Source organism: Leptodactylus fuscus, chromosome 6 (assembly GCF_031893055.1).
Source record: "Leptodactylus fuscus isolate aLepFus1 chromosome 6, aLepFus1.hap2, whole genome shotgun sequence".
Taxonomy (NCBI): domain Eukaryota; kingdom Metazoa; phylum Chordata; class Amphibia; order Anura; family Leptodactylidae; genus Leptodactylus; species Leptodactylus fuscus.
In genome coordinates, this window is record NC_134270.1 from 172,104,541 (window position 1) to 172,176,629 (window position 72,089).

The window sequence follows — 72,089 nt, forward strand, 5'->3', positions numbered from 1 at the left end:
TACACCGCAGGTCATGTGACGTGCCACAAGGGGGCCCGATGCAGCTGTGCACTTTTCCCTATGAATAAAGCAGGCCTGAGCGATCATGCGGCACTGACAGCGGTTTTTATTCGTTGTCTTTTCTGGTGTTTCATGTTTTTCTAAACTTTTTCTATGGATTGTGTACCATTGTCGTTTTAAATGGACTTAATTAAAAAATGAAGTTTTAAGATACTGGACAAGAGTTGCGGATCCATTCTTCTCTTCTTTGTGGAAATTTTGATTACCTTGGCCTTAGGTGTCCCAAAGGCAAGGGATCGTGCACCTTGATCACAGGAAAAAGGGTGAGCTACTGGTTTGACACTTACTTTTGGAATTTATACCTGAATTACAATACCTAAGGCTCAGTTCACACAGGGTATTTTGGTCAATATTTTGAGGAGGAATCCGCCCTGGAAGGTTGATGAGTATTGCAAACACCTGAGGCTCAAATTAAAGAAACCTCAAGTATACACTCTAGGCAACTACTCAACACCCAAACAAATAGCTCAGTGGCAAGAAAACCACCAGAGAACCACAGAACACTGGTTCAAACCCCAGCCATACACCACCAGAAAATACACAAATTTTAAAGTACTCAGGTTCTGACAAGAACATAGAAGTGACATTATCTGAATATACATTCTTGAAAGGGGGAGAACAATCATTCCAAATTTCAGATGTCTCCAATGCCTCCAGAGTGTTTCCATTCCGTCAGTTTACTCCAAGCAATTCGTGTTCTTCTGTCTCTCCAAATAAATCTAGTGACGATGCTCTGTAGAGAGGCAAAGAAGGTCGAAGGCAAGAAGATCGGGAGCATCGTAATTTTGTACAAGATCTTTGGTAGAAGATAGATCTTAATTAGATATTTCCTACCAAACCAGGAAAACGGAAGTGTCTTGTATGTTCCAAGAGCCTTAGAGATATCGTTTAGAAGGGGGAGAAAATTATGTGTATAAAGATCAGAAATGTGAGGCATGATAAGGATTCCCAGGTAGCTTTTATCCGACCAAAGAGTATAGCAGCCTTGAGCTTCTCTACTCGCGTGGAAGGAAGTGATATAGTTAACACTTCAGATTTGGTGAGATTGGCCTTGTAGCTGGAGAATTTCCCAAAGGTGGTAAGAGTTTCTACAGGAGCAGGTAAACCTTCTTCTGGATTGGTGATAACAAAAAGAACGTCGTCCACAAAAGCAGTGGCGTGAAGCCTTTGACCGCCCACGTCCATGCCTTCAACTCTAGGATCTTGTCGAACCACTTGGAGTAGGATAGGATAGTAGGAGAAACTATTGGAGAGCGTGCCATTAATCCTGATTTTCGCTGATGGGTTGGAGTAGAGGAAGAAGATAGCCTGGACAAAAGGGGAAGGGATACCAAATTTTTCCAGAGTAGCCTTCATATACGACCAGTCCACTCTCTCAAATGTCGTTTCGGCATCAACTCCCAAGAGGACAAGCAGCTGACCAGTTTAGTTAACCAGATGTATTAAGGGGAGAAGGTTGGCGGTATTATGGCGTCCCTCTCTTCCAAATACGAATCCTGATTGTTCTTTATTAATCAATGTGGGGACAAGAAGATGTAAAGGTTTGTACAGGATTTTAGCCCAAATCTTCACATCGACATTGAACAAAGAGATGGGACAGTAACTCCCGCATAAGGATGCATCCTTGCCCTCTTTGGGAATTATGGTGATGTGAGCTTCCTGTGCTTGATACGGGAGATCAGCACCCTTCAGGAGAGCATTGCACAATAAGGAAAGTTGCAGAGCCAATATATTCTGAAATTTTTTGTAGTAAAATAGTGGCAGTCCATCTGGATGAGGGCTTTTCCCTATTGGAAAACTTCCAAGAGTATCCTGAACCTCATCAAGGGAGATGGGATCCAGAAGAGAGGAAGCATCCTCCCCTGGGATTTTGAGAAGTTTCAGAGAGTTCAATAATTGCATCCTTAGTACTTGTTTTTCCTCTTATGGAAGCTGGTCTCTTTCTTCTTTAAGGTTGTATAGCTTGGAGTAAAAAGCTACACATTCAGAAGCTATAGCAGTAGTGCTAGAGACAAGTCGACCAGCAGAGGTCTTGATTTTGGAGATGTAGGATTTAGCTTTTTCCCTTTTTATCAGATTTGACATCAGCCGTCCACTCTTGTCCCTGTGAGCATTGAGGAGTTTCTGATAGTGGAGATGGTGTTTGGCCGCTTTCTCATTCAGAACATCTAGGAGTCGTCCACGGAGGTCCATAAGTTTGTCTTGTGCAGCAGTTGTTTAAGAACGTTTGTGGAGGCGCTCAATGTCAGCTATTCAATTCAGCAAATCGTCCACCTCTTTCTGCTTGGTTTTCTTTGTCTTCGATGCCAAGGAAAGCAGGACGCCTCCCCTTACACACCAAGACCCAACCCCCACCGACCTGCAGTCAACTGCAATCTGACTATCTGATCCTCAAGGAGTCTCAAGTGTGTAGGGAAATCAAAAGGATTAAAGCAGACAAGCCCGGAAGACCTGATGGAATAAGCACAAGAGTTCTTAAAATGTGCGGTGACCAGCTGTGTGGTATTATTACACACATGTACAATATGAGTCTATAGCTGGGAGTGGTACCTCAACTGTGGAAAACACCTTGTGTGGTAAAAGTACCAAAGAAACCCAACCCGATGGACTACAATTACTACCTACCTGTAGCACTGACATCCCACCTGATGAAGGTCCTAGAGATACTGGTCCTGACACACCTACGCCCCCTAGTGAGCTCCGCTCTGGACCCCCTCCAGTTTGCCTACCGGCTGGGCATTTGGGTAGATGACGCCATCATCCACCTTCTTCATAGAGCTCTTTCTCATCTGGAGAAACCCGGGAACACTGTGAGAATAATGTTCTTTGATTTCTGCAATGCGTTCAACACCAGCCAGGGCTACTGAGGGAGAAGCTGAACCTTGGTGGTGTGGACCATCAGCTGTCCAACTGGATCCTAGACTACCTGACAAACCGCCCTCAGTATGTGAGAGCCCAGGACTGTGTGTCTGACACTGTGATCTGTAGTACGGGGGCACCACAAGGTACAGTTCTTGCCACATTTCTCTTCACACTGTACACTGCTGACTTTAGGCACAACTCCTCCAACTGTTACTTACAGAAGTACTCCGATGACTCTGCAATAGTAGGCCTTATCACTGATGGCAACCATAGGGAATACAGAGACTTAAACCAGGATTTTGTTGAATGGTGCCAGCAGAACCACCTCAGGATTAATGCTGGGAAGACCAAGGAGATGGTGGTGGACTTTAGTAAACGGAGAAGTGCACCGACCCCGGTGGAGATCCAAGGGACATGTATTGAGATAGTCAAGACCTATAAGTATCTGGGTGTGCTCCTCAATAATAAACTAGACTGGGTTGATCACCTGGAGGCGTTGCATTGAAAGGGTTATAGTAGTACAGGGTCTTCGGAGTCCAGGGGCCACTTCTTAGGGCCTTTTTCAACTCTGTGGTTGTTTCAGCCATCTTTTTTGGTGTGGCCTGCTGGGGGAGCAGTATATAAACCAGGGACAGAAATAGACTTGACAGGCTGATCAGAAGGGCCAGCTCTGTCCTGGGGAGGCCCCTGGACCCAGTACAGGTGGTGGGTGACAGAAGGATACTGTCCATGGTGACCTCCATGCGGGAGAACAAATCCCACCCCATGTATGGGACCCTGATGGGACTTGGCAGCACTGTAAGTGACCGTCTGCTTCACCCCAAGTGTGAGAAGGAGCTATTGCAAGTCCTTCCTTCCAACTGCGATCAGGCTGTATAATCTACATCAGACCAAGCGAAGATCACTCTGTACAGAAAACTAATGATTATGATTATGAAGTCTTCTTCTTTCTTCTTCTGTTCCTTAGCTGCTATGGACTCCTAGTATATCTTCTCTTCTCAGCTTATGTGTGTCTACTTCCGTATTATATTACTGTGTATTATCCTGTATCTGTATTACTATGCTGCTGCAACATACTGAAATTTCCCCACTGTGGGACTATTAAAGGATTATCTTTTCTTATCTTAGGCCTTATGCACTTCCCATATGGATGCAGTCTTGAAGTTGGGTATGGCATTTAGTTGGAAGAAGTCCTCCAGAGGTTTGGAGAAGAATGTTACGTTCTCAGTGGAGTCCAATAGTGATTTGTTGAGTTGCCAGTTCCATTGGGGGTGGGGTAACTGCGAGTCGTATGGTGATGAGAGCAGGAGCATGGTCCAAGATTGTTATGGATCCAATACTTGAGGAGGTTACTGATTGAAGAAGGGCCTTGGAGATGAGCAAGTAGTCCAATCTATGGAGATACATGGGATGGAGAAGAAAGTGTAATTTTTAGAAGTGGGGTGTTGGGTACTCCAGACATCCACCAGCTGCAGGGCAAGAAGTGAAGATATAAGCTTCCCAAGTGACCTTTGGGTAAAGGTCTGAGTAGAAGAGGAGGAGTGCAACAAATGGCTCAGAGCAATGTTGAGATCACCGCCCAAGATAATTGGACCCTCAGCAAATATCTTTAGGGTTTGGAGAGCATCCAGAATCCATAATATCTGGCCTCTGTTTGGCGCATAAAAGTTCGCCAGGGTATATGAACAAGAGGCAATGGTGCCTTTAAGAAGTAGTATTTGTCCCTTACTCTCCGCATACTGGGGGTTGCAGACAAAGGGGACAGATTTGTTAATCAGTATCGAAACACCTTTGGAGGCTGATGTCAGGTGAGAATTGTGAAAGGATTGTGAGAAGTGCTTATTAGGAAGCCGTGGGATACGTTGACCTTTGAAATGTTTCTTTTGCAAGGCTATCCCAGTCTTAATTTTTTTGAAGCACGTAATAAGACATGGTGCCTTTCGTTAGGGGAGTTAAGGCCTTTTACATTGATGGTAGTAGAAATGAGGTTGGCCATACCCAGGTCTCCAGTAGGCAGAAGACTGAGATGGAAAGGTGAGAGAAGAGACCAGAGAGCAAAGTATTAAGTGATATTGGGGGGGGGGGGGGGGGGCAAAAAAAATAAGATTAAAAAGTTAGTAAGGGAAAGGGAGGCCACGGGAAGGAGGAGTGGGGGGTAACTTAGTCGTAACAACAATTACAATCGAGTGTTAGGTAGTAGTAATAAGTAACAGAATGATGAAAAAGTGAAATCGGGGACACAGATCTGCTTATCCACTGAAAGAGCAGAGAATGTACAGACAACACAAAACAAGCTCAGAACAATAACATTGTCAAGAGGCAGAAAGGAGGTCCTGATCAAATAGAATGCCCAAATCAAGACATCTCCACATACTACAAATAGCGCATAGCACTGAGGTAATGCGTGAGAAATAGAAAGAGGAATAAGAGCCTAGGAAGAGATATGATGGAGGGAGTAAAACCCTTGATAAAGGGAAGAGAGTAAGAGAGATAGAGAGAAAAAAGCAAGAGGGCACAGATCACATATACATTAGAGCATCATATCAGTGACTGCGTTCTCAAGGCGTTGTAAGCTCTCCGTAGTCCCTCAGTCCAGAACCACACCAACCAACATGGAAGGTCCCCATGTGCTAGTGAACCCAAGGTGCCAACATTAACATGTAAGCATCTGAGATAAGGACTGTGTAGTGTCCAATAAAAATAGGAGAAGCACACGATCCCAGCAGAAGGAGGTTACATTCCATGGTGCTGAACTGGAGGGCCCAACAGAGGAGCAGACTTAGTTAGATGTCTATTAACTCTAGTATCAGAAGCATCAAAGACAGTAAAAAAAAGCGAATCATCCACTTTGTAAATGAACCATTTACAATCAGTGACATGTATATATCGGGAGTAGAAGAGGAAGGGGGTGGGGGGGACAAGGAGTCTATAACAAAAGAGAATGTATTACCTTGCAAAGTAGAATCAATACCTCTAGCAATTTACGTAAGATGTAGTAGATAGATAAATCTGTAAGCAACACATCTAATCATGGTTTTTCAATCAACCGCTACAATGTGCATGTGTAATCCATGGTGCTGAAACCGGGACCTCAGTGCAGATGAGAGACGTGCAATCAAATGCAGGAGAGGAGTGCAGTCATCAGTGTTGCGGCGGAGCCAATGCGTCCAAGGTCCTATAGGAGTAGTTAGAGAGGTCTCCAGGGAATAAGGGAAGGGGGGGGGGGGTAGCGAATGGACCAGACAGTATAAAGCAGGGAACGATGGTAACATAGGAAGGAAGAGGAAGTGACACATGAGCTGGGAGGTGTGGTTCATTCCTAGTATCAGAGGGGCACCATCCTAATCTGATACCAACGGTTCTCACAGAGAAGAGCAGGAGCAGCAGATTTCTGGGAAGGAAGAAGGCGGGGTAAAGAGCAGAAGAGCGGGAAGATAAGAGAAGTGGGGAAGAAGAAGAGGAAGGGGAAGGGGGGAGAAAAGAGCAGGAAAAAAGGGCGATAGAGGCAAGGGAAGAGGTGGAGGGGAAAGAAGTAGTAGAAGACTAAGAGTGTGTAGAGCAAGAAGAAAAGAGTTGACAAAGAAAAAGTGATGGCATTATGCAAAAAGAAGAAGAGAAAGAACACACCATTACATAAGTGTAGGAATATAACCCGTCCTAGTTGAAATCTAAAATTTGTAAATGCACCATTAAATCTGGCAAGCTACTAGTACCAGGGAGGATGGTGTGTATGAAAGCAGGCACTACATGTAGAGGGGTTAAAGTCAATCTGATTCCAAAGGGCGTGAACATGAACATGCAGTTATCATGAGGATCTAGAACTGAGAGTCAGATACATGTGGAACAGCCAATGGAATATAATCCAACAAACATTATGTTACTAGGAACCCTTAAGTCAGTCGGGGTGTGAGTGAGCAGGAGTAACATTACCCAGCCGATGATTGATTCTCAAACTTCTGAGCCGCTCTTTTACCCCTGGGCGACTTGAACTTGCCAAGGGTGCGTGGGGAAGCCATCATTGCCGGAGGGAGCGATTCCTGTGTAGGGTCTTGCACTGGAAGCCATGATGGTATATTCAGCGTGGGTATATCAAGCGCCATATTGAGTCCCTCAAGATCCGCTGGAGAGTACACATTATACTTCTTCCCATTTTTATTGACCGAAAGTCCAAAGGGAAACAGCCACGTATACAGGAGATTCTTCGAATTCAGAACATCCAGTAGGGGACATAGGACTCTCCTTTTCTGTAGGGTAGCATGGGAGAGATCTTGATAAAGTTGGATCAAGGAATTGTCATATTCCAGTTTTCCAGGATTTTCAAAGAAAGGAACTTAAATTTTAGTTTCATTTTGTCTCCCTTCTAACAATTTTGCTGCTCACTCCCTGTCGCTAGGGAAGTTCCCTCCTTAGTTATCTTCAAATAAAACAGGTTCAGATTATGACCCCATTGGAGATTAGAACTGACAGGAGGGACGGCAAACTCTGTACTGCTGAATATATAGGTGTGGTGTAGTGGGTGTCATATACATAAGAAGCAAAATAAAACAATAGAAAATATAATGATGCTGGATATTTAATGTATTTCATACTAGTCATATTGATCAGCCAACAGTAATAATATAGTAATATACAGTATATATATATATATATATATATATATATATAGTAATATACACAGTAGTAATAATAATAATATGGTAATAATAGTGCAATAATATACAAGTAACACACAGGTATGACAAGGGGACATGGGGAAACAAAGGAGGGAGGCAGCAAAACAGCATTGTGCGTACAATATCATAGACAGGAACAAATTGTACTGGGGCATCAACAGAAAGAGAATAAAAGAGACAAAAAAAATTGGCTGAAAATCAAAGCAACATATTTTTATTTGAAAATCTAACCTTCCTAGTTTTGCTAGAAATTTCCCTCGAGAAGATGTCTCAGTTTTGAATTTCTATGATGGCCGGCACTATCACACACATACATAATCCCCGGGATAGTCACCGGATTGGTGTATATATATATATATATATATATATATATATATATATATATATATATATATATACACTCACCGGCCACTTTATTAGGTACACCTGTCCAACTGCTCGTTAACACTTAATTTCTAATCAGCCAATCACATGGCGGCAACTCAGTGCATTTCGGCATGTAGACATGGTCAAGACAATCTCCTGCAGTTCAAACCGAGCATCAGTATGGGGAAGAAAGGTGATTTGAGTGCCTTTGAACGTGGCATGGTTGTTGGTGCCAGAAGGGCTGGTCTGAGTATTTCAGAAACTGCTGATCTACTGGGATTTTCACGCACAACCATCTCTAGGGTTTACAGAGAATGGTCCGAAAAAGAAAAAACATCCAGTGAGCGGCAGTTCTGTGGGCGGAAATGCGTTGTTGATGCCAGAGGTCAGAGGAGAATGGCCAGACTGGTTCGAGCTGATAGAAAGGCAACAGTGACTCAAATAGCCACCCGTTACAACCAAGGTAGCCAGAAGAGCATCTCTGAACGCACAGTACATCGAACTTTGAGGCAGATGGGCTACAGCAGCAGAAGACCACACCGGGTGCCACTCCTTTCAGCTAAGAACGGGAAACTGAGGCTACAATTTGCACAAGCTCATCGAAATTGGACAATTGAAGATTGGAAAAACGTTGCCTGGTCTGATGAGTCTCGATTTCTGCTGCGACATTCGGATGGTAGGGTCAGAATTTGGCGTCAACAACATGAAAGCATGGATCCATCCTGCCTTGTATCAACGGTTCAGGCTGGTGGTGGTGGTGTCATGGTGTGGGGAATATTTTCTTGGCACTCTTTGGGCCCCTTGGTACCAATTGAGCATCGTTGCAACGCCAAAGCCTACCTGAGTATTGTTGCTGACCATGTCCATCCCTTTATGACCACAATGTACCCAACATCTGATGGCTACTTTCAGCAGGATAATGCAATGCCATGTCATAAAGCTGGAATCATCTCAGACTGGTTTCTTGAACATGACAATGAGTTCACTGTACTCCAATGGCCTCCACAGTCACCAGATCTCAATCCAATAGAGGAGCATCTTTGGGATGTGGTGGAACGGGAGATTCGCATCATGGATGTGCAGCCGACAAATCTGCGGCAACTGTGTGATGCCATCATGTCAATATGGACCAAAATCTCTGAGGAATGCTTCCAGCACCTTGTTGAATCTATGCCACGAAGAATTGAGGCAGTTCTGAAGACAAAAGGGGGTCCAACCCGTTACTAGCATGGTGTACCTAATAAAGTGGCCGGTGAGTGTATAGTATATATATATATATATATATATATATATATATATATATATATATATGGGAAGAATATGCAAATCTGACTTCCATGATGTAATTAAGATGCCAGCGCCTCAAGTATGCACACCAATAGAGGGCGCTCACTGAGAATGTGCAAGTCTGTCTTCCATGATGTAATTAGGAAGACAAAGTCTCAGTCAAGCAAACCAATAGAGGGCGCTCCCTTTAACATCATGCCGACCTTCTCAGAGGCCTTTGTTTGCAATGATACAGTCTTCTCAGCCAAGGACAGCTCTTTCGATGTACTTGCATCTCGTCAGCTTGGCGCAGAGAGGACTGATGTATAGTTATGGATCTACTGTAACCCAAGGTGAGTAGTTACAATTATAGTTCTCAGAATTTAATTTTTTTCTTAAATTTCAGAAAATGTTGTTTCACGGTGGATCTTGAGATATTTCAGAGCAGTGTCCTGCCAGGTATAGAAGGTTTGACATAGGAAATGAAGCCACGTGAAACTTTATGGATATTTTCCTGCCAAAACTCATCTTTAAAAAATTTTAAAAAATCTGACAATGAAAGGAACAAAAAAAACTAGAGATGAGCGAATCGACGCTGACGAAGTGATATTCGATTCAAATTGAATCCGGATTTCCTCACTCTTCATGGTAACAAATTGCACAGCTCTGATCGGGGGTTTTAAACCTTTGGAGGCCATGGTCAAATAGGCACACCCCCCCATCCCCCAATGATTAAAAATAAAAATGATACTCACCTGTCCTGGGCTCAGCAACCACTCTGGAGCTCTTCTGGTCAGTGTCTGACCGACATTCGTACTATTTGGGCGGATGTCGGAAGGGTTAACGCAATTTGCGGCAAATTCATTCGAATCAAATAGCATTGGAAAATTCAGTAAAGCGAATTTTTGAAAAATGTGCTCATCTCTAATAAATACTACTCTGTCCTGCAAACATCTGTCACTTGTTTTGGTTTCATTCATTCAAGGATTCAGTGGCAGCCGTATCCTATAGGCAAACTACGGTGCTGCTACGGGGCGCAGAAGGGGAGGGGCTGATTTTCTACAGCTTATTATCATTAATGCACTGCATTTCCCAGCATTGGCCACTAGGGGGAGCACAGGAGAAGGAGATTTTACAGCTGCCGCTGAGTGTACGGGTCGTTGTATTCACTCCTGTGCAATGTGATCGCCCCCTAATGGTGCCTGCAGGTAGCAAATTATATCAGAATGAACAGCAAATGACTAAAGCACCAGGGTGAGACGGAGTGTGACGTAAAAACATCCCTCAAAATAATAAAACCATCACTGCAGAGGGGGCATTGTACTATGGGGCCCCATGATATCTGTATACACCCCTGAAAGCATTCTTATCCACTGTTAGTACAACAAATCCAGCAGAAGAAGCCACACGATGACTGGAGTCAGGACGACTTTATGGATATTTGGGGTCCCTTGTGAGGAAGACGTAGTAGTAGTCGGGGTCTTTCTTGTTGTTGTTGGTTTTGTTGGTTTTATGCCATGAGCTGAGCAGTCTATACTACTTATAGAGAACGTTCCATTTATTGCATCACCTACAAAGTCGTTGCCATGCTTGCAGTACGATTGTGTTGCGCACCCTCGAATGACTGATGCAAATGAGACTACCCCTGCAGAGATACACAGAAAAATTTTTGTTAAAGGGATTTCCTGGCCCGAAACCATTTCTTTATACGGATGGGATAGTCACAGGATACGTCATCAGTATGTGGAATATGGGACACCGACCCCACACCCATCAGCTGTTCCAGCAGGCTGGTATAGTGGACGGGGAGCGTAACTGTGGCTCCGTCCACTGTATAGCGGTTGTTACAACTAACGTTAGCTCCGCTTCTGTTACAGACCGCATGTGCTCCCCGTCCGCTACAACAACTTATAGTCTATGGAGGCTGCTGGAACTGCTGATCTGCGCAGGGTTCGTGTGGTGGTCTTCACCCCTTGCTACTTCTGCTTGGTACCCCCACTCTGCAAAATGTGCATTGGGGTCTGAGGTGAGGATTAGGACACCCCCAGATGGGAGATGTAAAATAAAAAAGCATTTTAACACTTTATGTCCCTTGTCCTCCATTTTCTGCCACTGGTTCCCTTTCCGTTTTATGCCTGGGCCGCACTGCTGGAATCCCAATCAGTGGCCTCAGTGGTCGCTGGTAAAGAACCAGTGATGTCACCGGGCCCTCTCCAGCGAAGGCCAGTGAGCCTTCTGCTAAGATAGCCCCTGCACAAAATGGAAAAAGGCAATGACAGAGGACGTGAGCTGTGCACAGTAAGGCTAAGGCCGCACGTTGCGAAAACACTGCTTGTTGCGTAACATGCATTTTACCGCACAGAAAATTGAGTGAAATTTCATTAACATGCAAATCACTGAAGCCCTGCAGATAGATAGGTTACTGTCACCAGAACCCAGAATATCACTGAAGCCCTGCAGATAGATAGGTTAGGGTCACCAGAACCCAGAATATCACTGAAGCCCTGCAGATAGATAGGCTAGGGTCACCAGAACCCAGAATATCACTGAAGCCCTGCAGATAGATAGGTTAGGGCCACCAGAACCCAGAATATCACTGAAGCCCTGCAGATAGATAGGTTAGGGTCACCAGAACCCAGAATATCACTGAGGCCCTGCAGATAGATAGGTTAGGGTCACCAGAACCCAGAATATCACTGAAGCCCTGCAGATAGATAGGTTAGGGTCACCAGAACCCAGAATATCACTGAGGCCCTGCAGATAGATAGGTTAGGGTCACCAGAACCCAGAATATCACTGAGGCCCTGCAGATAGATAGGTTAGGGCCACCAGAAGCCAACATATGACCCCAGCCCTGGAGATATCTGCAGGCTTGGTTGATATGCTGGGTTCTAGTGACCCTAACCTATTTATGCTGGGTTCTGCTGACAGACTCCCTTTCAGTTTATGTCGTCTAATTCTTATTAAATGTAAGACACTATTTTTGGTACCTGTTACGTTTAATGACTGACGAAAACAATATTCCTCATCCCCTGTGCACTGTAAGGCATATGATGTTTCACAGACGGTAGAAGAATTGGACATGCAGGATGGGCAGAGAAGTCCATTGGGGATAGCGCTTGTTGGAGAGACTAGAAGGGAACAGAAGAAAAAGAAATAAGAAGACGACTTGTTACATAACTGGATCAAACACCATAATATTTATCATGTATGAACCTATGAAGGACTTTCATCATCCAGCCTTCTTCCTTGTTCCTTTGCCATAAGCTTCAAAATCTGTTGGTTTTCCCAGAGAACTTCTTGGACAGTGCAGCACATTGGCACTGGTGGTCCACAAGATCTTCTTATTGCTTACAGGCCTCAGATAAAGGAAGCCTTTTATCACCCCCACCAACTCCGATTCTCCACTGATTCTGGCGTGGTTGGAATTTTTAGAATTATGGTTGGGGTCCTGAAGAAACCCCAGAGTATAATAAATTAACACAAATCATGTTGTGACAGACATTTTAATTTGTCAAATTGTCAAATTCCAAATTGTTGGGTAATGTTAAAATATGAACAATTTGGAATATTTGGGTTGACTTCAGTTCGTGACATGTTAGCAAAACCACTGAAGACTCTAAATAACTGCTGGGTTTCCACATAGAGATACATGAAACAATATTGTTTTTAAAAGTATATGATCTGGAGACGTCCAGCCAAGAGGAAATGTGAAGACATATGGAAAGATTGATATGACTATAGGTGGAAATACATCACTTACATGTAGGAATCGCGGGAGTACAGTAGTCATCGCTACAACACGTGGTGGCTATCCTGATCTGTCCTTGCAGTGTGCTCGCAGTAGCGTTGATGTTACAGTCAGATGGATGTTCGCAAATCCTTTTCAATCTTACAGTTTTGTTCCCACCTAAAAATACACAAAGTTTTTTGATAAAATTTGTTAAAACTCTCTGCTCTGGATACCCCTCCTAAAATAGTTCCTTCACAATAAGGCCCGGTTCACATCTACATTGGGGTCCTGTTCGGAGAGTCTGCTCAGGGACCCCCGAATGGAAACCTATATGCATAGAAAAGTGTCTACCTGAGAAAACACGCGGACCGCATAGACTATAATGGGGGTCCATGTGGTTTCTACATTAAATATGCGGAGCGAAAAGTCCTGCTATCCCTATCCGATTATTCCAATATTGTATCACAGAAAGGAGAGGTGAATAAAAGCCTTCGGTGTCCCAAAAATAGGTTGTGTCAGGGTCTGGGGTTGCTAGGTGGGGTGGCATAGACACACAAGTCCAGTTTCTTTTAGTCCAAAACAAAAGTAGAGTTTTATTTTCACTCAAAAAAGGTAGTGCAGCAACAAAAGGAAATAATACAAAAATGAATCCCTGCCCGGCTAGGCTCTAACCAAACATAGAATAGGTTACCTCACCTAAAATAACAAAAATCCAAAAGCCAATAGAATCATACAGGACACAGCTCCAAAAATATGACCTCTCTGTTTGGCTCTCCAGCCAAGCTCTGCCAAAGTGTTGCTGCTGGAGCTGACTTCTTAAGCCTCCTTAACAAGGAGACTCTCTGCAGCTGAGTCGCTGCCGGAACATCTCCAAAGTGTGGACTGGAGGGGGGTGGAATGACAGGTCCCACTACCAACCTACCTGCCATTCCTAAAAATCCAGCCCAGTAACCAGAACTTTGAAATAACCCTCAGCAGACAGAATTATCTGCTGAGAATCAGTTTTCCTGGAGTTTTCTCATCTCACCCACCTTAGTAGTCTGGGTGAGATGTACACCCCCTCGATTACCTGGCCAGCCATTGGCTTACAGTTGTTACAATGTAACTTTTACTAGTTATTATAAAACAATTACGTGTAAACAAAATATGGATAAAACCTTCCAAACTGTGGAGAGATTATGTTGGGCCATCCAAAAATACATGTCAGGACATTAAATGTTCAGTCATCAGTACTTAATTTCAATGACTGACCAATTGAGTGCCGTTCCCAATGGGTGCTAATCTGGATTTTAATAGATACAGTGACTCAGGTCTAGGGATGGGGCTAAACCTCATACCTAAAACATCTTATATATGCATAATCCTGCTAGATATGATGGACCATTGCAGCCACTAGGAATAAGACCAACAACCACGAGATATGCAAAGGCAATAATAACTCTGTCCCTGTTACCATGTCTTAGGTTGGCATCCCCTTTTCTCACACCATCTGCTACTGATATCCACAGGTTGGTGTTCAGAATGCCGGCAGCAACTTCAAATAGATACGAGAGTAGCAGTCCATTTAATACTAAACGTGTTTCACGTGAATGACAGGTTTCCCAGGAGAGAGTAGCAAGATAAGGCTGGATTCACACCTGTGCCCATTGCCCATGTAGGGATTCCATCTCACATTTCGTTTGAAAAATGCAGAGAGAAAATTCCAGCATTTTTCCGGCGGAAACCAGACAGAAACACTGCAGACCCCATTATAGTCTACAGTCTGCTTTTTGAGCACATAGGGTCCCCGACTTTAGGGTCCTCATGTGGACCTAAATGAAGGAAAGCCGAACAATAGTGTGAACCCAGCGTAAGCCTAGCAGAACTAGCAAAAGTCTGGGTTTCTCTACCTCTCCTGCCGGCAGCCTTTTTCTTCCTCCTCCCCTCACCATAAACATCTATGTTATAGCTTTAATATAAGGAAATAAATTGATAGAGAAGCGGGGGCGTGTCCTAACAATGGCCGCGTGAAGACGCATATCACAGCAGCTCCCGCACCCCGAGTAGTTCCAGACGGCGTTTGGGGGCTCCTTCACTCTCCTGCTTTCCCCCTCCGCGATGGTACGCCGCCTGGGCAGAAAACTCACCTCCTCCTCCCCGGGTGATGCACGGATTGGCCGCTCCTCGCTGTCCGCGGCCTCCTCCTCTATCCCGCCGGCCAGATCCAAAATGGCGCCGGCGCGCGCCTCTGCTGTTGCTGCCGCCCCACCGGGCACCCCTCGGACCTCTCCGCCGGCTTCAGCCAAGGACCCTGGACTCTTCCTGCACCTGCTGCTACCGTCTCTCCCAGGACCGGCACTACAGCATGGCCAGGTACTATGCCCGTGAGTTTTGCCTCTGCAGGATGATGGCTGTGACACGGCTGCATGTCCCTTGCCTGTGTCTCTCCCGGCTACAGCTCCATTAACCCCTTCACTGCCGCTGCTGTCCTCTGCTCTGCCTGTGGACTTGGATAAGGGATCCCAGCTCACCCATCTGTCCAGCTCTGCTGCATCTACCTCCCCCTCTGCTCACCGGCTCCCTCCCTCTGCCTCCCTCGGCCCTGCATCTGGGTCTCATGGACTGTCTCCACTTGCCACTATGGGGGCATCCCTGACTTCCTCCTTAACAGTGAACTCTCATCTCTCTGTGCCTCCTCCTGCTGCTGGAGGGGCTGCCGACCTTGCTCCTTCATGTGGTGAGCTGACTGCCCTGGGTTCCTTGTCTTGTACTCAGGGCTCCATCTCTGCTGTTTCTCCTGGTATGGATGTAGTTCTCACGGCTCCTGCTGCGGTGTTGCGCCCCCAGCCTCTGTCTGATTCCTCTGATTCTTCTATGCGGGGTGAGTCCCCCAGATCCCACCGCCCTGCATGTCTTAAACTGGAAGATATATGGGCCCTTCTGACTAACCTTCCTACTAAGTCGGACCTGGAGGCTATCATCCGCAGGGTTGAGGAGAGGCAGGAGGCTGTTCTTGCGGAATTTAAATCGGACCTCCAGTCCCTGGCCGGTCAGGTCTCCTCTCAACAACAGTCAGCTTCCCTGGATCAGCGCCTCTCTGAGGTTGAACAGTTTGTCTCCACCCAACGTGCCTTTAATCAGCAGGTCCTCCTCCAGGTAGATGATCAAGAAAACAGGGGGCGCCGTAATAATGTGAAGCTGAGGGGGATTCCTGAGGTCGTCTCGCCAGCTGATCTCCAGTCCACAGTCACTGCAATCTTCAACACGGTCCTGTCGCGCCCCGTGGAGACGGACATTCTTATAGACAGGGTCCACCGTGTTCTGAGCGCCAAGCGCCCCTCCTCCTCTGACCCTCGAGATGTCTTGTGCAGGATCCATTTCTTCAGGGAGAAGGAGGATATTCTTCAGGCAGCCTGGCGGCGCGGTCCGGTCTCCTATCTTGATTCTTCTGTCCTTATCCTCTCGGATGTCTCCCGCCGCACCCTGGCCATGCGGAGAATGCTCAGGCCCCTTCTACAGCTGATACTGGACTCCTGTGCTACGTATAGGTGGGGCCACCCATTTCATCTCCTGATCCACCGGAATGGGGCCTCGTTCATCCTCCGCTCACCTGACCAGGCGCCCTCCCTAGCTCAGTTCCTTGAGCTCCCGGATTTGTCCTTACCGGACTGGCTGGCTTTTCCGTTACCTCCTCCTCCGTCCTCTGGCCGTCCTCGGCAGCACCGTTCGACGGAAAGCCCCTGATGGAACATTGTCTCTTTATTTCGGACTGTGGCCTCTGATATCTGTTGTGCCTAGGCCTGCTCGGGCCCTCGTCTGAGTGGCATTATGTTGTCTTATTGACTTTTCCCTGTGGATTCTAAGTTTTGTGCCTCGACGGGGGCCCCCGTGGACTTCGGTCTGTGGTGTCCTCCGACGATGTGTTCTTTTTTCTTGTTTTCGCTCTGGCCTGCCCAGGCCGTGCCATGGTTTTTGGGGTTTAGTCTTTTTTTTAATTGCCTTCCGCTTCTTTCATGGTTTCGTTGGCCCCTGTGACCTTCTTTTGTTGCTACTCGGGGTAAGGGTGGGGACGAATTACTGTTCCACCTCCCCCAATTAGTTAGGGTTTCGGCAGCTCTCGGGGTGTGTGCTGCGGCGTGCCCCCAAGTCTTGCTTTAGTGGGAGTCTCCCCACTGTTAAATGTTACCCGTTCTGGGACTAGCTAAGACCGGGGTTATGTGTCTTGTTAGTTTATTCTTAGTCTTGTTTGCCTTTCTCTCTTTTTCCTTCTTCTCTCCCGCTCTTTCCCCGCTTTCTCTCTTCTTCCCCCTCGGCTCCTACTGTTGCCCAGGGACTTCGTAGCCTTTGCTTTTCTCCACATCTACGGTCTTTATTCTCCAGGCTAGCGTCCCTCCTTGCCTCGCCACCTATGGGGTGTGTATATCCATATAGCTTTTACTCCAATACCATGTTCTAGGGGTGGTTTGGACCCAACTCTATTGTCCTCTAGTTCTCCTGATCCGTATCGTCGATGTCGTTCTGGCTCTGAGTTCAGAGGGGGGTCGGTGTACCGGTTGCTCCCTCCGGCTCCTGGTAGTTTACTGCGGCCTTCATTTCTCTCCACCCCAAGTTCCCTTAGTATTGACAGTTTATTGCGCGTGGGGCCCGTGTGGTGGTCTGGGCCCCTTTGGATTCTCTTTCAGGATACTCATCCTTGCAGAGACCTGGTTGGTTGCTGTGCCTGGCATGATTGCTGGTCCCCTGGCCAGTGTTCGGAGCTGCTCCCTAATCCCTCTTCCCCTTTTTTCCTTTTCCCCTTTTTCTGGTTTTGTACGTCTCCCTGTCTTTGTCCTTGTTGTCTGCCCTTTTGGGCCTTTTCTGTGTGATGTGTGTTGGTTCAGTATGCTTGGCTATTTTTATTTGTACAATCTGCTGTTGCGGGCTGTTCACATTGACCTTACTGTATCTCTGTTTTGTTTAGCCTGCTTCTTGTTTGTTTATAAATAAAGAATTTATAAAAAAAAAAAATTGATAGAGAAGCATTTTATGAAAAGTCGATTACTAATAGACGGTGTGTTTTAGGCCTCTACACAAGGTCCAGTATGGTCTGGAAATCTGACCCTTATATTGGACGCATTTCCTAGTCCATGTTCCATTGTGGTCTCTAGAAAGGGTTCAGGTCAAAAAATGTGCCTAATACATCAAGTGGATTTTCTGGACTCATTTTGACCTTAACCCCTTAACGCTAAATCACATACCTGTACGTCAGGGAATGTGGTTAGTTCCCGCATTCCCACTTGCATGTATGTGATGGAGATCGCACGGGCTCAGAAGCAGAGCCCGTGCGATCTCCATGGGAGGCCGGCTGTATCTGACAGCCAGGCTTCCCCTGTAGCAGCAGGGACGGTGATTGCACCGACCCCCGCTGTTTAACCCTTAAGGTGCCATGATCCATAGTGATCATGGCACCCTAGGGGTTTGGCCGGCCATAAAGCATGCTGCCGGCTGCATAAGGAGTCTGTGTTAGCTGTAATTTACAGCCACATGCTGCTCCTTAATCCCTCCCCCCATGGGAGCGAGCTCCCATGGGGGGAGGGTTAACTCCTTGGATGCCAGGACGAGAGGAAGCTAGTCTATGCATCTGCATATCTAGCTTCCTCTATAGACTGCAATACACGTGTATTGCAGTCTGTAGTTAGTATAGAACCAGAGATCCTCTCTGATCACTGGTTCTAGTGTGCTTGCAGCACAAATAAAAAAATGTAAAAAAAGGTTTTTTAATAAAAATAAAGTGTGTAAAACAAACAAAAAAACACAGTTACATTTCTTGTAAATCTGGAAAATCGCTGTTACACTTGTAAGCCTTGTAATGTCCAAAATAAATTAAAATACAATCAAAAGATGATGCCGATATAAAGCAGAGATATGGGAGATAATATTTATTACTATATTTGGGTGGTATAACTATCTGCCTGAAAAGCAGAGAATTTCACATTTTGAAAATTGCAATTTTTTCCAAATTTCCATCAGATTTCCTATTTTTTTAATAAGTAAATACAAAAATATTGATTAGTGTTTACCACTAACATGAAGTATAATGTGTTACGAGAAAATAATCTCAAAATCACTTGTGTAGGTTAAAGCGTCTCAAAGTTATTGCCATTTAAAGTGACACATGTCAATTTTGAAAAAATAGGCCTGGTCCTTAACATACTTTTGGGCTGTGTCCTTAAGGGGTTAAAGGAGCTGTGCCATTAAATGGATTGTCCAGGATATACAATTTTCTGCAAAAAAAAGGCCCAAAAAGTTGAAAAAAAAAACATAATCACCTGGTGCTCCTTGTGGACCAGTTCTGCTGCTCCAAGGATCTATTTCCAGCAGAAGTCCTTACCGAACACGACCACCGAGACCAATCAGCGACCTCAGTGGTCTAAGGAAAGGACACGGGACATGACAGGTGATGCATGTGAGTGACGCCACTGTTGCTTTCCTTAGGCAATGGTCACTTGAGGAGAGGACTTCCACTGGAAAAAGCACCAAAGCGCCATGGGACCGAACAACAGCTGGGAAGGGTGGAAGGGTGTGCATTCTTCTTCTTTTTTTTTTTTTCTTTTTTCACCCTTTCTGGCCTCTTACTAGAAATTCTATATCCTGTAAGCCTAATCCGATCTCTGGGGGTCTGACTGTTTCATCCTCTAGCAACGAGTTGAACAGGGGACTGAAAGTCCACCCAAAACTTCCTTGTAAATGAAGTGCCAGTGTGCTTGTGTTGCTGTTGCTCCATTGATTTCTTTAGGGATGCGGGCACTACTGGAGATTACAGTCATGGCAGCCCCATAGACATGAACGAAACACCAGTTATGGAAACGCACTGGTGTTCCATTTATAAGAAAGCTTTAAGGGGACTTCATAATAATTCATAAGAAAGAATGGCAGTGTCTTCACTATATTAGTGCCCGGGCCATACCCCGCATATCAGCTTACATAGAGCACATACAGTAGAGGCCCATGTGTAAGCAGAGAAGGGGTAAATGTTCAGGACTCCAATAAATTGCTCTATTATTTGGAGTTCCCAGCAAAAAGCTTTTGCTCTTTCTGTGTATAAACCCATGTTGAGAAATAGGGTTCCTGCTCTTCATCTATCGGGGAGACCCCAGTTTGGTTGGTGCTGTTTACCTTTTTGGAACTTACCATATAACTATCAGATAACTCACCAGTAATGGTTTCTTTATATAGTAAGCCACACAAAGAGGAATTTAAGGAACAAGTCACGTTGCTGTCCAAACATGTTGAGGATGTATCGTTGAGGGTACACTTCATACACGAGATGGAAAAACCTAAAAAGATACAAAGATGGATGAACATCAACTTTCTAGGTTTGGTCTCGTTTCCTGGGAGCAATAGCAGACACATCTCTAGTAGTGATGAGCGAGTAGTGTTCGATCGAATATCTCACCGACATAGGTATGCGTGTAATCGGCCGAACACCAAAGGGTTAAACGCTTTGAATATTCGATGCGTTTAACCCCTTGGTGTTCGGCCGATTACACACATACCTATGCTGGTGAGGTATTTGATCGAATACTACTCGCTCATCACTAATCTCTAGTAATGAGCCTCAGTTAAACCTCTTGGGTCATCTCCGTCTGGTTCCTGTGTGAAGGTGGTTGTGCCTTTATGTCCACGGTTAACCACAGGAAAATATACCAAAATATATATCAAAATAAAGGAAAAAAAATCCTTAAAATACACAGGAAGGACATATACAACAGGGTAAGCTCAGAAAATCAATAGCTTAACCCTTTCCTTTGGAAGATATTACAAAAAAAATATTATATCTGAAATGATGAAACAAAACAAATATCAAAAAAATAATTATCAACTAATCTTTTTATGTCATTTGTTACAAATTATTTTTTCATATTAATTGTTATTGTGTAATAACTAGAGATGAGCGAACACTAAAATGTTCGAGGTTCGAAATCCGATTTATTTTAGGTTTCGAACCCCATTATAGTCTATGGGGGAAATGCTCGTTTCAGGGGTATGCAACATTCGATCAAATTCTACTTACCAAGTCCATGAGTGAGGGTCGGGCTGGATTCTTCTCCCTGCGCAGCGTCCCCGCGTCCTCTTCCGGCCTTGAATTCACTCTGCTAGGCATCGGGCCTAGGCAGAGCTGACTGCGCATGTGCGGGCATGCGCAGTCGGCTCTGCCCAGACCTGTTGCCTAAGCAGAGTGAATTCAGAGCCGGAAGAGGACACGGGAATGCTGCGCAGGGAGAAGACTTCTAAAGGTAAGAGAAGAACCAGCGTTGATTGGCAATGTATAGCATTCTGCCCATCAATGCTGGTTCTGCATCGAATCCTAACTTCGAACAGCTAGTAGTGTTCGATCGAGTAAGAGTATTTTGAATACCGTAGTATTCGATTGAACACCTACTCGATCGAATACTACTCGCTCATCTCTAGTAATAACATTAGTTATTACTAGAGATGAGCGAACAGTGTTCTATCGAACACATGTTCGATCGGATATCAGGGTGTTCGCCATGTTCGAATCGAATCGAACACCGCGTGGTAAAGTGCGCCAAAATTCGATTCCCCTCCCACCTTCCCTGGCGCCTTTTTTGCACCAATAACAGCGCAGGGGAGGTGGGACAGGAACTACGACACCGGGGGCATTGAAAAAAATTGGAAAAAGTCATTGGCTGCCGAAATCAGGTGACCTCCATTTTAGACGAATAGTGGATTTCAAATCCGGGTCATATGAGAATGTGAACTTTGTGACTATGAGACAGGGATAGCTGTACAGGCAGGGATAGCTAGGGATAACCTTTATTTAGGGGGGAATGTTATTAAAAATAACTTTTTGGGGCTCTATCGGGTGTGTAATTGTGATTTTTGTGAGATAAACTTTTTCCCATAGGGATGCATTGGCCAGCGCTGATTGGCCAGAGTACGGAACTCGACCAATCAGCGCTGGCTCTGCTGGAGGAGGCGGAGTCTAAGATCGCTCCACACCAGTCTCCATTCAGGTCCGACCTTAGACTCCGCCTCCTCCAGCAGAACCAGCGCTGATTGGCCGAATTCCGTACTCTGGCCAATCAGCACTGGCTAATGCATTGTATTGGCGTGATGAAGCAGTGCTGAATGTGTGTGCTTAGCACACACATTCAGCTCTACTTCATCGGGCTAATAGAATGCATTGGCCAATCAGCGCTGGCCAATGCATTCTATTAGCTTGATGAAGCAGAGTCGAGGCTGCACAAGGGTTCAAGCGCACCCTCGGCTCTGATGTAGCAGAGCCGAGGCTGCACAAGGGTTCAAGCGCACCCTCGGCTCTGATGTAGCAGAGCCGAGGCTGCACAAGGGTTCAAGCGCACCCTCGGCTCTGATGTAGCAGAGCCGAGGCTGCACAAGGGTTCAAGCGCACCCTCGGCTCTGATGTAGCAGAGCCGAGGCTGCACAAGGGTTCAAGCGCACCCTCGGCTCTGATGTAGCAGAGCCGAGGGTGCACTTGAACCCTTGTGCACCCTCGGCTCTGCTACATCAGAGCCGAGGGTGCGCTTGAACCCTTGTGCAGCCTCGACTCTGCTTCATCAAGCTAATAGAATGCATTGGCCAGCGCTGATTGGCCAATGCATTCTATTAGCCCGATGAAGTAGAGCTGAATGTGTGTGCTAAGCACACACATTCAGCACTGCTTCATCACGCCAATACAATGCATTAGCCAGTGCTGATTGGCCAGAGTACGGAATTCGGCCAATCAGCGCTGGCTCTGCTGGAGGAGGCGGAGTCTAAGGTCGGACCTGAATGGAGACTGGTGTGGAGCGATCTTAGACTCCGCCTCCTCCAGCAGAGCCAGCGCTGATTGGTCGAGTTCCGTACTCTGGCCAATCAGCGCTGGCCAATGCATTCTATTAGCCCGATGAAGTAGAGCTGAATGTGTGTGCTTAGCACACACATTCAGCTCTACTTCATCGGGCTAATAGAATGCATTGGCCAATCAGCGCTGGCCAATGCATTCTATTAGCGTGAACTGAGTTTGCACAGGGGTTCTAGTGCACCCTCGGCTCTGCTACATCAGATTGCTACATCTGATGTAGCAGTGCCGAGTGTGCATCAGATGTGTAGTTGAGCAAAACTGACTCAGCACTGCTAAGTCTCTGCATTCGCATAGGAATGCATTGGCCAGCCTTCGGCCAATCAGCGCTGGCTCTGCCGGAGGAGGCGGAGTCTAAGGTCGGACCTGAATGGAGACTGGTGTGGAGCGATCTTAGACTCCGCCTCCTCCAGCAGAGCCAGCGCTGATTGGTCGAGTTCCGTACTCTGGCCAATCAGCACTGGCCAATGCATTTCTATGGGGAAAAGTTAGCTTGCGAAAATCGCAAACTGACAGGGATTTCCATGAAATAAAGTGACTTTTATGCCCCCAGACATGCTTCCCCTGCTGTCCCAGTGTCATTCCAGGGTGTTGGTATCATTTCCTGTGGTGTCATAGTGGACTTGGTGACCCTCCAGACACGAATTTGGGTTTCCCCCTTAACGAGTTTATGTTCCCCATAGACTATAATGGGGTTCGAAACCCATTCGAACACTCGAACAGTGAGCGGCTGTTCGAATCGAATTTCGAACCTCGAACATTTTAGTGTTCGCTCATCTCTAGTTATTACACAAAAACTTATTAATGTGATTATTGTACTGTGAAGAGATTTGGGTCTGATTCAGAGCACAGAAGGGTTCCTGCAGATAAAGGCACAATGAGGAAAGTTTCTGCTAAACCAATTCCTTAAGAGAGCAGGTGCTAATATTCCATTACAAAGCGGCGAACAGGCATTTGAAGATATTGGTGCCTGGTTCCACAAACCTCAAGGTGTACGATCCTCCAGAGGCTACTATTTGGCCACCTCTAAACTGTGCTCACAAGCAGAAAGGGAGTAGTAGGCCCAGGCAGATGGATTGAGATAACCAAATGGACTGAGTAACAGATGGATAGTGCATCGCACCAAGTCCCAACAAGATTGTGACATCAACAAGGAGGTGTCATGTTTTAGGTTTCAGGGTTCCTGAGGTATTAGAGTAAGTTCACACAAGGATTTTTCGTCAGGATTTTGAGTCCATATCCGCCTCAAAATTCTGACCAAAAAGACGGCTCCTGGGAGCCATTGTTTTCCGGCTCCAGGAAAAAGAAGCAAGATGCTAATTCTTCATGCCGTTTTGCCTCACAATTCGGCCTGAAGACACTTTCTCCTCCGGGCTAGGCCCATTCATTGGGCCTAATCCAGAGCGGAGTGCGAGACTGCATGCTGGTGCAGTGCACCAGCTTTCAGTCGTGGCTACCCGGTTTTTGGTCTGGAACCTCAAGGTTTGGTCTGCGACCTCATGTTCCGGACCAAAAAACCCTGTATGAACTTACCCTCAAAATGTCCTCTGCAAAGTATCCAGAGTTTCTGACTGACCACTTTCTTCCATGGTACAAAAAGAAGAACAATGTCTTCCATAGCAAAATCTTCTTCATGTAGGAGAGTGCACCATGCCATGCAGCAAAAAAAAACCCTCTAAGTTATGGGGCTAATGGGAGAGAAGCTCATAGTGTGGCCACTATCAAAACAGCAGCTCTGAGAGGACATTCTGACATCCTGCAAAGACGTTCAAGCAGAAACTGAGGCCTAATCACACTGGTGCCATCACCGAGGAGGCCGAAAGAGGCCCTGAGAAGTAAGGAAGGTGAATGTCAGGGTTTGGGGTTACTTACTTGTTCCTACAAGAGCTGAGAAGAGACTCAGAAATCCAAGAAGGGACATCGTGATGAGATTGTTCAGCTAATGAAGAGTGTCTCCTGCGATGGAAAACTTGGTCGAGATTATTTATATCTAAGATTTTTATTGGATAATACATAGGAGGATATTTATATCGTTAAATGAAATAAAGCCTGGTTATTTTATGGTTGTAGGGTGTGCTCATCGGGCGCTATAAACAGCATACAGAACGCATAAAACTAAAACTTCCACTCCTGGCTCCAGGCCTACTATGACTCAGGCCGGTACCCTTATGCATCATGATGCAGGCCCGAGTCTTGTGACATTCCGTACTCAATTGAAGATGGCCGACATCAGCGGGGAGTGTAGCAGAGTCAGGGATAGGTAAGTAACAGTGTTTTTTTATATTTGTATTCCCCCCTTTGGGTCTCAGATTATTACACTCTGGAGTCTGAAAATACCCCAGAGTATAATAATTGTACATGGGTGTTATTATTATGGTACATAATACTGTGTGAAGGGGCCACTATGGTTAAAATAATACTGTGTGCAGGGGCCACTATAGGGGATAATACTGTGTGCAGGGGCCACTATGGGGCATAATACTGTGTGCAGGGGCCACTATGGGACATAATACTGTGTGCAGGGGCCACTATGGGGCATAATACTGTTTACAGGGGTCACTATGGGGATAATACTGTGTGCAGGGGCCACTATGGGACATAATACTGTGTGCAGGGGCCACTATGGGACATAATACTGTGTGCAGGGGCCACTATGGGACATAATACTGTGTGCAGGAGCCACTATGGGACATAATACTGTGTGCAGGGGCCACTATGGGACATAATACTGTGTGCAGGGGCCACTATGGGGCATAATACTGTTTACAGGGGTCACTATGGGGATAATACTGTGTGCAGGGGCCACTATGGGGGATAATACTGTGTGCAGGGGCCACTATGGGGCATAATACTGTGTGCAGGGGCCACTATGGGGCATAATACTGTGTGCAGGGGCCACTATGGGGGATAATACTGTGTGCAGGGGCCACTATGGGGCATAATACTGTGTGCAGGGGCACTATGGGGGATAATACTGTGTGCAGGGACCACTATGGGGAATAATACTGTGTTCAGGGGCCACTATGGGGGATAATACTATGTGCAGGGGTCACTATGGGGGATAATAGTGTGTGCAGGGACCACTATGGGACATAATACTGTGTGCAGGGGCCACTATGGGACATAATACTGTGTGCAGGGGCCACTATGCGGTATAATACTGTGTGCAGGGGCCACTATGCGGTATAATACTGTGTGCAGGGGCCACTATGGGGGATATTACTGTGTGCAGGGGTCACTATGGGGGGATAATACTGTGTGCAGGGTCACTATGGGACATAATACTGTGTGCAGGGGCCACTATGGGGACATAATACTGTGTGCAGGGGTCACTATGGGGGGATAATACTGTGTGCAGGGTCACTATTGGACATAATACTGTGTGCAGGGGCCACTATGGGACATAATACTGTGTGCAGGGGCCACTATGGGACATAATACTGTGTGCAGGGGCCACTATGGGGATAATACTGTGTGCAGGGGCCACTATGGGACATAATACTGTGTACAGGGGCCACTATGGGGGGATAATACTGTGTGCAGGGGTCACTATGGGGGGATAATACTGTGTGCAGGGGCCACTATGGGACATAATACTGTGTGCAGGGGCCACTATGGGGTATAATACTGTGTGCAGGGGCCACTATGGGACATAATACTGTGTGCAGGGGCCACTATGGGGTATAATACTGTGTGCAGGGGCCACTATGGGGCATAATAACGCATGCAGGAGGGATGTTGGTTGGTCGGGGTCTTCGGTGTCGGTCTGGGGAGCCCAGACAACAACTAAGGCAACAGAAAAGGAAGCAGAGCAAGCACACAAGTAGGCGAGCACATAAGAAAGTTGCAATATATAAAGAGGCGTCATCCAACGTAATCCTAGGACTGTATCACAATTGTGCAAATCTGTTAGTGACGTAAAAAGTCTGTGGTTTTGTAACTTTTATGGGTTAATGAGGATGTAGTACACACCTTTCCGGCAGCACCTCTGTAACATTGGTGGGTGGGGCGGCTATCACTGTGTGCGGGTGTGCGCCCTCACTAACGGGTAGAAAAATGCAATGGTATGTGGTAAGGGCGAAGTCATAACACTGCTGGGATAGAGGCGCAGGGACTTCTCCCCCTTGTGGGCAGCCCTGTGCCTGCACTGTAATCATTTTTAAAAAATTTGTGAAAAAATTAACAAAAAATTGAAATTGTCAGGCCCCCAAATTATGAACAATTTGGATACTTACCCAGCAGCCCTGACTGCAACCTCTTCATACTTAAGTCACGAAAAATGGATGCCATCCCTGTCCTACTGTAATATGGCCACATATCAGTAACTGTATTCTAACAACCACAATACCTGACCTGGTCACAGGTCTCCTGGCCCAAACGTTCAGTGTTGTATTGGCCTTGAATGTTGTAAATTGGGCTCATTGGGCTGAGAATTGCACCGTAATCTGAATGGTGAAATATGGCCACATTTTGGTTGTGTGATTTGCCATTGCAGTGTGAAATATGCAAAGCAAACAAAGCGCTTGTGCAACTGATATAACTGCACAGGAATTGGAGGGATGGGGGGGGGGGCAAGGGGATTGTATCACAAAGCTTAACTTATTATGTTTGCTTTTTTTCTTTAGAGGAGACACAATTGTCATGGCGTAGCTAAAGGCTTGTGGGCCCGGGTGCAAACTTTTCTCTGGGGCTCCCCACCCCCTCCCTAGAGCAAATTCTTGATAGTGTTGGTTATGAGCACTGAAGTGATATCTCAGACACTTGAAAGGAGTACAGCTTTAGTACCCACAACTGCAGTTATCAAGAATACAGTGAGTGAGCAGCGCCCGGCATGTAAACAATACTGGGACAGGTTACATGCTCCACAGTGGACCCCACACAGTATTATGTGCTCCACAGTGGACCACACATGGTATTATGTGCTCACTATTGGCCCCCACACAGAATTATATACTCACAGTGGCCTCACACAGTATTATGTGCTCACAGTGCTCACCCCAGAGCCTCAATTCCCCATCCCCCCACACACAGCCTGCACTCCCATATACTTCTCTTGCCACAATCAGCCTGCACCCCACGTCACCCTCTTGCTCACACACAACCTGCACCCCCATTCCCATTTAATGGCCCAGTCAAGCCTGTTTCCATCAACTATATGTATAGTGGTCAGGGAACAAGGCTTTGTGGTGTATGTACGGGCCGGCCAAGGCCAAAAGAGAGATGAGTCACTTTGATGTATGGACCCATCTAAAAGATTTTGCCTTGTCGTTGCAGATGGGCTAATATGGTTTGATCAAACAGTAGAACCAAGAACTTCACAGTACAATTAAAACCCTTTGGTGGGCGAATCCTTTTTTTTTTTTTTTTTTTTTATTCCATACCTTCTAGGACAGCTTGAGGATCAGAAACATTGATTCCCAAAAGGAGATTAGTCTTAGAAAAAATACATGTTTTATTAAAATACCCCCACCCCATAACCCCCCCCCCCCCAAAAAAAAAAAAAAAAAAAAAAAAAAAAAACCCCACACGCACACATGTATGCCCCCTTTGCTGACCCCTTAAGCTCACGGGACCCCTAGTGGCCGCTGCAGCTTGTGTTAGTTCCACCACAGCCTTACAGAAATAGCTCTGGGACCTGTAAGGTGAAGATGGAGCCGTCATCACTGGAGATGTCAGGCCTGGCAGAGATGGGTAAGGGCTTTTTATCTTTATAGGCCCCTGAACAGCATTATAAAGTAATAAAACGATAAGCTGGAGCGTCCTATTATAGTCCCTACAGAAAGCCACTACAGTAATATTAATCCCAACACCTACAAACCCCATGTAGTGACGACAGCGGGATCTCCTACTCACACAGATGTGGACAGTTCACAGACATGACTAGAACTTTGAATTGAAAGTTTTGTAATGGTGACAGAAAAAAAAAACATGCTGCAGAACATCCTAATACACACCTCAGCTGCTGCAGAACCTCTTAATACAAACCTCAGCTGCTACAGAACATCCTAATACACACCTCAGCTGCTGCAGAACATCCTAATACACACCTCAGCTGCTGCAGAACATCCTAATACACACCTCAGCTGCTGCAGAACATCCTAATACACACCTCAGCTGCTGCAGAACCTCATAATACAAACCTCAGCTGCTACAGAACATCCTAATACACACCTCAGCTGCTGCAGAACATCCTAATACACACCTCAGCTCCTGCAGAACATCCTAATACACACCTCAGCTGCTGCAGAACATCCTAATACACACCTCAGCTGCTGCAGAACATCCTAATACACACCTCAGCTGCTGCAGAACATCCTAATACACACCTCAGCTGCTGCAGAACATCCTAACACACACCTCAGCTGCTGCAGAACATCCTAATACTGACCTCAGCTGCTGCAGAACCTCATAATACACACCTCAGCTGCTGCAGAACATCCTAATACACACCTCAGCTGCTGCAGAACATCCTAATACTGACCTCAGCTGCTGCAGAACATCCTAATACACACCTCAGCTGCTGCAGAACATCATAATACACACCTCAGCTGCTGCAGAACATCCTAATACACACCTCAGCTGCTGCAGAACATCATAATACACACCTCAGCTGCTGCAGAACCTCATAATACACACCTCAGCTGCTGCAGAACCTCATATTATAACAGTCACAAGAAGGATCTGTCAGGTTGGTGCTAGGTGACGGCCGCTGTCAGTGGTCTCAGTTTTGGCCGCAGCTGTCCGTAGCTGTTGACGTGTCGATGACATAATGAGCCCCTGAAGCCGGAGATTTGTTGCAGTTGTCGCTGCCGTTGATCTGTCCTCAGGGCTGTAAGTGTCATGGCGGTGACCACACAGGAACCTGCAGATAACGATTAACCCCTTAACCACGCACAATAGTTTGGACATAAGTTTTTCCTATTTTTCTTCCCCGTCTTCCGTAATTCATAACTTTTTCATGTGGGGGCTTATTCTTTGCGTGACGGGTTGTACTGTCCGTTGGTCTATTTGGGACACTGCAGTACATGACACATCCAATCCCTATGTACAATAGGGATTGACAGCCAGGAGACCATTACTAGGTGACCTTGTGGACCCCAGAATCTCATGGCATCTGGGGGGTTAAACCACTAAATTCGGGACATTTTTCTAGTCTGACGGGTAAACATGGTCGAGACCCAGAAGTCATGTAACAGGCGCAGCCCCTGTGCTGTACTATTATGGCGCTCGGCATGATGTAATAGTACAGTACTGATCGCTAAGGGGTTAAAAAAAAAAAAAACCTGATGGAAGGAAACTTTTTTTTTTTTCTTTTAAAGAATCCAACTGTAACGGATATGAAATCCAGAGAACAATGGAACAGCGACAGCGGCCTCAATGTAACATAACATCCCATACACGTTCTAAACCAATATTTACTTATGGCACATGCTCATGTTTTTAAGGCTCTGTTCAAACTCGTATCACTGTTTACATTGTCTTGTTATGTCATAAGAGATGAGCAATGGAAATAACGTAAGTGCCAAACAACGAAGTGCAGCAGGTGGCGACAGAATCGGCGGTGGTGACTCCTAATGGAACCTCCGCCCCGGGTGTGAACACAGACTGAGTGGTTGACCTATAGGAACCCCCAGCATCATGTACATACTGTACAGCGGGTCACAGCTCCATAAAGCAATGTTAAATCGGGACGTATTTGATGGCCTCATGACGCTCCTCTGTCTAAATACTAAAGTATACAACATTTGTCAGTGTAACTGTACAGGAAAACATGTAATCTAGTGAGGAGAGGAACATAAAGGGTTAACTCTGAGCGGAGAGGGCGGGGGAGGAGGGGGCAGTTCAGAGATTGTAGTCACAGGGAAGAGACCGCTGTCCATCCACTCACTGGGTGTACATGGATACATTGTATACCTAATAGCAGACACTGATACATTGTATACCTAATAGCAGACACTGATACATTGTATACCTAATAGCAGACACTGATACATTGTATACCTAATAGCAGGCACTGATACATTGTATACCTAATAGCAGGCACTGATACATTGTATACCTAATACCAGACACTGATACATTGTATACCTAATAGCAGACACTGATACATTGTATACCTAATACCAGACACTGATACATTGTATACCTAATAGCGGACACTGATACATTGTATACCTAATAGCGGACACTGATACATTGTATACCTAATAGCGGACACTGATACATTGTATACCTAATAGCGGACACTGATACATTGTATACCTAATAGCGGACACTGATACATTGTATACCTAATAGCGGACACTGATACATTGTATACCTAATAGCGGACACTGATACATTGTATACCTAATAGCGGACACTGATACATTGTATACCTAATAGCAGACACTGATACATTGTATACCTAATAGCAGACACTGATACATTGTATACCTAATAGCAGACACTGATACATTGTATACCTAATAGCAGACACTGATACATTGTATACCTAATAGCAGACACTGATACATTGTATACCTAATAGCGGACACTGATACATTGTATACCTAATAGCGGACACTGATACATTGTATACCTAATAGCGGACACTGATACATTGTATACCTAATAGCGGACACTGATACATTGTATACCTAATAGCGGACACTGATACATTGTATACCTAATAGCGGACACTGATACATTGTATACCTAATAGCGGACACTGATACATTGTATACCTAATAGCAGACACTGATACATTGTATACCTAATAGCAGACACTGATACATTGTATACCTAATAGCAGACACTGATATATTGTATACCTAATACCAGACACTGATACATTGTATACCTAATACTAGACACTGATACATTGTATACCTAATACTAGACACTGATACATTGTATACCTAATGCCAGACACTGATACATTGTATACCTAATACCGGACACTGATACATTGTATACCTAATAGCAGGCACTGATACATTGTATACCTAATACCAGACACTGATACATTGTATACCTAATACCGGACACTGATACATTGTATACCTAATAGCAGACACTGATACATTGTATACCTAATACCAGTCACTGATACATTGTATACCTAATAGCAGACACTGATACATTGTATACCTAATACCAGACACTGATACATTGTATACCTAATACCAGACACTGATACATTGTATACCTAATGCCAGACACTGATACATTGTATACCTAATACCGGACACTGATACATTGTATACCTAATAGCAGACACTGATACATTGTATACCTAATACCAGTCACTGATACATTGTATACCTAATAGCAGACACTGATACATTGTATACCTAATACCAGACACTGATACATTGTATACCTAATACCAGACACTGATACATTGTATACCTAATAGCAGACACTGATACATTGTATACCTAATAGCAGACACTGATACATTGTATACCTAATAGCAGACACTGATACATTGTATACCTAATACCAGACACTGATACATTGCAGAACTGTCAGAGACTCCCAACCCATAGAAGGGGGGTCAATATAAACCATAATATCCTGCCCCCGCCGTACTGTCTAGCCAGCCACACATACAGTATATACCTCTCTCCTGAGTATACGGCTGCACTGCAAACTTCTCCGCTCTCAGCTTCCAGCTCATGTTTACAAGTAGAACGGAAATTGGCCAAACTAAATTTGCTGCCCCCTCCCTCTTGATCTCATCCCTCCTACTGCTGTTTAAAAAATATCACAGATATGATTATTGCAGACTCACACCGCAGGTCATGTGACGTGCCACAAGGGGGCCCGATGTAGCTGTGCACTTTAGCAGCCCTGAGTTACATGTCACTCATTAATAAATGCTGGTGTAACTTGCACCAAAAACTTACACCCATGCTCATTTACTGTGTGTTAGACAATACCTAACAGTCTCTGTGCCTCGCCCCTTAGGTGGGGCTTGCAGGAAAGGGCTGGGGCTTATTGCTTAAAGCTGTGATCCAGAAAACGGCAAAGAATTTTGGAGAATTCTTAAAATTTTTGGAAATCAAAAACATTTTGCACCAAAATTGTGTCTGAAATTATGACGATTAATAAGTGGTGTAAAGTGACTAGACAGGACAGAAGTACGCCAGATTCTCAAACAGACTCAAAGCTTTGAAAATCTGCTGCAGTTTAAGTCTAAGGCTTAGGTTACACAGAGTTTTTTGGATCAGAACCCGAGGCAGAGGTTGCCTCAGGTTCCGATCCATAAAACGTGTTGCGGACCTCCAGCCACGCACCCTCCTCCGGATCAGGCTCAATGAATGGGCCTAGTCCGGAAGAGGGTGTGTCTTCAGTCCAAATCGCGAGGCACTTGGCCTGAAGAATGAGCACCTCGCTTCTTCTCTCCGGGAGTCGGAGGAAACGGCTCCCGGAAAAAGCTCCTGCGCGGCTCCCATTGATTTCAATGGGAGCCGTCTTATTGGTCAGGGTTTTGAGGCGGATACGGCCTCAAAACCCTGACCAAAAAACTCTGTGTGAACTAAGCCTTAGGCTAAAGCCCCATGTTGTGGAAACACAGCTTTTTTTGCTTCAGATTTTGTTGCAGTTTTTCAAGCCAATGTCAGGAGGGGATTGAGCAAAAGGTAGAAGTATAAGAGCTTCTTATATATTTCCCATTCCTTCTGTAGCCATTCTTGGCTTTTGCTTAAAAAACTGCAACAAAATCTGCAACAAAAAAGCTGCATTTCCGCAACGTGGGGCCTTAGCCTAAAGCCCCAACGTTGCAGAAACACAGCTTTTTTTGTTGCAGATTTTGTTGCTTTTTTTTTAACCAAAGCCAGGAGTGGATTGATCAGAAGGGAGAAGTATAAGGGGGAGTTCACACGCTGTATCGTGCCGCGTGATGTGGCACGTATACGGCGTGTGAGAGTTTGCGCACCGTAAAAACTCCCATTGATTTCAATGGGAGTTAGGATCATATACGCCACGTTATTTTGTGACCGTGATATATAACGCGGAATATACGATCCTAACTCCCATTGAAATCAATGGGAGCTTTTACGGCGCAAAACTCTCACATGCCGTATACATGCCAGATCACGCGGCACGTTACATCGTGTGAATGCACCCTAAGAAATTTCCTATATATTTCCCTTTCCATTTGTAGCCACTCTTGGCTTTAGCTCAAAAAAACACAGCAAAATCTGCAACAAAAAAAGCTGCATTTCTGCAACATGAGGCCTCAGCCTAAGGCTGCAGTTGCAGATTTTGTTGCAGTTTTTTGAGCCAAAGCCAACAATGGCTACAAAATGAATGGGAAATATATAGGAAATACATACGCTTCTACCTTTTCCCCAATCCCCAAAAATTTTAGTTTCCGCAACGTGGGGTCTTAGCCTAAAACAGTCTAGTCTAACTTTGCAGTGTGTAGAATACCAGGCATTAGTGTATCTGCCCCTCTATGTTTCTTTACAGACGCCGGTGGCTTTCCCGTAGATATAATGGGAAGAGAAAGTCTGCGGAGGAAAACTCTGTGAACTTTCTCTTCAAAGCGATGCAATCACGCAGCGGTTCTTCCCGCAGCGCTTTATCACTGCTTTTACGGCCCATGCGGCGCCTAAGGCTGTCTGGACTGTGTTCACATGGTACCTCCCCGAAGGGGAAGACAATGGGGAAACTAAATTAAAATTGTCTAATTTTTAGACAGTGGAAAGTTAGATTAGACAGTCTTAGACTGACCAGATTTTCCCAAAGGGCCTAAGGGTAAGTTCACACAAAGTTTTTTGATTAGGATTTTGAGGCCGTATCTGCCTCTAAATTCTGACCAAAGAGAGGCTCAATGGGAGCCGCTCAGGAGTCTTTTTCCGGGAGCCGTTTCTTCCAGCTCCTAGTAAAAAGAAGCGAGGTGCTCATTCTTCAGGCTGAGACACCTCGTGATTCAGCCGGAAGACACTCCCTCATCCCGACTAGGAACATTCATTGGGCCTAATCCGGAGCGGAGTGCGCGGCTGAATGCTGCTGCAGTGCATCGGCTTTCAGTCGCGGTTACCCAGTTTTTGGACCGGAAGCTGAGGCGGCCTATTTGCCTATAATGTATTTCTCCTAGTTCAGTTAAATTCAGACTTTTTAGACTTTTTTTTTTTATTATAGGCAGCTGGATCATGTGATCACTAACTTGACCAGTAGACCACTGGATAAACATGAATAGAGATGAGCGAACACTGTTCGGAACAGCACGCTCACAGCACGCTCACAGCACGCTCCCATAGAAATGAATGGAAGCGGCCGGCACGCGGGGGGTTAAGCGACCGGCCGCCGGCAAAGCGTACGTGCCGGGTGCTTCCATTCATTTCTATGGGAGCGTGCTGGTCGGATCGGCTGATCCGAACAGTGTTTGCTCATCTCTAAACACGAAGTTACAGTCTATGATTTCCGATCACATCCCTCCTGGCCAATCTCCAATCTCTTCCCAACCAAGTTTTCAGTATCAACATAATGTCTAAAAATCCAAACATTATATTCCATCAAGGACATGAGACTAATGGTCCTATTAAGCTAAGTGTTTCCATTATCTGACCTATCTATCTATCTATCTATCTATCTATCTATCTATCTATCTATCTATCTATCTATCTATCCGTGGCCCCAATTACTGCAGCACATCTGATATCATTGTTATTCTCCGGCCTAAACTGAATAATAGACTTATACAGGGAGCAGACGGGCTCAGTACTAGGTAGAAGATGTCAGAACTTGTCAGACCCGGTGTGAGTTTACCATCAATGGAGACAGAAGGTCGAATCCGTGTTTCTTGGTTTAAGACATAACTTTTATTTTGTTGTCGCATATATCACACTTAAAGAATTGAGGGATCCAAAAGAGAACCCATTTTAGTCTATGGGGTCCACGGGTTTCCTATGGTAACCGCATTTTTATGTAGATAGGTTTCCATTCGGGGTGTCTCCAAATGGAAATTCGAATACAGATGTGAACCGGGCCTTGCATTGGATGTATAGCACAGCGGCTCAGTGGTTAGCATTGTTGCCTTGTAGCACTGGGGACTGCATGGAGTTTGTATATTGTGTTTGTATTGTCACCTCCCACATGTCAAAAATCTACAGCTGGGTAAAGTGACTTCCCATGACCCTGACCCTGGTGGGTGTTGGGGATGAGCACCTGTATGGCAGCCACTGACTTCACAACTGTCCTTGTTCTATGAGTCCCACGTGTGAGAAAAGTGCATTGCAAATGTTTACCATTGCTATGTATTTTTTATTTTGCTTTTTCTGTGGACATTTAGGACGGTTTTTTTTTCAAAATTTGTTATTGAATAGGGTTGAGCGATCGTGTTTGGAAAAAATTGGATTCCGATCGGCGATCGAGAAAATTTCACGATCGCCATCGGAATTCCGAACACGATCTTTTTAGGTGGGATCGAGATCGGTACTATTTCCCACAATGCTTTGCTTAGCCTTCACACTGAGTATATAGTGTATGCTCAGTGTGAAGGCTCCGCTGCGGTTCCATAGGAATGAAAGGAAGCAGCCGGCACACAGCCTTAACCCCCTGTGCCGGCTGCCTCCATTCATTCTAATGGGAGACTAAACTAACATGACATCTCTAGTAGCTACTTACCTCCAGAGATGGCTGCTCTGGTGTTCTTCACCTCGCTGCCGCTCCACGCTGCTCTTCTCGCCTCGCTGCCGCCGCCTCCCAGGTTAGTGTTTAAAGAGCTAGGAAGGCGGGGCTTGTGGCTTAGGAGAGTGTGGGCGGGTACAGGGAGGGGAGATGTGAAGTCTCCCCTCCAAGTACCTGCCCACACTCTCCTAACCCGCCCACACTCTCCTAATCGGGGAGGCAGGGGGCAGTGAAGCAAGAAGAGCAGCGTGGAGCGGCAGCGAGGCGAAGAAGAAGGAGAAGCAGAGGAGCAGCCATCTCTGCAGGTAAGTGGACACCAGGGGGGACTAAGTAGCCAGAGGATTAAAAAAAAATCCTCTAGCTACTTAGTGATTCACTACACAGCGTGGATTCTAACAATTCTTAGATTCCATGCTGTATAGTGAATAGGATTGCTTTTAAAATCCAAATTCCGATTAATAAAATAATCCCATTGACTTGCATTGGGATCGGAATTGGGATCGAGATCGGGTTCGAATGAAAAATGATCGGAAATCAGATTTTAAAATCGATCCTGAAAAGTCAGGATCGGCTCAACCCTATTATTGAATTATTATGTAGTCACCGTTTGCACAGCGAGAGAACAATTGCTAGAGCAAGCTATAGATTCAGGAGACAATCGTTACACTATATTACAGTACTTTAGATATTTTCAAGCCGTGGTCGCACCAAGGGAACAACTTAAAGGGAGTCTGTCAGCAGTAGACTAATGGGAGTACTTTTGGTCCTGACTTTCCTGCTGACAGACTCCCTTTAATTCTCTTCTGCAAAGAATTCTTTTTCACCTTATTCCTCAAAGGATTTTTAATAATTGTGGGCTATATATACAGCTGCCCTACACGGTGGTGTCATGCTCTGGCCCACTGTGGAAGGGTAAGTACTGATATTTATGATTTTTATGTATTTTAACGTCTTACTACTGCTGCTAATGCTTGATTAATATTCCTGCCAAATCTGAGTCCCACTGCTGTTCTGACTCTATGTTCTTTATGGCACCTTATTGATAGACTGGTAGAACATAGAAGCTTTTTGCCACCACCTACCCTACTGTTCCAACACAGAGTATGGTTGACCTATTGCGGTTGGCTAAAGTACTTGCTTGCGTGTTTGTATAATTGTCACTACTTTATTTATATTTGGTGGACGTCTCTACAAAGATACAGAGTTATATATTATTGTTATGGCTTATGCTCTGCGTATAACTATACCCATCATTGTGCATCATTGGGTGTGATACTGGTTATTGTTAGAAACCTGGTTTTACTCATTCTTTTTTTATGTCTCATATATATTATATATCAGTTTTATTTTTCACTAGCTGGTACCCGCGACTTGGTCTGCGGTGATTGTAGCAGTGGGTATATACAGGCGCGGGTAAGGTTTTCGTACCGTGTATAAGGTATGGGATATGAAATGTAAGTTTGTATCTTGTTTTTTCTATAATTCAGAGAATACGTGAGAATTTTGTGTTGAAGTTAATTTGTATTTGAGCTGCTATATATACGGTGTTGTGAGAATCTTTACATAGTGACTTTGGGACAGAAGTATTTGAAGTTAACCCTTTCCCGCTGATGGCATTTTTTGATTTTCGTTTTTGACTCCCCTCCTTCTAAACCCCATAACTTTTTTATTTCTCCGCTCCCAGAGCCATATGAGGTCTTAATTTTTCCTGGGACAAATTTTTCTTCATGATGCCACCATTATTTATTCTATATAATGTACTGGGAATCAGGGAAAAAATTCAGAATGGGGTGGATTTGAAGAAAAAATGCATTTCTGAGACTTTCTTACGGGCTTTGGTTTTACGGCGTTACTGTGCAACCAAAATGACATGTCCCCTGTATTCTGTGTTTCGTTACAATTCCGAGGATACCAAATGTATATGGTTTTATTTACATTTTGACCCCTTAAAAAAAGGCAAAACTGTGGTAAAAAAATTTTTTTTTGAAAAGTCGCCATATTCTGATAGCCGTAACTTTTTTATACGTGCGTGTACGGGGATGTATAGGGCGTCTTTTTTTGCGGGATCGGGTGTACTTTGAAGTTCTACCATTTTCGGGAAATGTTATTGCTTTGATCACTTTTTATTCAAATTTGTATCAGAATCAAAACAGTCAAAAAACGGCGGTTTGGCACTTTTGACCATTTTTTCCGCTACGGCGTTTACCGAACAGGAAAAATATTTGTACAGCTTTGTAGAGCAGGCGATTTCGGATGCGGGGATACCTAACATGTATGTGTTTCACAGTATTTAACTACTTTTATATGTGTTCTAGGGAAAGGGGTGTGATTTGAATTTTTAATCCTTTTTATTTGTTTTTATATTTTTTTTACTTTTTTTAAACTTTTTTTTGCATTTATTAGACTGCCTAGGGGTATTGACATGGGTGGGCGGTGTCGCGGATTGTCAGAGCGGTGGGGGTCGGCAAACATGGCTGCTCCGGAGCGTTAAAGAGAACCTCCTGGAGTATCGTTGAGGTGAGGGGCAAAGTGGTAAAGTATATGTATATGTGATTGTGTGGGGTTAGGGGCAAGGCTGTAGAGGGCAATATGAATTTTGGGGCTTGCTATGGTCCAAACTGTGTGAGATTGCAGAGATGGTGGTGTGAGTTTGGGTTTTGTGGGGGTCCTGGCACAAACGTATGTGCGCTATTGTGACGAAAAGTAGCCTATTGCGCAATCGGGTGTATTAACTATGTTTGTGGAAAATTTCAGCCAAATCGGTGGAGCGGTTTTTCCGTGATTGAGGAACAAACATCCGAACATCCAAAACTCACAAACCCACAAACTTTCACATTTATAATATTAATAGGATAGGATATAATTTTGTGATGTACTAAACACGCCAGATTCTGTGAAATAATATGCTATATGTTGTGTATTTTTTGTTTTGTTTTAAGAATTTTATACACTTGAAAAAGGGCTATTTGGCAGAAACGCGTTGTGTATGCCAATAAAGGAGTTTCATTTTACATCTACTGGCAAGCGCTGTTTTATCCTCGACCCAATCCCTTGAGGAAGTCGGTCCATTACATACCAGTAGCCTACGTCCCTGTGGCGTCTACAGCTGCTGCCTCCGCTGCCTTACATGCTATTCTTAATGCACTAAAGGTTGTTGTGTCATTCACACAACCTTTCCAGGTGAGAGGCTAATTGTTTCTTCTTACCTACCAAGTGTTATTGATTAATGCACAAGGATCCGCTCGGTGTGGCCTTCTCTATTTTTCTTGTTTCATTAGATATTTTCAAGCCGTGGTCGCACCAAGGGAACAACTTAAAGGGAGTCTGTCAGCAGTAGACTAATGGGAGTATTGTTGGTCCTGACTTTCCTGCTGACAGACTCCCTTTAATTCTCTTCTGCAAAGAATTATTTTTCACCTTATTCCTCAAAGGATTTTTAATAATTGTTAGAAGAAAAATTTCAGCAGTAAAAGACCCACAGTAGCTGGGACTAGGGCGACTTTATGGACGCTTTGTGTCCCGCGTGAGGAAGGATTGGGGAAGTCTTCTGTTGTAGTTGATGTTCTTGTTTTTGTTGTTGCTGTTGATGGTATTGTTGTTTGGTCGGAGCACATAAAGTTCAGTTTGGCTGATGTTCCTGCAACGCTTAGGACGCGACTACCAAGATCACAGAAGGATTTTGTTGAACAACCTTGAAAGCCAATTTCGGCTTTGTAGGCTCCTGTAACAGACAGACGTAAGATCTTTTGTTTAACACAATGTTTGACCTCATGTATGAGAAATGTCCAACTTAAAAGTAAAAGATTTTAAAACTTGAAAGTCACTGCCAATGTCCCTCCCCGTCCATTTCATCTACGCCATTTCTGTTGCCAAATGTTACTGTTGCTCCTCCTCCTGCGTCTTCTTCCGGCAAGAATGTGTTCCCTCATGTAGCGGACACAGAAAAATGGCTGACAAGACATGCGCATTTTTTTGTGGCTGCTACATGAGTGTACTGCGCATGCGCAGTATGCTCATGTAGTTCTATGGAGTACAGAACATACTGAGCATGCTCAGTAGCTCTGTACCAGAATCATTTACGCGGAAGACGATGCAGGAGGATGCATTGCAGCTGTAGAAAAAGTGTGTTGCTGTAGAGTCTTCAGGCAGCACAGAGGATGCCCCAAGTGCTATTTGAGTGCAGGGGGACTGCCCCCTGTGCTTTCTGGGGCTTTGCTGTATGTAGGAAGCAGAAAGTACACAGAGGAAATGTTTTTGGACTTTTTGAGGAAAACCACCATGCGTTGCTGCAGGACGCTACATTAGGCCTTAGCCTAAAAGGGGTTATGCAGGTTTAGAAAACATGACTTATTTCCATTCTTCAGCAAGTGACTTCACGTTCATTGATCACATAGCATTGCTACAGTTGAGTCCCACTAAAATGAATGAGTGGATTGTACCATGGCCATATCACCAACAGACTTGAGAAACAGAAATCAGTCATGTTTTCTAATCCTACATAACCCCTTTTAGGGCTAAGGCCCAACGTGGCATCCCACAGCAAAAAAAAGTGCTGTGGGAAAAAGCATGGCGGCAACGCATTGTGGTTTTTCCTGCAGCGCTTTTCCCAGTTCTTTCTGTTTCCATTATACTTATAGGGGAACCGCCAATGTTTCCATAGGTATAATTGACATGCTGCCATTTCCAAAACCCCAATGGTTTATTTGTTGTTTTTTTTAATGTAGATTGTGAGCCCCACATAGAGCTCACAATGTACATTTTTCCCTATCAGTATGTTTTTTTTGAAATATGGGATGGAAATCCATGCAGACATGGGGAGAACATGCAAACTCCTTGCAGATGGTTTTATGCCCTTGGCGGGAATTGAACACCAGGACTCCAGCGCTGCAAGGCTGCAGTGCTAACCACTGAGCCACCATGTGGCCCCTTCCAATGGTTTATTTGGTACATTGTCTACGAACATGCAACACTTTACTTACACTTATGTCCCTGATAGTTCAGTACTGGTAAGACATCTTCTCTAGATGGCCTTTTGTTCTTTGTATATAAAACAGAAGCTATTTTGTACCTGTTGTGTTTGCTGATGCGAGAACACACATATTCTCCTGCCCGATACATTGGGTAGTAGATGAAGGGGGACACTTGGCAGAGGCCATAGATAGACAGGATGGACAGACCACTCCATTGGGGTCATTGCTGCCTAGGGGCAATGAGTCTGAACAAGAGAAAGTAATAAAAATATTAAATAGTGACATAAAAATATAGAAATTATTGTTTCATTATATTAGCACCGTAATGTATATCATGTATGACCCTTGTAAGCCAATGGTTGGTCAGGTAATGGAGGGGGTGTACATCTCACCCAGACTATTAAGGTGGGTGAGATGAGAAAACTCCAAAACATTTCATAGCAGATAACTATTGTCTGCTGGGGATTATTTCAGAGTTCCAGTTACTGGGCTGGATTTTAGGAATGGCAGGTAGGTTGGTAGTGGGACCTGTCATTCCACCCTCCTCTAGTCCACACTCAGCTGCAGAGAGTCTCCTCATCAAGGAGGCTTAAGAAGTCAGCTCCAGCAGCAGACTTTGGCAGAGCTTGGCTGGAGTGCCAAATAGAGAGGTTGTTTTTTGGAGCTGTGTCCTGAATTCTTCAACTAACTTTTGATTTCTATTATTCTAGGTGAGGTAACCTATTCTATGTTTCATTAGAGCCTAGCCGGGCAGGGATTTATTTTTGTATAGTTTCCTTTTGTTGCTGCACCGTTTTGTTTTGAGTGAAAATAAAACTCTACCTTTGTTTGGACTAAAGAAACTGGACTTTTGTGTCTATGCCACCCCACCTAGCAACCCCGGACCCTGACACCCTATAAAGACCTTTCTTGATGTCTTCTGTGTATTCAAAGGACTCTTGACTAGATCCTGTTAACATCACAATCACTTGTTTTTTTCCAGAGATTGACACTTGGTTTGTGGTCAATGTCCCCATGAAGTGAAATCCAACATTTCACTTGGACACTTGACCATAATACAGATCCATTTGTGCACCCATACCCCAGCAACTTTTTGACTATAGGCTGACCAATCGTTACTTTTGCCATTACAAGTTTAATTTTCTTTTTCCTGGCAGGGAAAGCCAGTGTAACTCCAGTGCACCAGTGGACAGGGGTAATACATTTATGATGTACAACCTGCCGAAGGGAATCAGAAAGGGGATCAAAGAACGTTAACCCATTAGTGACCAACTTATAGACTTTACTCTCCAGTCATTATTGGGTTTTATTCTGCCGCAATTGACTTTCTATGACAGTTTTTTGGGGATTAATGTCCTCAATATGGCAAAAAAATGGCATCAATAAAAACATCAGGTCTTCCTGCAAAAAATACACCCTCAAAAATAAGTTATGTGTCTTGGAAACAATATTGTTATTACAAAGTGGACTATTCATTTCCAAAAGTAGCAAAACTGATTTTAGAAAAAAAAAAATATAAGTTTGGGATCAATTTAATCAAATCAACTCAGTAAATAAATTGATCGGGTTATTTAAATCACACATTGAATGGGGCAAAAATTATGGAATGAAAGGCAATGGCGAAATTGCAGTTTTTTTTTCTATTCCTTCCCAGAAAGAGTTAATAAAAAAGAATCAATCTACCCCAAAATAATGTCATTAAACACTCCCACTAGTCCCAAAAAAACAAGCCCTTAGGGTGCATTCACACTGAGTAAACGCTAGCTTATTTTGTAGAGTAAAATTACACTTGTAAATTTTGCTATCCCATTGACTTCAATGATATTTTTTTACAAGTGTAAAAATACGCCTGTAAAAAATACGCCTGTAAAAATACGCCTGTAAAAATACGCCTGTAAAATGTCATTGAAGTCAATGGGATAGCAAAATTTACAAGTGTAATTTTACTTTACAAAATAAGCTAGCGTTTACTCAGTGTGAATGCACCCTTAGTCAGTTAAATTGATAGAAAAAAATGTTATTGGCCACAGGATGTGACAATGGATAAACACAAACAATGGTCATCAAATCCTAAATCTGGCCGGTGTGTTGTGGGTGATCTGTGGACCCTTCCCCTCTCCTTCTGGGCCCAGTTGTAAGTGTGTCATTGCTTATGGGCCCTGGTGTGACTGTACCGTCTGCACCACCTAAAGTTATATCCCTGCTTGCCATCAGAATATGAACATATCCTATCAAAAAGAAGATCTATTACTATTCTTCCAATGGCCCGTTTCACATGACGGTGATGAGGTCAAGAGATATGATCCTTATAAGATTCTACTGGGCAGAGATTGTGAATTGTGCGAATACTGTATACTAAAGTCACTGTAATTTGGAAGCTTCCAGCATCATAAAATGGTATGATGCTATGAGATTTGCTCATAGAAACAGTTGTTGGTCTGGGAAATACAATTGAACACAACCTCTATTTCTTGGCCCTAAGGCTAGTTGCACACGACCGTGTGCTCAATGCTGGCCATGACTGAACGGCAGATCTGCACCGGCTGGTCTTCTGCGGCCCCATGGTTGGATGGTTTTTTGCCCTTGGCGGCATCTGAACACCAGGACTCCAGCGTTGCAGGGCTGCAGTGCTAAGCACTGAGCCACCGTGTGGCCCCCCAAGAGACCTATCCCCCATACATTTCAGAGTATGGAGAGATCCCTGAAAAGAAACTTAAAGGGATTCTACCACTAAAGCAACATTTTTTTCTAATTACCACGTCGGAATAGCCTTAAGAAAGGCTATTCATCTCTTACCTTTAGACGTGGTCTCCGCTGCACCGTTCCTTAGAAATACCGGTTTTAACCAGTATGCAAATTAGTTCTCCGCAGCAATGAGGGCGGGCCCCAGTGCTCAAATGGCTATGGGAGCTTCCCCACTGCTGCCCGAGAGCTCACTCCAGCGCCGCCTCCATCTTCAGCTGCAACCCCGCCTCTTCTATCTTCCGTCTTGGTCCAACTTCCAATGCCTGCGCAGTAGGCTCCTGTATCGAACTACAAGAGCAAGAGTGGCCTCCCAAAAATTACACTCCTGTAATTCAATACAGGAGCGTAATGTGCAGGCGTCAGAAGTTGGACCAACAGAAGAAGACAGAAGAGGTTGCAGCTGAAGATGGAGTCGGTGCTGGAGTGAGCTCTTGAGCAGCAGTGGGGACGCTTCCATCGCCAGCAGCCATTTTTGGGAGGCCGCTCTTGCTCTTGTAATTCAATACAGGAGTGTACTGCGCAGGTGTCGGAAGTTGAACCAACAGAAGAAGACAGAAGAGGTGGGGTTGCAGCTGAAGATGGAGGCGGCGCTGGAGTGAGCTCTCAGGCAGCAGTGGGGACGCTTCCATTGCCATTTGAGTGATGGGGCCTGCCCTCATTGCTGCAGAGAACTCATTTGCATATTGGTTAAAAACGGTATTTCTAAGGAACGGCGCCGCGGAGACCACGTCTAAAGGTAAGAGATGAATATCCTTTCTTAAGGCTATTCCGACATGGTAATTAGAAAAAATGTTGCTTTAGTGGTAGAATCCCTTTAAAATAGGACATGACCTAATCTGCCGGTCTGTGACAATGAACTGTCAAAATGACAGTTATAAGAATAGCCCTTCAACGACAAACAACCATATGAAACAGCCATATGACGTCCGTTAAAAACAAAAAAACAACAACAACAAAAAAAAAAACAGACAGCACATGGACATTTTCCACTGTTATGTCCATGTAGCTTGAGAGTCACTTTGATCTGCATCAGGTGATCACTTTGAATCAGGGTCTAAAAAGAAGATGGAGTAAATAACCTATTTGATTCCATGAGGTGTAAATTGATATTTTTGTATTTTTTTTGCTTCAATTTGTTTTTTTGTTTTTTTTTCACTTTTGTTTGTAGGCTACAAATGAACCCTGTAAATTTGAATATATAAACGAAATTAGGCTGCAATAGAAATCTTGTTCAGTGTCAGTGGGTCACTGGTATACTCAAGGTACCTGTAGAAAAAGGCAACAATGAAATATAACAAAGTGGACGACTTACATAAAATAGAAGAACACATTAGTTCGTTACAACACGTTGTTATATCCACCCATATTTGTCCTACGCTGTTGCTCATACCGCCCAAGAAGCCGCAGTAAGATTGAGGAATGCAGGTCTGGATGAAAAATGAAGTTCTCAATCCAACTACAAGAGAAAAAACAATTTTTGACAGGTTTGTGGCATAGAGATTAGAAGTGAGAGTCTTCGTAAAGAGTGCTTGGTCATCCATGGGATCAGAAATATTTCAGAGAACATTACTCTCTCCTAATTGCTTCCATTTACACTAATGATAAGAGGGAGCTTACTGTAGTGGATGGAAGAGCTTAGTTTGTCCGATTTTACCATAGCAGATAAAGTGGTGGAGAAGGATTCCTGATTGGGGTTGAAATTTCAGGATCGTTTTTAAAATCCGATTTCCACTTATATTCTATTCTAACCCAATCCCAATTACGATCCCAATGCAAGTCAATGGAATTTTTTTTAAATAATCGGAGATCGGATTTAAAAAACAATCCTATTCACTACACAGCATGTAGTCTAAAAATTGATTCAATTTTTGGACCCCACGCTGTGTAGTGATTAACCCCCCACACACACCAGTGTCCGCTCCCAGTTCTTCTTTGTCCGGTCCGGTCCTCTGTCCTTCACATGTCTTCAGAGCGCCCTGCGCCCCCCGCCTCCCTAGACTAGTATTGTAGAGATGCAGGGAGTAGGCAGGGCTTGGTGCAGCTGGAGAGTGTGGGCAGGGAGATGTGAATGCGTCATTCATGTCTCCCCTCCCAGTACCACACTCTCCTAAGCCCCGCCTTCTCTATAATACTAGTCTAGGGAGGTGGGGATAGTAGGTAGATACTCTGACTCCGGCGGATTAACCCCCAGGATGTCGTGATAAAGTTGCATTGTGGGAAAGGGAAAAAGTTAAAAATAATAATAATAATAATAATAATAATAATAATAATAATAATAATTCAAATAAAAAATTATAAAGAGTTAAAAAAAAAACCACCTCTACAATTAAAAATAAATAAATGAATACACGTTGTATAAGTCCTCGCTATCCAAAAATAGTGTTATTTATACCGTATGGTGAATGCTGTAAAAAATATATATATATACCTCAATGCGCAAAAAATTTTGCATTTGCCTCCATTTCAACCAATGGAGGGTGGTTTTTGAGATGGAGCGCCAATTTTCTCCCTAAGAATCCGTCTAGTTTGGAGACAAATATTGCAAACACTTGTCAAACTTTAGTGACAGTTTAGGCTGCTCTTGCACAACCGTCCTGAATGTACTGTTGGCAAGTTGCTGATCAGCAATATAGACTCCACAGATGTCCGTGTGTTGCCGCACTCGCCCATAGAGTTCTATGGGCGAGTCCGTGCAGTGCCGCAATTCACAGCCATTATGGACATGTCCTATAAATTGTGGACCACGGTTGTGGCCCAGCCACACCACGGATAAAATATCTGGTGGTGTAAGAGGCCGCATTGAATATAATGTGTCAGCAAATGGTCCGCAATTGAAAACCCTCAATTGCGGACTTACATTACGGCCGTGTAAGACCAGCCTTAGTGATATTACGCATATGTCATATTGTAAGCCCAGCACAATTACAAATAAAATATATCACAAATCATATTTATTACATTAAGTTTATCGACCCGCGGTCCTGGCATCGATGAATAATGCCAAAGACACCAAAGCAGAACAAAAAATAAAGCCCTGAAAAAAAAAAAAAGTACATTGTCCTATAGCTTACCAATAACGGAGCGTACGTTTATGGATCCACACGCCTCTCCGGAGAGACAAGTGATATTGTGGCCCGAGCATGAGGAAGAATTTGAAGAGACACACTCCATACATGAAAAAGCGTGACCTAAAGATATGACAACATCATTAACATATAACGCCTCCATTATTACTTGCACTTGAACAACAAGGGGGTCCTTGGGTTCCCAAGTACTGGGAGCTGATTCCCCCCTGATCTGGTGTCACCATCCCCATGGTGGGACCTCGTGCGCATGCGCAGTGAGCTATTACAGTCTATGAAGCCTCTCCTCTTCCAGGTAAAGGGAAGGCCAAGTAAATGGCGCATGCGCAGTGTGTCCATACAAGCTGAGGATAGGAAGAGAGTTCTGCACATGAGATTTTGCTAAGAGGATGGAGACATCAGAGAAGTGGGAGGTTTAAAGGGGTTGGGGAAGAGATAAACTCCCTTTAACATCCAGCTTCAGTCATTGTGATAAATGGTCGGACTGACTAAATGTACACTATATAGTGGGACATCCACGTAGTACACGTCCTCATCAATACAGTATATCCATTCAGTTTTCATGTCATACCATGATACATAATGCTACATAACAAACATTTCTGTTCTGCATCTATATGTCGGGTCTATGTTCTAGGACTGTTTTCCTTAGGTCTCCGGCACAAAGCTATGATGTCAGCTAATAATACAGTATAAGTATAACACTAAAGACATGTGTGTCCGGTATAATATCACAGTGTGTGGACTCACTCAATACCGATCTGTGTTAAAGGGTTGTATACATAGTCCTATTGAAATGTATAGATGTGGCAAAATATAAGATTACACTTAGCACATGAATGGGATTTCCAGAGACAATGATGATTAAAAATTACAAAGTTTTGCATTATATAAATATTTTTTTATTTTTTTATATATTACCATTAAATAAAATTCTACATCTTTATGTTTTTACCCTTTATTTCTCAACAGGAAGATTGAAAGTATGGAAATCTCACTCAACCTGTGGTTAGTGACCGCCACATCCAATCGATCTTATACTCAGAGTCCTGAGATAACTTTAAATATTTTAGGCAATTTATAAAATCACTTATTACTTGGAGGAGAATTTTCTCAGCTAGAAGTCTCCATAGCAAGGTTCTGCTTTACAGATACAAAGTAGTGGTGTATAGCGCTATATATGTCTGTATGTAGCACTATAGGGCTATACACTGTATGCAGCACTATAGAGCTATATACTGTGTGCAGCACTATAGAGCTATATACTGTGTGCAGCACTATAGAGCTATATACTGCAAGCAACACTATAGAGCTATATACTGTATGCAGCACTATAGAACTACTGTGTATACTGTATGCAGCACTATAGAGCTATATACTGTATGCAGCACTATAGAGCTATATACTGTATGCAGCACTATAGAGCTATATACTCTATGCAGCACTATAGAACTACTGTGTATACTGTATGCAGCACTATAGAACTATATACTGTATCCAGCACTATAGAGCTATATCCCTGTATGCCAATACTATAGAGCTATATACTGTATGCAGCACTATAGAGCTATATACTGTATGCAGCACTATAGAGCTATATACTGTATGCAGCACTATAGAGCTATATACTATATGCAGCACTATAGAGGCAGGAAAGTTATGTTCTGCTACATTGTTATTAGCAACATATTTGGAATTCATGCTGTGGAAACAGAGTGTTTTTGTTGCACATATTTCTGCTGTTTTTTACCTAAATTCAGGAGTGGATTTAACAGAATAGAAACGTCCAAGAACTTCCTTTATATTTTCCATTCCCTTCCTGATTTTGGCTAAAAAAAAACGCAGCAAATTCTGCAACAATAAATGCAGCGTTTCTGCAACATGGGGCACTCTGGGGAGCCGCCTATTTTTCAGATATGGTCGATGATCCCATCACATCCTCATCTTTCCCTGTTTTCTATTGTAAAGATCATTTCCTTGTGACAGAGAAGAATGTTGATAATGCATCTTAACAAAAGTCGTCAAAAAGTGACTAAAATGGTGGAGATAACTTTCTGCCGCAGTCTTCTTAGCACATTAAGTGTCAAGTTAATCTTTCCAATATCTAAGAAGGTCTTTGAGTTGATACCTAAAGATGGCTGATCGCGGTTTTAGGGTTTGCCCTATATAATCCTCACGACTGATAGTTGGATGATACATTCGGATACTATTCTGAAAGACATTTATAAAAGACTTACCTGCTGCTGCAAGAGCTGAGACAAAGCTCAGAAACCTAAGAAGGGACATGGTGGTGAATGTCTTCAGTTCTACAAAGATTGCTTCTGTGATGGAGAACTTGCTTTGATTTTAAGTATTTTTTTTATTGGGTTGGGCATAGGGAAATGTTGCTTGAAAAATGTTGTTGAGTTACTGATCGGTGTAATGCTGTGAGCATAGGATGAAGCCTTGAGCCTTGTCGCCTGGCATGTGGTTTGCTTACATACCATACCGCCCCCTGCAGCTACAGAGGTATCAAAGTTTAACATTACACGTATGCTGCATGATAGTGTGATAGCATAGTATGTGAGACTGGATGAAGATATGTCAGGACTATCAGATCCAACCTATAAGCTTACAGTGTTGCCCCCGGGGAAGGCAAAAAAAAAGCCCAATGAGGCCAATACCAAATGTCAGGGGAAAAAGAATTCCTTGACTCCAAATCTGGCAATGAGTATAAAACTCTATCAACTTGTCTTGTAGGGTTGAGCTGATCCTGAGATTTCAGGATCAATTTTAAAATGCGATCATTTTCCAGCCGATCCCGAATGCGATCGTGAAATTTGCTCAATTGCCGATCCAGATCGCTCAACCCTAGTCAATGCTTCTCTATGGGAAAAGTCACTTTAAGGGTTGAGCCGATCTTGAGATTTAAAAATCCGATTTCCGATCATTTTCCAGCAGATCGCGATCATGAAATATGCTCAATCGCCGATCAGGATATCTTTTCCGATCCTGATCACTCAACCCTAGTCTTTATCAAAGATCTAAAACCTGTGACCTGCCATGTCAGATTGTGACAAAATTCTCATCAGACCCCTATTTCATTTGAAAAATGCAGAGAGGACTTTTCTTTTCTTCAGGCAAAAACTGGGAAGAAACCCATCAAACCCCATTATGGTCTATGGTAACCAATATTTAAGCAGATTAGGTTTCAGTGTTTCGGGTTGCCAAGCAGATCCAAAGAACATAAACCCCAACGCACATGTGAACCTCGTGTAAATGACAAAATCCTGCTTGTCTGCAGTTGATACTAGTGAGATTGTTTATTACATATAAGGTGGATACATTTTGCTGAACTATAAGACTGTAAGTAGTTAGCACTTTAAATGTTTTAAGTCTCATGGATTACAATGTTTTGTGAATGAGACCTAAGAAATTAACTATACAATTGTTGACATAGCATTTTAACCTTGATATGCAAGGGTGTGCCATGGTTATAAGCTGTACTGGAGATATCCCAAACACACCTATACTATATATAGGTATAAATGAGTACATGTTCGATCGGATATCAGGCTGTTCGAGATGTTCGATTCCAGTTGAACACCAGGTGGAAAACTCACTAAAAATTCCCCTTCCACCTTCCCTGGCGCTTTTATTGCACCAATAACTGCGCAGGGGAGGTGGGACAGGAACTACGACAATGGAGGCATTGCAAAAAAAAAAATCGGAAAAAGTAATTGGCGGCCGGAATCAGTTTATACGAACAGTGGATTTCAGATTCGGTTCATATGAGACTGTGAACTATGTGACTGTGAGAAAGGGACAGATGTACAGGCAGGGTTAGCTAGGGATTACCTTTATTTAGGTGGGAATGTCACTCACCCAGCTCTTTAGGGCTCTATCCGGTCGGGATCCCTATCAGCTTGTGATATGCGCAAGCTGACTTTTTCCCATAGGAATGCATTGACCAGCGTTGATTGGCCAAATGCCATACAGTATACAGCATTTGGCCAATCAACGCTGGTTCTGCCAGAGGCTCGTCTGTGAGGAGGCGGAGTCTAAGATCGGACCAGAATGGAGACTGCTGTGGTCTGATCTTAGACTCGGTCTCCTCTGGCAGAACCAGTGTTGATTGGCCAAATGCTGTACTCTGTATGACGTTCGGCCAATCAACACTGGTCTATGCATTCCTATGCCGAGATGTAGCAGTGCTGGCCATGCGCTCAGTTCAGCTACACTGGAGATGCAGCCGAGCTGAGCACACGGCCAGTATCACAAGACTTAATACGATTACTAGAAATCTAATATAACTGCAGATCAGATAATATCCACATGCTTCTAGAGAAACAGGCTTAGTGCACCGGCTTTCAGTTGTGGATACCTGGCTTTTGGTCTGTAACCTGAGGTGGTCTCCGCCTCAGGTTCCAGACCAAAAAACCCCATATGAACTTACTCTAATAGTTAATCTTAGCCTTGCCTGTGTGATAACAGCCTATCTTCCTATCAGGTCTGGGGCGGGTTCTTCCTTCCTATTTATTGTTTGCTCACATTCACATCGGTGCTTGCTATTCCCTTGTGCTTGCTGGTTGTTACTTTTGCTTATTTGTTACTTGTACTCATATTATTGACCTCTGGCTTTACCTTTGACTATTCTCTTGGATATTGTTCCTGTACTGTTTTACTCAACTGTTAGCTCAACTGTTACCAACCACTTGGCTAGATGACCTCCCTTTGTTGTTGTTAGTCTTGTCTGTGTTTTGTGTTATAACCTGTATCTAGGTAGGGTTTGCCACCCAGTTGTCGCCTGTTGCTTAGGACAGTACAGGCAAGTAGGAAGGGACAGGGGGACCTCAGCTTAGGGCTCACTATCCTGTTGTGTCTCTCCCCCAGGGAGCTACTGGGGAATGTTTCCTCTAGCTTTTTCCTTACACCAGCCCCTGAGAAACCACAGTATTACCATCAAGTTGGCTAGAAAGCCCTAAGCATGGAACAACCCTGGAACTATGCAGACTGGGTGATATCATCCTCGCTATATGACTGGTCAGGTGAAGAAAGAAAAATCAATTTCCTGCAGCCCTATAAAGTGCTGGGAATATGGTCATGTTTGCAGAAATATTGACCATGTTGCACATAACAACCATTCCTAGTGCAGTTTTCATTTTGTAAATGATCCTGGAAATAAAAGCTGTATTGACATTGGCCTTTTTTTTTGCAGGCGATTTTCATCAATTTGGTTTATTTGGTACATTTTTTTTATATTATAGATCTGGGGCATTTTTATTTACCCTACTAAATGATCTTATTTCTCTTACCTGAGAATAAAATATACACCCAGTGTATTCTGCAGCACTTTTACCATCACTGTAAGTCACTGCTCCCTATAGGGCTCACAATGAGTGTGGCAGGAATCCCATGCAAACACAGGGAGCCCATGAAAACACCTAGGGCTCCAGCGCCGCAAGGCAACAATGCAAAAGATTTGGTTGGGTTTGGGTGATTCAGTCCACATATTAGTTTGAGGGATCCGTGTCAATGAAGATGATGAAGACATGGTGCAGAAAGACAATGTGGTAAATTTATATGTAACAGAGAAGGAGGGACCACAGAACAGGGACTCAATATTTGTGTTTCACTGCTTTCAAAAACTTCATCTTTACTTTTACAAAGTACAACAATACCTCAGCTATTAACAGGACTGCCAAGACCAGAGGTAGGGTTACACTTTTATTGTTAGTATTAATACTTGCTGTCAGAATCAGGTGTATTTTGCTAATCTACCACCAGTGGCCGCTGTTTCTTTCTCTGAACTATCGTGTTGCACTTCCACTCCTCACCACTGGAGGCTACTCTGTTTATCCTAGGAATTGCCTTTAACAAAGATGACCAATCTGTGCCAATGTGAAGCCATCTTGTTTCCTGTTTGAGCCTATTTATACCGGTCAGTTCAGCCATTGTTCACATATTGTGACTTGTTCCAGGCTCCTGCTCCTCAGAACTGTCTTTACCAGACTGTTTTACTTTTCACCAAATTATCACCTTGCGATCCACACTTCAGCTGTGCCCGGGACTACAACTTTACTATTCCTGACTGCGCCTGGCTTATTTCATCTGGCTACTGGATTCCAGCCGTGTCTACCAGAATCGTAACACTTGCACTGATGGATGACATGACAGTATTCTCTATTTTTTTGCTATGATGACACTTTGTATATATTGGATAACAAAAAAAAACCTTCACAAAAGGAGATTTTTTCACTGTACACTACAACAAACAGTATCATTTTTGAGTTTTGTTTTTTCCATGATAACAGCGCTTTTTAAGTATTGATCAATGAAAAAAAAAATCACTACAGCTAGCGATGAGTGAGTAGTATTCGATCGAATACCTCGCTGCCATAGGAATGCGTGTAAGCGGCTGAAAACCAAGGGGTTAAGTGCATTAAATATTCAATGCACTTAACCCCTTGGTGATCGGCCACTTACACGCATTCCTATGGCAGCGAGGTATTCGATCAAATACTACTCACTCATCTCTAATTACAGCCCAAAATAATGCCTTAACAAAATATTTTTTTACTAAAAGGACTGAACTTGTCAGTAAAAAATGTAAGACCCACAGTTGATAGACCACAGTGCAGCAACAGTAATAGTAATGGGCAATGGCAAATCCAATATTGTGCGGCAACAAATGCTCTCTTACAAAAATTACTGTACAAAATGGCAATGAAAGGGTACAGGGTACACTATCCAGTGTATGTGGAACTCTGCATTCACACTGATGTCACAGCAAAGTACAGAAATTCTCCCTCCCCCCATTCCTATGATTTATCTGTCTAAAATTACTTAGATCTAACTAAACTTCGTATATTGGGCATATTGACGAACTATAGTGAGCATAAAAGGTACATTATTGTTAAGAAATCTTATATAGAACATCTTATCTAGAAAGAAAGTATTTTTGGTACCTGTTACATTCATTGATGTGAGAAGACATTTATTCTCATCCCCCGTGCAATTAGAAGAGGAATAGACAGTAGAGTTAGGTGTGCAGGATGGACAGACCACTCCATTGGGGACAGAACTTACTGCTGGAACTGGATTGAACAAGAAATAAAGAAAAAAACATGAAACAAAAATATACAGTCCTATGAAAAAGTTTGGGCACCCCTATTAATCTTAATCATTTTTAGTTCTAAATATTTTGGTGTTTGCAACAGCCATTTCAGTTTGATATATCTAATAACTGATGGACACAGTAATATTTCAGGATTGAAATGAGGTTTATTGTACTAACAGAAAATGCGCAATATGCATTAAACCAAAATTTGACCAGTACAAAAATATGGGCACCTCAACAGAAAAGTGACATTAATATTTAGTAGATCCTCCTTTTGCAAAGATAACAGCCTCTAGTCGCTTCCTGTAGCTTTTAATCAGTTCCTGGATCCTGGATGAAGGTATTTTGGACCATTTCTTTCTACAAAACAATTCAAGTTCAGTTAAGTTTGATGGTCGCCGAACATGGACAGCCCACTCTCAAATGATCTGAAAACAAAGATTGTTCAACATAGTTGTTCAGGGGAAGGATACAAAACGTTGTCTCAGAGATTTAACCTGTCAGTTTCCACTGTGAGGAACATAGTAAGGAAATGGAAGACCACAGGGACAGTTCTTGTTAAGCCCAGAAGTGGCAGGCCAAGAAAAATATCAGAAAGGCAGAGAAGAAGAATGGTGAGAACAGTCAAGGACAATCCACAGACCACCTCCAAAGAGCTGCAGAATCATCTTGCTGCAGATGGTGTCACTGTGCATCGGTCAACTATACAGCGCACTTTGCACAAATAGAAGCTGTATGGGAGAGTGATGAGAAAGAAGCCGTTTCTGCACGTACGCCACAAATAGAGTTGCCTGAGGTATGAAAAAGCACATTTGGACAAGGCAGCTTCATTTTGGAAACAAAAATTGAGTTGTTTGGTTATAAAAAAAGGCATTATGCATGGCGTCCAAAAAGAAACAGCATTCCAAGAAAAACACATGCTACCCACTGTAAAATTTGGTGGAGGTTTCATCATGCTTTGGGGCTGTGTGGCCAATGCCGGCATCGGGAATCTTGTTAAAGTTGAGGGTCGCATGGATTCCACTCAGTATCAGCAGATTCTTGAGAATAATGTTCAAGAATCAGTGACGAAGTTGAAGTTACGCCGGGGATGGATATTTCAGCAAGACAATGATCCAAAACACCGCTCCAAATCAACTCAGGCATTCATGCAGAGGAACAATTACAATGTTCTGGAATGGCCATCCCAGTCCCCAGACCTGAATATCATTGAACATCTGTGGGATGATTTGAATCGGGCTGTCCATGCTCGGCGACCATCTAACTTAACTGAACTTGAATTGTTTGTCCAAAATACCTTTATCCAGGATCCAGGAACTGATTAAAAGCTACAGGAAGCGACTAGAGGCTGTTATCTTTGCAAAAGGAGGATGTACTAAATATTAATGTCACTTTTCTGTTGAGGTGCCCATAAATTTTGGTTTAATGCATATTGCACATTTTCTGTTAGTACAATAAACCTCATTTCAATCCTGAAATATTACTGTGTCCATCAGTTATTAGATATATCAAACTGAAATGGCTGTTATAAACACCAAAATATTTAGAACTAAAAATGATTAAGATTAATAGGGGTGCCCAAACTTTTTCATAGGACTGTAAAAACATAAAAAAAGTAGCATTTTAGCAACATAATGTTTTCCACAAATGGGACTATAAAGAACTTCCATCTTGCCTTATGTTTGTTATTCCTTGGCTAGAGCCTATTAAAATCATTTGTCAGTGATACCTCTTACGCTAGGTTCACACCTGCGTTCAGCTGTCCGTTCTGTGGTTTCCGTCTTCTGCATGCCAGAAGACAGAAACCACAGACCAGGTCCGGCTGTGAGCGGCGGTGAGCGTTTTATGCTATCCATCGCGAAACCGTTTTTTTTTAAATCCAGACACAGAGTACTGCATGTCCGACTCTGTGTCTGGATTATAAAACCCGGTTTCGAGGCGGAGAGCATAAATCGCTCACTACCGCTCACGGCTGGACATCTTTCTCACCCATTCAAATGAATGGGTGAGAGAGACTCCTGCAGGTTTCCATCTCCTGCTTTGTTTTATGCAGGAAACGGAAACCTGAAGTACGGAGTGCCGGGCGCAGATGTGAACGAGCTCTTAGCTAGTGCTTAAAGGGGTTGTCCGGACTTAATTTTTTATGGCCTATTTTCAGGATATCCACTGTGCCTCACTCTGAACAATGACACAATCTCAGTTACCACCTCTGACAGATTGCTCACTGCCTTGGAAACATAGGCATGAGGGGTCACCACCATAATACTCGGGAATATGGGTGCTTAGTGCCTCCTATGATGCACCTTCTTCTTCGCTGGTTGGTGAAACACTTGTGACATCATAATAAGAAGCATTTTCTACACACAGAACCTGGCTATAAAGAGCTCATTCTTGTCAGTGTGCAGCCTTGGCTATTCTAGTACCGGTGTTCACCATCAGAACACTGCACATCCAATGCTTACCCATTATTATAATTTGCTCTGCCTCTCCTCATGAACCCTGTATGATTTCAACACAAGGGGAAACACACTGAGATGTCCTTATAGAAGGATGTGCAGAGTTGAGCTTGCTGGAGGTGATGAAAAGTCTTCTTTAAGTTGCCTCAGCAATTCTGGTGTATTCAGTACTACTGGGTTGCTGTGAGTATTCTGAGCTGTTACTCATTTGCTATGAAATGTGAAGGTCCATTAGTTCCCAGACTTTCTATCTTGTGCCAGTGCCAAGTTGCTGGAAACCCTATTGCTGATATGCAACTGAAATCAGAGGCCTAAGCGGTTGCTGGTAAGGATTTGGCAATGAGACTGGGGCACCATTGGCAGACAATAGAGAACTGAGGAGAGGTGAGCATGTTTTTTTTTCATATATACCTCTCTAGTCCAACCCTCTGGTTGCCCAATTCCTATACAACCCCGTCAATTATTTATAAGCCGGTGTGCATGTCCTGACAAACGCTGTGCCAGTAGTTCCATCTAAAAGTGAGAAAAATATTGGGTTTGTGGCCTAGAAATTAGAAGATGCGAGCTCTTCCTGCTGTGTTTGGCAATCCGTGAGATTACTCTCTCTTAGTTCCCTCGATATTAGCTACAGATAATAATGCACTTAATGGAGGGATGGGCTTAGTTTACCTAACCCAGATAGAGCAGGAGGGAAGGATTCTCGCTCCAAGTACTTGGAATAAGCCATTGGTTTCATTGGAGAAATTTGCATTCCGCATGTGAACACTCCGTGATGGGAATTCTGGTGCAGTGCACCGGCTTCCCATCGTGGCATTCTGCTCTAGATTAGGCCCAAATGAATGGGTTTAATTGGGAGGGAGCTTTGCGCTGCGGACGCTGCGGCTGAATCAGCCGCATACCATAGCAAAAAGGGTCATCTTGCTTCTTTTTTTCGCTACTAACTAGCAGAAAAAAAGAAGCGAGCGGCTCCCATTGAAGTCAATGGGAGCCAATTTTGGCAGCGGATTTTGAGGCAGATTCCATGCCAAAATCTGCTGACAAAAACTCCATGTGAACGAGTCCTAAGGATTAATTCTTTAATTCTTTTTTACACTTCTGAGGTATGGGGCAGAATAGGGTAGAAAAATCAGAAGTATATTATAAAAAAAAATAAAAAAAAAATTGCTGGTGTATTTTGTCAAATGTATGGCTAAATCATTGTATAATGAAAAGTTCAATCATTTTCTTAACGTCGCACTACAGAGTTTTTAGATCAACCACCTATATGTACAATATCGTAAGTGTCATAGACAGAATATTGGCCACAAAATAATTTAGCAGAAGTTAAATTGGTTGTCAATAGAGATGAGCGAACACTAAAATGTTCGGGGCTCGAAATCCGATTTGAACAACCGCTCACTGTTCGACTGTTTGAATGGGTTTCAAACCCATTATAGTCTATGGGGGGAAATGCTCATTTCAGGGGTAGGCAACTTTCAATCAAATTACACTTACCAAGTCCACGAGTGATGGTCCGGCTGGATCCTCCGAGAAGTCTTCTCCGTGCAGCTTCCCCGCATCCTCTTCCGGCCTTGAATTCACTCTGACAGGCATCTGACCTGGGCAGAGCCAACTGCGCATGCCTGCACTACAAACGGACATGTGCAGTCGGCTCTGCCCAGGCCCGATGCCTGGCAGAGTGAATTCAGAGCCGGAAGACGCCGCAGGGACGCTGCACGGAGAAGACTTCTAAAGGTAGGAGAAGAACGAGAGTTGATTGGCCGACTGTATAGCATTCAGCCAATCAATGCTGGTTCTGCATCGAATCTTAACTTCAAACAGCTAGTAGTACTAGCTCATCTCTAGTTGTCAACAAAGTTGGAATTTATGGACAATACTTAAGATAGGCCATAGATATTTGATCAATGAGATGTAAAGTCCTACAAGCAGCATTTTTCTCTTGGCATGTTTCATGTTGAAACAGAGCGGAAACCACATGGATCCCATTATAATCTATCAGGTCTGCGGGTTTCCTTAGGGAACCTTTTTTCTATGCGCATAGGTTTCCGTTCGGGATGTTTCTGGATGTGTAATAAATAGAGATGAGCAAATAGTATTTGATCAAATAGCTCCCTTTGCATGGTTATTGGTATACTCGGTCTAATACCACGGGGTAACTATTCGATTCCCCTCCCGCCTATGCAGGGGAGGTATTTGATCGAATATACCTGCTCATCTCTAGTAATAAACAATCGGAGTGTTTTTTACAATATTTTCAAAGAGAGTTTCGGAATTTCTTTTTACAAATTCAATCTATCGTCTTCAATAATCTACTGCTAATGTACTGACTGGTTTAAAAGGGAATCCAAAGGAATCAAGACATTGCAGAAGATTTGTCATGTTCTTTGTCATGTAGCTCACCTTGATTGACATGTGCATACATGGATCCACACAACTCATCTGGAAGACAAGTAACACTGCTGCCGCTCAAACATGATGGAGAACCAAACGTTATACACTCTGTACACGAGAGAGCGTGGCCTGAAGATCAGACTACACAGTCAGCACATGGATCACTTATTACACTTTACATTGAATGCTATTATCTCTCTGAGTCTTGGTACTGATGAGACTATTAGTAATTTACTTTAAAGGAGTCTACCGCCTCCTCAGGAATATTCATCTGCCTCCCGAGCACATTATAGTGATACATAACATGCAGTACCTCTGTTACAATACATAGCACAACAATACAATATAAAAACAGTAAAAAATAAAACGGATTAAATATATACAGAGATAGCATTAGGCGGGGTATTTTTTATGTTTTTATGCAGGTTTTTGTCATAATAGAGATGTAGCAGAATTTATCCAAACTTCTGTAATTGGTTACATTTCTTCAGCGTGATGTGTTATCACAGAAGATAACATTTTTCAACGACGTTTCATTGGTTAAAGACGCAGTTTGAGGATAAATTCAGTTACTACATTCTAAAAAGACTTAGCTGTTGCTGTAAGAGCCGAGACGAGGCTCAGAAACGTAAGGAGGAACATTGTGATGGAATTGTTCACCTGTGACGAAGAACTCGCTTTGTGTTATTTAAGTGTATATTTTTTATTGAATGAGACATAAGATTTTTTTTCTTTTCTAGCGTGTGTTCATCTGGTAATTCTGACCTAAAATTAGAAACTATTGCCCAATGTCATCAAATATTTGCACTTGAGGATCAGCAAATTGAGATGAAAATGTTGCAAAAAATGTTGGCCAGTTACTTGTCGGTGTAATGTATACAAGCTTGGCATGTGGTTTTCTGACATAGCAAACAACTCCTGTAGCTACAGATGTAACAAAGTTTAATATTGCATTGATAGAACTCTGCACTGTGATAGAAGATAACGGACATCAACAAAAACCATTGCAATCCATTGACAAAGTCAAATTAATATTTTGGGACATGATATTGTCATTAAAAGGGCTTTCTGGACTATAATATCAATATCTGATACGGTCATTAATATTATATCAGTTAGGGTCTGACCTCTGGTCCCCCCATGTATCAGCCAGTCCTAGCAACTGATGTGCAAATAAGGGGGTAGGAAACAGACAGCACCATTGTCTGTGTAGTGGCCAGACCAGGTTACTGCAGAAGAGCTCCTATTCACTTTAAAGGGATCCTATCATACACATCAGAATAGCCTTAAGAAAGGCTATTCTTCTCCTACCTTTAGATGTCGTCTCCGCACTGCCGTTTGGTATAAATCCCAGTTTTCTTCTGTATGCAAATAAGTTCTCTCACAGCACTGGGGGCTGGCCCTAGCTCTCATTCAGCACTGGGGGCATCCCCAATGCTGCAAGAAAACTCTCCAATGCCGCCTCCATCTTCTTCAGGAATGTCCTCTTCACGTGTATCTTTCCGGCGCAGGCTTCAAACTTCTAGGCCTCGGGCCTAGGGCAAAGCCAACTGCGCATGACATACGAAAATGGCCACTTACACAGTAAGCCTCAGGTTCCGGTCCAAAAAAAACCCCGTCTGATCTTACCCAAAGAGTTTTTTTTTAATGAACTACATTTAAATTTGCGGACAAGTTCAACTTTTCTGCAAATATAAATGATGAAATCATAGCTGGGTTTTTGACAAGTCCCAGATTATAGAAAATTCTTACATTCATGGTTGTATCCATAGGTAACCAATCAAGGCAAAATATAAAAATCGGCTAAATGTTTAATAATTTATATTTGCAAAAATGTTTAACATTTATCCCTTTAATGCAGGAACTTTTTGTCCCCCAATTTTCAGTCTCTGTGACATTGCACTACATATAGATCATCTGATCTGGCAGTCTCCAGGTGCCGGCAGCTATTAATAGACGAGGGGCACATACAATAGATGGGACTGCTTCCGATCGTCAAACCCTCACAGATCATATACTGACGACCTGTCCTGTGCAGGGATCATTATTATGGAAAAAGAAACTTGGAGATGGACAACTCCTTTAAGCTTTCCTGCGCTTGTAACTCACCTGTTCAGTCTATAGTTGCTATGTTGCAACTTGGTGTTCTCTGATTCCTTCCCTGCAGCTATGAAGATCCTTCTACGTGGACTTGACTGCTGAAATCAATCAATGGCCTTGAAGGTCATGTGCGATATATGCAGGCATCAGCACTGAGGTGAGTGATTGGCTGCAGTGGTCACATGCACATGGACTGCGTGCTATCAAAACGAGCGAGGATTCAGAGAGCAGCAGGGACCACTGAAGATGTTAGACCAGCAGGGGGTTTTAACACACACACTACTCAGCCTCATACTGACATGTTTTAAGGACATTACATCAAAGTTGGATCAGCCTGTAGTGAGTTTTTCCAATTTAATTTTGGGAAATGTTCCCTTTATTTTTTTGAGCAGTGTAGTAAGTACTTATAATTCTCCTTTCTGCTCAATCCACTCCTGACTTTGGCTCAAAAAAAAATAATAAACAAAATCTGCAACAAAAAAAGCTGCATTTCCACAACGTGAGGACTCAGCCTAAAATAGGAAGAGGATCTAATAAATGTTATTTTTAAAAGGGCATGACCACATTATGACTGCAAGTTCTGGACTGACCATGGGGTTAAATACCCAGACTGACAACTTTCTGTGGATCTACAATGCCTCAGTACAGACTGTCAGAACTTGCAGCTGCAGTATAGGTACATAGATACAGCTGTATTATAGAGACTGGCCCCGGAGCTGGTCTTAGTTGCAGATGCTGCAGATTTTATTTTTTTTTAAATGTAGAATGTGAGCCCCACATAGGTCTCACAATGTACATTTTTCCCTATCAGTATGTCTTTTTTGGAATATGGGATGGAAATCCATGCAAACACGGGGAGAACATACAAACTCCTTGCAGATGGTTTTATGCCCTTGGCGGGATTTGAACACCAGGACTCCAGCGCTGCAAGGCTGCAGCGCTAACCACGGAGCCACCGTGTGGCCCCCATGCTGCAGATTTTTTTGTGCAATATGTGAATGGGATTAGCCAGAAATTGATTCACTTTCCAGGTAATGTAAAACACTACATATTTTGCTGTGGAGCTTAAGCCTTGTGGTCCTTTTTATGAGTATGACCTGTGACCTGTGATTGGGGGGCTAGCTAGTGGTAAGTGTGCAACTGGATGCCAGTGCACTGCACCAGCATACAGTCGCAGCTACCTGTTTTTTGGTCTGGAAACTGAGGTGGCCTCTGCCTCAGTTTCCGGACCAAAAACCCCCATGTGAACCCAGCCTCTCTTTTTTGGTGTATGAAAAAAAACTCCATCAATTCTGGCATTGCATTTCACCTTTTAAATTTTTGCGATGCAGCATACAGCATAAGCACATATTGCCTTTATTCTGCGGGTCGGGACGATTACGATGATACCCAATTTACATATTTTTTATTAGTAATTTTGCAGAAAAAAAACCCATTTGCCCATAAATCAATTATTTTGCATCTCCATCATCTGAGATGTATAAAATTTCTATTTTCAGTTGACAGAGTTGGTTGAAGACTTAACTTTTTGCAGGACAACCTGTTCTTTTTGTTGGTACAGTTTTGGGGTACATATGACTTTTGCATAATATTTTGTAAGGTTAGATGGCAAAAAAATATTATTTGTTTATTAATTTTTTTAAAAAAAATTACACTTTTTTTTTAAATGACCCACTAGGAGACCTGAACCAGTGATGCTCTGATCACTGGTTCAGTACTATGCACTGTAATACATGTGTATACATTTGTATTGCAGTGTGTAGCGGAAGTTCTCCCATCTCGGCAGGATCAACTGGGTATTAGGGGCTCATAGCAGTCCGGGGTCAATGGAAGAGGAGGTGTGATGGTGTGGGGGTGCTTTGCTGGTGACACTGTTGGGGATTTATTCAAAATTGAAGGCATACTGAACCAGCATGGCTACAACAGCATCTTGCAGCGGCATGTTATTCCATCCGATTTGCGTTTAGTTCGACCATCATTTATTTTTCAACAGGACAATGACCGCAAACACCTCCAGGCTGTGTAAGGGCTATTTGACCAAGAAGGAGAGTGATGGGGTGCTACGCCAGATGACCTGGCCTCCACAGTCACCAGACCTGAACCCAATCGAGATGGTTTGGGGGGAGCTGGACCGCAGAATAAAGGCAAAAGGGCCAACAAGTGCTGAGCATCTCTGGGAACTCCTTCAAGACTGTAGGAAGGCCATTTCAGGTGACTACCTCTTGAAGCTCATCAAGAGAATGCCAAGAGTGTGCAAAGCAGGAATCAAAGCAAAAGGTGGCTACTTTGAAGAACCGAGAATATAAGACAGATTTTCAGTTGTTACACACGTTTTTGTTAAGTATATAATTCCACATGTGATAATTCATAGTTTTGATGCCTTTAGAGTGAAACTACAATTGTTATAGTTATGAAAATACAGAAAACTCTTTGAATGAGAAGGTGTGTCCAAACTTTTGGTCTGTACTGTATAAAAAAAATAAATAAATAAATAAAAAGAATTGAAAATTCAAATCACCCCCTTTTCCTGGAATACATATAAAATTAAAAATTACTGTGAAACATATACACATTAAGTCATTAGGTATCCTTGTGTCCTAAAACAGCTGGTGTACAAGCTTATTTAAAAAAAATCTAAAGTGCCAAATCTTTGTTTTTTTTCAATGTTTTGCCTCTGATAAAAATTTAAATAAAAAGTGATCAGAGTAATAGACATTCCCCACAATGGTATAAGTAAAGTACACCTGGCCTAACAAAAAAAACCAAAATGCTCTATGTAGCTCCATACACGGAAATATAATATATATAATAATAATAATAAAACATATATTTGCAAAACATGTTTGAAAAGTCTTAGATTTTTGTTAAGGGGTTAAAAATGTAAATAAAATCTATAAATTTGGTATCCCCAGAATTGTACTGAAACACAGAATACAGGTGACGTGTCATTTTGGCTGCACAGTGAAACAAAGACCATAATAAAGTTACACAAATGCACTTTTTTTCCAATTCCACTTTATTCTGATTTTTTTTTTCCAGATTCCCAGTATATTGTAAAGAATAATAAATTTTACCATTATGAAGAACAATTTGTCCCATAAACATTAAGCCCTCACATGACAAAGTTATGGGCTTTGGAAGGCAGAAAGTTGAAAAGAAAATCAAAAAGTTCCACCAGTCAGATAGGAGTAGGAGAAGTAGAACAAAGTTTAGTCAGATTTAATCAATGACAGACAGATTAGTGATAGAAATCATAGATAGAAGAATATCTGTTCTGTGTGAGCCAGACTGCTGTAGTAATAAAGAACAAGGACACAACCAATTTATTGTAATCACTCTAATTTTGTCTAAATCTGTTTTGCAATAGGGCGGCAGTTTAATCTGTGACTGTTCACAAAGTGTTGTGCATTAATTTTTTACTAAACATCAGTCCTGTTAGTGAAAAATATCCTGCGGCCTCATCCATTATCCCATTCCATGCTGTACTGCCCTCATGTTGCCACAGGTCCCAACACTGCCGTCACTCAACCAGACAAGTCCTGCAGCCTTGTCCATCACACACTATACCATACTGTTGGTGCCACAGTGTTGGCATAAAAAACAAACAAAACCATTCTGATTTCACATCTGCACCTATGAAGTAATCATTTTTTATAGTTTTTTCTTTTGGAAAGCCAATTCTTCATCAAATTTCAACTAGGCTGAAACCCACAAACATGCCATCCACATATCAAACCTGTAGCACTTAAAAATCATCAAAACTGGTTAAAATATCTATAAAACCATTGCTTTTTGCAATATAACCACCATGTGTGTCTAAAAAACATATGAACAAGCACTTTTCCAATAAAAAATAAATAAAATAAAAGGTTAAACTCCGTGTATGGTCAAACTTGGATTGTGTGTCATCTGCTGAATATCCGTTTTCCCGTAGACATACATGTCATTGTCATTTTGACATAACTTCAACTGTGTTAGATAGATAGCTAGAAATTGGATAGATAAGTCTTTCTAGCGAATTCCATCCCCACAGTGTGGGAAAATATATGTCACGGACATGCTGTGATTTTCAAAATCATCATGGTTTCGCAGCATGTCAATTACACCTACAGAAATGCTGCTGTTTCTCTATCAGTATAATTGAAGCAGAAAGTCAACAGATGAAACCTCTTCATTAGGGTTGAGCCGAACTTGAGATTTCAGGATCGTTTTTAAAATCCGATTTCCGATCATTTTCCATTCGAACCCGATCCTGATTCCGATCCCAATGAAAGTCAATGGGATTTTTTTTACATAATCGAAGATTGGATTTTAAAAACAATCCTATTCACTACACAGCATGGAGTCCAAAAATTGAATGCTTTAATTTTTAGTCTCCACGCTGTGTAGTGATTTAAAAAAATCCTCTGGCTACTTAGACCCCCTGGTGTCCACTTACCTGCATAGATCGCTGCCGCTCCCCGTTATTCTCGTTTCTCTTCTCTCTCATTTACAGGCCTTCGGAGCACTGTGCGCGCCCCGCCTCCCTAGGCTAGAGTTAGGGCCCCTTCACACAGAGTATACGCTCACTGATTCGTTCCGAATCAGCAGCGTTAAAACAGATCCCATTGCTTTCTACGAGAGACAGAATACGCGTGTATCACATTGAAAGCAATAGGGAAAAAAGCAGCCCATTCATTTCTATGGGGAGCGCACATATGCCGGCTCCCATAGAAAGCAATGGGATCTGTTTTAACGCCGCTGATTCGGAACGTGTTACACGTTCAGAATCAGCAAGTGTATACTCCGTGTGAAGGGGCCCTTAGAGATGCTGGGAGCAGGTGGGACTTGTTGTGGCTTAGGAGAGTGTGGGCGGGTACAGGGCAGGGAGATGTGAGTGCATCACTCATATATCCCCTCCCAGTACCCACCTAGACTCTCCTAAGCCACAAGCCCCACCTTCTTCCTAGGTCTGTAACACTAACCTGGGAAGCAGGATGCGCATGGCGCTCTGAAGGTCTGTAAATGAGAGAGAAACGAACCGAGAAGAATAGGGAGTGACAGCAGCAACGGATCAGTGCAGGTAAGTTGAGTGATCGGGATTGGAATTTCGTTCTCGATCTATTTTAGGCGGGATCGGAACCCATGATGGCCGATCATCCCTACTCTTCATACTTCTGTGAAAATTGCTGCAAGAAAATGTGTGATGCGTTGCCACGGCGTTTTTTCCCGCTTTGCTTTTTTTCTGTGGGACACTACATGTGGCCTTAACCTTAGAATGGAATTAGGATGGGCTATTAGAAGAAGAATTTCAGCAGTAGCAGGCACACAATGGTTGGAGTCAGGACAACTTTATGGATACTTTGAGTTCCTCGTGAGTAGACAAAGTCCAATTTGAATGATGAATCTGAAACAGGTAGGTCCAGGCGGCTAAAATTCAAGAGAGATTTTGTCCCACATCCCCGAGCAGAAAATGAACTTAGATAGGGCCCTGAAAAAAATGCACATAAGAATGTTAATTGAATATAATATTAGACCTCATATATGAACAGAAAGACAAGAGAAAGGTAAACTTGATGACTCTTTTTTCCTCATATCTAAGCAATGCCATTTCTGCTACCAAATTTTCCCACGTATTTCAGCCATGTCATTGTACTTCCAGCTTACCCATCAGCACTCCCACAAACTGTCACTGTGTGCCAATGGGTTGTCATGGAGGAGGGGACTAATGAGCATGCCCAAGTCTGACACCTTTATCCAATTAGTAAACCCTTCCAGAGACATCTAATTTTATTTCTGTCAGCTTAAGGATATGTTCATATTGAGGAACTTGTACAAACTGAAAAATTCAGATTTAGGAATTTGAAGATGAATTTTTATTCTTGCCACGGAATCTGTCATAAAATCTTCTGTAGAATTAGCGAATTTTACATCAGTCAGGCAAGATTTTTCTGCTTCCCTTTTACTTCAATGGGAATTTTCTGGAAGAATCTAGCTGAAGATTAAGAATGAGGCTTTTTTCTGCTAACTGAAAACATCAGCTGGAAGAAAAAAATAAGCATCAGGTTCCCATGAAAATGAATGAGAGGCAGATTTCAGGTGGAATTTGCAGCTGATTTTGAGACAGAATCCACCTCAAATTAAGCCCCAAATATAGGCTTGTGAACATACCTTAAGGGTAAGTTTACACAGGGTTTTTTGGTCAGGGTTTTGTGGCCGAATCCGCCTCAAAACCCTGACCAAAAAGATGGCTCCCATTGAAATCAATGGGAGCCGCTCAGGGGTTTTTCCAGGAGCCATTTTTTCCGGCTCCCGGAAAAAAGAAGCGAGGTGCTCATTCTTCAGGCCGAGTCACCTTGTGATTTGGCCTGAAGAAACTCCCTCCTACGGACTAGGCCCATTTGCTAACCCGGAGCAGAGTGCATGGCTGGATGCCATTGCAGTGCACCGGCTTTCATTCGCGGCTACTTACCAAGGCTGTGTTCATACGGAGTTTTTTGGTCAGGAATTTGGTCAGGAAACTGACTCAAATTCCTTCTCCTGAAAACAGCTCACCATAGGACTGTAGGGTGAGGCGTTATTAAGAGGAGGAATTTGAATCAGTTTCCTGACCAAATTCCTGCCCAAAAATCTCCATGTGAACGTAAACTTTCACATGGAGGACAATGGTGAGGAATTTGGTGTGGAATTTCAACGCTGAAAAATAAAGCCTCCCCATTGATTTCAATGCTTGCAGAAAAAGGAACCCATTGAAGTCAATGGGAGGCTTTTTTTTCAGCGTTGAAATTGCACACCAAATTCCTCATCATTTTCCTCTGTGTGAATGGACCCTGAGGCTGAGTTCACACAGAGTTTTTTGGTTAGGAAAAATACGCTTTGTAAAATTTGTGTGGCGTCTTTTGGCATGTTTTTTAGAGGCATTTTTTGAATGCGGTCATGCATTATTTTCTTGAAAACGCCTCAATTCCATGTAAAAAGCAAAGGAGAAACACCGAGCGCTCTGAGCGTAGTATATGAAACAAGTTCTGGGATAAACCCTTCTGTAATAAATATATTTTCGTATTGGACAATCCGATCTTCAAGTCATCCTTCTACCAGAGAGCGCAGATCTCTACTCCAACAAGAACCTTTGGTTCCTGTCTCCACTCAATTCCATGTAAAAAAAAAAAAAAAACTGGTCAAATTCCACGTCGAAAAACCACGAGGCAGATTTTCCGCCTCCCATTGAGTTGCAATAATTTTTTTCAGGTGGAATCCGCCTGAAGAATCGACATGTCGATTCTTTTTCCTGCTAGCGGAAAACAATTACAAGCGGATTACATAGGACTGTATGGTGAAGCGTTTTTTGGAGTAAGATTTTGAGGCGGATTCCACCTCAAAATCCTGAGCAAAAAACTCTGTGTGAGCTCAGCCTTAGGCAGGGAGCCGCGTCACTCTCGGGTCAAAACCTACCTGCCGCAACTGTCGCGGTCGCGGCTTCCCCCTCCGGAGTCAGCTCAAATGAATGGGCCGACTCCAGAGGTTGCTGCCGCCAGGCCTGAAGAAAGGGCAGCTCGCTAGCGGAAAAAAGAAGTCTGGTGGTCTCCATAGACCACCATTGTGAGGGGGCAGATTATGACGTAGATTCTGCGCCTTAATCCACCCCCTCTGTGCCCGTGTGAATGGGCCCTTAGGGTTCATTCACACAGAGGAAAATGGTGAGGAATTTGGTGTGGAATTTTCCACGCTGAAAAAAAAGCCTCCCATTGATTGCAATGGGTTCTGCTAGCTTTTTTTTCCACTAGCAGAATTTTCTGCTAGCTTTTTTTTTCAGCGTGGAAAATTCCACACCAAATTCCTCACCATTTTCCTCCATGTGAATGGACCCTCAGGTTGCAACTCATCCTGCAAAACACAAGTCCTCAAATGGCTGTGTCAACGGAAAAAGTTAAGGCTTTTGGGAGGTAACAATGAAAAACCACCAATAAATGTAAGCTATTTCCTTAACCCCTTAATGTGTATCTTCAATTTTTATTTCTTTATACCGTAATATCTTCTGAGAGCTATAACAGTTTTATTTTTCCTTTGACTAGTTTGATACACTGCAACCCAGCCTGCAGAAAACAAGCCCTCAAATGGCTGCACAAACAAAAAAAAGTTATTGGTTTTGGGATGCAACAATGAAGAAAACGAGAACAAAAATAGAACCATATAATGTACAATGCCACGGTTTTCACTACCCCTTGCTGTGAACTTGCACATTTTTTCATCATTTTACTGTTCTATTGACTCAGTGGTATGAGGCCTTTTTGTTGTAATTAAATAATAAGTCAATCAAAAATTTTATAACTTTTTAAAACTCCCAATTAGAGATGAGCGAACACTGTTCGATTGAATAGGTATTCGATGTATTCGTTCACAATCGAATACAAGGCCGCATATGCAGTAAAAATTTGTGTCCCCTCCCACCTTCCCTGGCGCTTTTTTTGCACCAATAACTGTGCAGGGGAGGTGGGACAGGAACTACAATGGAGGCAGTGAAAAAAATTGAAAAAACCCATTGGCTGCTGAAAACATGTGACCTCCCATTCATAAGAAAGTCGCCACCCTATTTGTGTCATGTCAGTTTTGGAGTCATAGGGAGAGTGTGGTGTCAGACTGTCAGTGCGATACAGGGCTTCGGTTAGGCAGGAATTGTCAATAATAACAGATCTTTTCAGAGCTCAATAATAGCTAGCTAGAAAATCATGCAGCGTAGCAGCAGGGGACGTGGGCGAGGACGTGCATACCCAGCTGTATATCCACTCCACAGTCCAGGTACTGGAGAGGGGCTGCCAGCAGTGTTCTTCGTCACTATGAGCAGGGGACATGGGCTAGGATGTGGATACCCAGCTGTATATCCACTCCACAGGCCAGGTACTGGAGAGGGGCTGCCAGCAGCAGCAGGGGACATGGGCGAGGACGTGGCTAACCAGCTGGGTATCCACTCCAGAGCCCAGGTACAGGAGAGATTCAGTCAGCAAACAATTTAATCTTCCTCCTCATCCTCCTCCTTCCCCTACAACCCCAGCCCCTAATTCTGCATGTGAATTTTTTTTTTATATATATATATATATATATATATATATATATATATATATATATATATATATTTCCATTATCTCCTCCCCCCTAGGGGGTTACAACTCAATTTTTTAGGGCTCCAGCCCAAGGACCTGGAAATTAATGTTTTAGGGCTCACCCCAAGGGCCAAAAAATGAAACACTGCTGCTGGCGCGAGGCTCTACACATGCCAAGGGCCAAAAACACTGTATTTTAAAGGCTCTACTCATGCCAAGAGTCAAAAGCACTGTAGTTGAAAGGCTCCACTCACTCCAAGGGCCAAAAACACTGCTTTCTAAAGGCTCTACTCATGCCAAGGGCAAAAAAGACTGCTTTTTAAAAGCTCAACTCACCCAGCAGGCCAACAAATCTCTGCTAGTGTAAGGCTGAACTAAGTTAAAGGGCCTAAAACTCTGCAGGTAGAGGCTGAAGTCACCTGAAGGGCCTCAATCTCTGCTGGGAGCTCAGCTTAAGGGCCTGTAACTTAATTTGGAAGGGCTCATGTTAAGGGCCTTAAAAGTGAATTTTGGAAGGTCTTACCACATCACACACACACACACACACACACAATGACAGGTCAGGGTGGGGGCTGATGGATTTCCCATTGCCTATTCCATCTGTGGTTGTCATGGGCAATGTGATTTAAAGGGGTGCTTGTTAATGTTTGTTGAGCTTAAATTGGGTATTTTCCCACTTTGATAGAGGTTGGCATCATAAGCTGAGGTGTGATAGTGGACTTGGTGACCCTCCTGAGTCGAATGGTGGGATCCCATGAAACAAAGGATTTTCTCCCATAGAATATAATGGGGTTCGATATTCGTTCGAATAGTTGAATATTGAGATGCTATTCGGAACGAATAACGAACATCGAATATTTTACTGTTTGCTCATCTCTACTCCCAATAAAACAAAAATAAAACAAAAACCATTAGCTTTGCCGGAAACAAGCAGCATAACTATCACTGTTTGCAACTATAATGGTCTCTGGAAAGCCAAAATTTCTAACGGTTTTGTTATGATTTCTATCTATATTTTATAAAAAAATGCTTTGCATTGCCATATTCTAATAGACCAGACCTTTCTTATATTTCCATCTACAGTCCTGAAAGACAGCTCATTTTTTGCCAGCTGTAAGGTTATTGGTGCCATTTTGAGATCAATAGGATTTTTTAATAACTTTTTTTTTTTAACTAGAAATTCTTTAATTTTTATTTTTCAGTTAGCTCTATATCCATATCAATAAGTGTCATGACAGAAGTTTACATGTTAATATTTCAGGTTATTGTAACTTCTTCACTAACACTTTACTGGACCACTGACATATCACTAAACAATATAGTGATCAGAAAAGATCTCAGTAGTATCTAGCGTATGCTTCAATTATAATGAAAAAAAAAGTATTTTTGGTACCTGTTTTTTTTTTCTCAAGAACACATGTATTCTCTCTCCCTCTGCATATGACAGTATTTGAGGAAGAACACCCGCTATAGTCAGCAGATACGCAGGATTGACAGACCTTTCCATTGGGGATAGAGCTTGCAGATGGTGCTGGAAACAGAAGAGAAAAAGAGAGAACAAAGTAAAATAGAGACAGAAAAAATATACAAATTTTTATTGTCATGATATTTTCACATAAATGTTTTTATGTATGACTCTTTAAAGATATCAACATAACTTTTTTTTTATTTTTTTTATGGTGCTCCTGGAGAGTGGCTGACTCTACATGCAGCTCTTGCTCAACTTGACTTTTTTCTCTTC

At 43.3% G+C, this 72,089-nt stretch overlaps 1 protein-coding gene across 1 annotated transcript; it reads right to left on the reverse strand.

The window, feature by feature from the left end:
- Positions 1-9,406: 9,406 nt before the first annotated feature.
- On the reverse strand, positions 9,407-32,472 carry LOC142209020 (phospholipase A2 inhibitor and Ly6/PLAUR domain-containing protein-like). The gene is made up of 6 exons (XM_075277955.1): positions 32,411-32,472; positions 24,677-24,760; positions 20,133-20,255; positions 12,991-13,137; positions 12,218-12,358; positions 9,407-10,872 (listed from the first exon to the last, which is right to left on the reverse strand). Exons 2-6 carry the CDS (start codon positions 24,723-24,725, stop codon positions 10,604-10,606), a joined length of 729 nt encoding a protein of 242 aa, XP_075134056.1. The 5' UTR covers positions 24,726-24,760; positions 32,411-32,472; the 3' UTR covers positions 9,407-10,603.
- Between the last annotated feature and the right edge of the window lie 39,617 nt (positions 32,473-72,089).

Excerpts from the sequence above, each read along its gene's own strand:
- LOC142209020 (XM_075277955.1), bottom strand. The coding sequence starts at position 24,725 with ATGTCCCTTCTTGGATTTCTGAGTCTCTTCTCAGCTCTTGTAGGAACA. Across the intron at positions 13,138-20,132 it reads ATATAAAGAAACCATTACTG|GTGGGAACAAAACTGTAAGA; the intron begins GTGAGTTATCTG and ends GTGTATTTTTAG. Across the intron at positions 10,873-12,217 it reads TCAGTCATTAAACGTAACAG|GGGTAGTCTCATTTGCATCA; the intron begins GTACCAAAAATA and ends GTATCTCTGCAG.